The following is a 72,089-nucleotide window of genomic DNA, read 5'->3' on the forward strand; positions in this document are numbered from 1 at the left end:
TTGATGCAATGGAATTTCAAGCTTCTGCATATAATTTGAATTTACGAGGAATAGCATAACAAACTATGAGCTTCAGGTTGTTTGATACTCGGACGCAGGAGTCAAGGCACCCTTAAGTCCCATTTTTGGCAAGACTTAAAAAAGTTGTACGCTTGATCCAGGACGCGGGGCTGTCAGTCATTATGAGGCAGCACTATTGTCTTGGCTGACCCTGTGTCCGCGTATCAAACACCCCATATGGTTCAGACAAAGCCTTCAAGCCCCCCGGATATACTGAGCCTGAGGATGGTCTGCTGCTCGTCCTCTCCCTTGAAGCGCCCCAACCGTCCCCTCCCGATGCGCCGCTCCGTCCGAATCGCCGTCGTTGGAGACGTTGTGAGTCATTAATCCCCTCCCCTTCTCCACAAACTAAGCGCCCCTTTGTTTTTTTCGTTGCTCTGTTTCTGTGCTTTTGTTGCTTCTCTGCTGGCCTCTGTCACAATTGGAATCTTACATAGCGTTTGTTTTTTCCTTTAATCTTTGATTCCCAGAAATCAATTTTGTGCATTTGATTAAAAAAACGAAATGGATATCAAATTGTTAAGATAGAACGCTTGTTATTTCACCAAAGATTGGTCATCTTTGCCTTAGGTCAAGTATCAATGTATGGTTGGACTTGAGAGTTTTAGGGGGTATAGATGAAGTTTAGTCGGTGGTTGGAAGGAGAAGAACTAGTCGGTGTTTTTTGGATGCACCCACTAATTTTTCTGAAAATTAGGATAAGTTGGGAAATTGAGTTGTTGAGTGCTAATTCCTGGCTTATCTTACTTTTCTGGGATAAACAAGTCGGATTCTTGAACTTGGGGATCGAGTGGATGTGTTGGGGTTGTTTCACAGATCATCGGATTTTGACCTGCCACTGTTGCGGTCGGAGTTTGGAGCATGGAATGTGGCCATTTCTGGCAATTTGGTTTTCCGGAAAATTCCGGATAGTGTCCATCAATCCAAACGCGGTTTTCTGGAAATTTGTTAGTTCAGAAAATCCAATAAGCTTAACTGCCATCTTTTTCTTTCTTAGGACATATGATTTATCATGAAAATGGTTGTTCATATTCCTTAAGGATGTAACAGAGGTGCCACCTTAAATTGGTACAAATTCTCACGAAATTATCTTATGCAAGATTTGCAATAAATCGACATAGGCCAGGCGCCCCTGCAACCCGCTTGCGAAGGGTTCTGGGAGGCTGGAGGTCTCTAATTGCTCGGATTTTTGCCGGATCGATTTCGATCCCATACTTGTGGGCGACGAAACCAAGGAATTCACCCAACTTGGCAAGCTTGATGGGTAACAACCAAATCTCTTGCAAGAGACCTAAAGTGTGTTGCCTCCTTAGCTGCACAAAATGCATTATGACAACTGTAGATTTTCATGAGTTGTTTGAGAAACAATGCAAAAGCTAATACATCGGTGATGATTGTTGATGCTTGCTCATAATATCCTAAAAAAATCATTGAAAAAAGTGGGATAATGTTTGAAATGTCACGGCATCTTTTTGCTGTCCATTATTTCCTATTTAAACAGATTTATCTATTTTTTTAATATGTTGCAATTTAAGAAATATGTAATATTAAAAGTACATCAATATAGTTATTTTTGCATTTTCACAATGTATCTAATTTTTCATTTGCTTAAACTCCCCGAGAAAAATGACTAATTAAAATTCTTCCAAGAGAATGCTTGCGTAAAAAACTCCCCAAACACTGTTGGTGAGTATGATCAAATGTTAGAGTTCATTGTTGGAAGTGTTAGAGATAGATGTTTTGTTGAGGGTATTTCTGTCTTTTGTAATATAAGACCATGTTATATTTCTTTTTACTTATCAGGGGTATTCTTGTAAAAAAAATTATTCACAGCATCATAGATCTTCCTCCTGTTTGGTTGATCTCGTACGTTCTTTTTCTTTTCTTTAACCCTAATCCTATATTCTTTCTTTCCTTAAATCTTATTTTGATTTCATATCCCTATTCTCCTTTTTCTCTTTGTTCTATCCCTTCTTCTTCTAAAAATTTTCAGATATGATATTTTTCATGTCAATCACGTTTCTGGTATGTTTCAGATATGATATTCTCCTTTTTCTTGTTTTTTTTCATATTATCTTATTCCTTGTGTTGGGTCATCCCTTATTTTTGTTTTATCATCTTTCTATAGTTTCGCTGATTTAAAAAAAAGGAGAATTGTCTGCCCTATTCCAAAAAAAAGGAGGAAAAGGAAAGGTCTAAAAAAGGTCTCTTTTTTAAATAAAAAAGGAAAAGGAGGAAGGAAAGGGCCTCAATTTTGTAATCAGCAATCATATTACAACAGGTTCATATTGCTTGCTTTATTTCATCCAAAAAAAATTTGACGTCCTTCATTGCTGAAATCATACTCTGCTGATGTCAACAAATTTCCTGGGGTCTGCAGATCCAGTCTTCTTGATTCCATCTTCTTTACCTTGGTTCTTGTTCCAGTTTCTTTTTATATTGGTTTCATCATAGCCTCCTCAACCCAATCAATTCCTCCTTTTTTAGCCAGTTGGTCACCGACAAACTAAATGAGACCAACTTTATCACCTGGAAGAAGAAAATCATACTCTTTATCAGCAGTTACAATTTGATGGAGCACCTTGACGGATCTGAGTCCGTGCCCTCGGAATTCATGTCTGAGGTTCAGGGAGAAGATATGGGGAGACTGTCAAAACTGTTATTCTGAAAATTCCAGCATATACTACATGGCGGAAAAGTGATCAGGTTGTTGTTGTTTACATTACCGCAACTCTTTCCCAGGATGTTCTGTTTCATATTTCCATGAGTGTTTGCACGTAATTTGTGGGAGATTCTCTATAAATGGTTTGAGCAAATATCCACCCCAAAGATCTACCATCTCATATCGGAATTTGTTTTGCTGCAGAGGGGTGATTCCAGTGCCTTTGAATTTTTGAATAAGGTGAAATATATCTCGGATCAGCTAGCAGCGATAGGCAGCCCATTGGAGGACCTGGACATTTGTACTTAGATCCTAAAGGGACTTGGGTTCCTTTATTGCCATGTGTATAGACAAGAAGCAGAGGTGGAGCTGGGGGGGGGGGGGGGGGGCAGGACTGGGCTGTAGCCCAGTCCTGCCTCCAGAAACAGTTAAATTTTTTTTTTTTTTTTTTTAAAAGCCCAGTCCTAGCCCAGCCCAGCCCTGACTGCAGCAAATAGTTTGATTTGTCCATATGAAATAGATTTTTATTAATAATTGTAGCCATTTTTTATTTTATCTCAAAAAAAAATTTTCCGGGGGCGCTGCCCCCGAACCCTCGACTATCAAACCAATTTTTTTTTGCTACACCCCTGTTTGCCCCCCACCCCCCCCTCACATGAATCCTAGCTACGCCACTGAGCCTAGACCCCATTTTGATGAGCTTCGGCCCATGCTTTTAGAGTTCGAGTCCATGTTCAACATGTCTGGAAAAGGGGACAACCAACAGACTCACCATGAAGTTATGGTGGCTGCTAGTGTTGGTCGTGGCACTAATAACTCAACTAGGGGTGGCTGAGGTAGATGGCATGGTGGTATCCAAGTCAAAGGAGAGGCATCCTTCCCTATCCTTCTAGTGGCAACACTCAAATACCACATGTTAGATGTGCGGGAAGAAAGGCCACATGTGCACTGACTGTTATTGGTTCTATGTTCTTACCTTCAAGCCATCAACCGTTCCATATCCAGCATGCTTCAGAGCTTATTTACCCTCCGTAGGACCAAGGCCCAATGCTAATCCACCTTTTAGTGTGGTTATCCAGCCTCATTAGTCGGTACATACCCGTCATCTCAAACTGGTCATAATGTTTCTGTACCCGGGCTGTCATGAGATGTGAATGCATTAAGTATGATGTTCATTTAGACATGATTACATCATGGGTGTAATTCAAATTCATGACAACACTAAGCTCTTGGTCCGAATGCATAGGGTCCAGGTCAGAACATTCAAACTTGGGAAACATCATAAAGTGTGCAAGGCTCATAATACATGGTTGATTGATTCATGGGCAACTAATCACGTCGCAAGTGATTCTGGTTAGCTCTCAAACATTGTACCTTATCATGGCAATGAAAGTATAGTTATTGGCGATGGGAAACATCATCCCATCACATATATAGGACCGCCATTATTCCTACTAGTGAAGGTTACCTTTGTCTACTCGATACCTTTCCCGTTCCTAATATCTGCCATAATCTCATTTCTGTGTCTTAGTTGATAAACCAGTCTCTTTTTTTGTTTATGTGAAGGACCCTCTCACGAAGGAGATCCTCGCAAAAGGAGAAACGGTTGAATTTCTCTATGTCATTAACAAATCTCAAAGAAGTCTCGTTCGTAGTTCGAGTCACACTTTTGCTTTGTTCGTGTTCGAAGTTGATGAAGCCAAGAAATAAGTTGAACTTTGGCATCGAAGACTTGGTCATTGTAATTCTAATTTTCTTTAAACTCTATGTAATAAAGTTCTTATTCCATTAAGGGGTAAAGTACCTAAAGTGTCATTTTTTGTGTTCTAGTTGTCATCTATGTAAGAGCCATGCTTTTTCTTTTGATTTTGCTAATAAAAGAGCTTCATTTCCATTCAAATTAATTCATTTTGATGTTTGGGGTCTAGCCTTCATCATGTCTATGTCCAAATCTCATTATTTTGTTATCTTTGTTGATGACTTCACCAAATACACTGGGATCTATTTATTAAAACATAAAGGCCAAGTGATCCATATCTTTCAAAGATTTGAAACCTACATTGAAAATCAGTTTGGTCGTAAAGTCCGTTTTCGTAGCGATGGTGGCGGTGAATATATGTCTGTAGCTTTTATTAATCTGTTGCGTGAGTTCTTTTGCCTGAAAACTTCTCAACAAAATAGAATCGCAAAAAGGAAGCATGGATACATGGTAGAAACAGCTCTAACTATGTTAATAGAGTCCAAAGTTAGAAAGGATTTATGGGATGAATCTTTTCATACAGCTGTGAACTGCATTAATCATATGCCTTTGTCTAATTTGGAGGGTAGATTACCGTATTTCTTGTTGTTCAATAAGTATCCTGATTATTCCTTTATGTGTGCATTTGGCAGCAAGTGCTTTGTGCATGTTTACGAATCCTTACATAACAATCTGTCTCCAAAGGCACAAGAATGTCAATTTATGGGTTACGAGGATGAGTATTTAGGATATAGATGCTTTAATACTATTACTCAAAAAATATTCATCTCAAGGCATGTAGTTTTTCATGAACATGATTTATTATCGTCAAGAGCACATGTGAGTTCAAGGACCGAGGACAACCCTAATTTCTTTTGGCCGATCACTATGCCAATGAAGTCAAATCAAGTTCAGCCTGGTAGTGGTGATAGCAAGACATATGAATTGCTGATTCCAAGCGTCGATAATTCATGTCCAAGAGCTGAATCAATTCAGCCCAATAAACAGCCTGTTGGGTTCCAGATTTTCCCACAAACTTATGTCTGTTAGAAATATATTGAAGGTCGGCTAAATGCAGTCCCTCAGCAGCAACCTACTAGTCAGGTTACCCTTTGTACACAGCCGCCATTGAATCACGAGTTACAACAGTCCACTGACTCCTTAGTGGAATGATCAACTTCAAAAAATAAATTGGCCAGTGATGCAAGGAATGGTACAGATTCATCAGGCATTATACAGCCCAGGAGGTCAGGTTGTGTTAGACACCCACCGGAGAGATTGGTAAGCTATGACACCTTTTCAGTAGAGTTCCAGATATTTGCAACTAATGTCCTGAATGAGAGTGAACTCAAATCCTACTATGAAGCGTGCCAAAATAAATGCTGGGTTGAAGCCATGAATTAAGAAATTTCAGCGCTTCATGAATGTAATAATTGGGAGGTAGTTCCTCGTCCGTCTGACAAAAATATTGTAGGATGCTGCTGGGTATACAAGATTAAGTATAAAACTGATGGCAGCATAGAGCGTTACAAAGCCCGGCTTGTAGCGAAGGGTTACACCCAAAAGCATGGTCTTAATTTTGATGAGACGTTCATCCTGATATGAATGGGCACAATCAGAGTTGTTCATTTGCTTGCTGCTATGAACAGGTGGGAACTAAGCCAGATGGACGTGAATAACGCTTTTCTTCATGAAAAGGTCTATATAGAGCATCCACCAAGGACTCAGAGGCAGATCCCCAAACCACTGTGTTCAGGTTAAAAAGAAGGCGTTGTATGGGCTAAAGCAAGCTTCTAGGGCGTGGTTCAAAACCTTCAATAAGACTCTTTGTGCCTTGGGCTTTTCTTGTAGTCATTGCGGTTATTCACGTTTCCTGCATTATGACCAAGTGCATATTACTATAGTTTTGGTATACGATGATGATATTATAATTACGGGGAGTGATGCTTCACGAATTGCAAAGTTGAATAGTATGCTCAGTTTGAAGTTCCATATGAAAGATTTGGATTGTTTGATATATTTCCTCGGTGTAGAAGTAGACCATACAACTGAATCTTTGACACTTGTATGCTCTTGATCTTCTTGCTAGATTTGGAATGAAGGATTGTAAACCAATCTCTACACCTATTTATGCCCATACGAAATTTATGGAGGATGGGCCAAATGATAAGAAACTTGAGGAGCTATGAATTTTTCATAGACTTGTTGGTGCTTTGCATTATTTAATATTTACCCAAGCAAATATAATTTTTGCTATGAATCAGATCTCCCAATTCATGCATGCTCCTAAGCAAAGTCACATGGAGGCAACTAAAAGAGTTTTGTGTTACATCAAGGGCACCACTACAAATGGATTGATTTATAAGAGTGGAGACAAACCTGTCTCTATTCCCCTTTCCGTGTTGGCCTATTCTGACGTAGACTGGGCAGGAGATCCATCTACTATTAGATATGTGACCAGCTATTGAGTTTTTTCTCAAAGTTGCCAATCGAGGAAGCAAGAGTGGGAAGCGATTCAAGAAGTAGAAGTGGGGAGCGGGAAGCAAGACACTTCTAAAATTTTAGGAAGCGGGAAGCGCTGGACGACTTCGAAGCAAACCGAGAATTGTCTCGGAAGCGAACCAGAAGCGACCTAGGAAACGAATTGGAAGCAAAGAGGAAACAAAGAGGGAAGCGACCTAGGATTCAAGTGGGAAGCAAATAGGAATCGAGTTTTCCCGATATATTGAGCAAAAAAAAAATGTTAAAGGCTTCATGCCCCTCTAAAAAAATGAAACTTACTTCATGATATGATATTGGGAAGTGAGTGGGAAGCGAAATGGGAAGCACACTTCCCATTTAAAAAGGTTGCTTCCTCGCGCATTCCAGAAGTGATGTATTTCGTGCTTCCGAAACTTGATTCGGGAAAGCGCGCTTCCCCGAGTCCTATAGCATTTTCAGTAACCCTGGTTTTTCTTGGGAGTTATCTTATTTCCTAGTCCAACCAAAAGTAACGTACCGTGGCTAGATCTATTACTGAAGCTGAATATAGATCTATGGTGGCAATTACAATGAAAGTTTTATGGATTCGTCACTTACGTCGTTGTGTCAACCCATCAATACATCATTATTTTTTTGTGACAATCGGAGTGTAGTTGCCATTGCTACAAATCCTGTCCAGCATGGTGAGATAAATCATGTACTATGTAACACAAACTCTTCTAACAGGGCACCACACCCGCACCTATGCAGTTATGACACTTGGACACGACTTCCTTTGTGTTAGGTGAAGTCAACCACACTGAGGTTCATTTATGTCAAAAAGTAAATTCAGTTAACCCTAACCAAGTCCAATTTTATGTATATTATATATATAAATACATAAATGCATACACATACACATAGTGTTAACTTAAAACTATTAAAAATTATATATATATGCTCCCCGCACCCCCGCGCCCAAGTTTTTTAAGAGTGCTGCATCATTGCATCCGCACCTGTATCCATACCTGCACCTATGTGACATAAATCATGTAGTGCTGGACCAACATTTTGTCTGTGAAAAGGTTGAAAGTCAAGAAATTCAGCCCTTATTTGTTAGAGGAGAAGACTGAATTGCAGATCTTTTTACTAAGCCTCTTCCTTGTATTCATCATTGGCAGCTCAAGAGCAAATTGTCCATGATCTTAAACCACCCATGTACAGTTTGAGGAGGCATGTTAGAAATAAATGTTTTATTGAGGGTATTTCCATCTTTTGTAACATAAGACCATGTTATATTTCTTTTTACTTATAAAGGGTATTTTTGTAAAACAAAATTATTCACAATATCATACAAGAAAGGGCATGACCTAAAAGCTATGATATTGTGACACGATAGTTCGGTTATCGTACCCGTGTCAACACAAGTATGGGTATCAGGCGCAGTGCAAGTATGCCACACTGTGCCAGGTCGGGTCCAATGCTGGCCCGAACCTCAGAAAAGTAAAAAAAAAGCAAAATCACCCCCTCCTGAAACACTCGACTCTCTCTCTCTCTCCCTAGTCTCTCTCTTCCCTCTTCTCTGACTCTCGTTTTCCCTTCTCTCTGTCACTCTCTCGGTGATTGCAAGCTCACTTAGAGATAGATAGGTAAACGAGAGGGGTTTGGGGAGTGGAAAAATGAGAGAGAGAGAGAGAGAGAGAGAGAGAGAGAGAGAGAGAGAGAGAGAGTTGAATAGCCCGTACTTGGTGTTGTCGCCTCTTCCTCCTCCATGCCTTCCTTGCAGAGCGAAGGAGATAGTCGGTGCCCTTCCGACCTCCTTTTTCTTTGTAATGAAATTAAAAATTTCATTGAGCCCCCTACCAATCTTCATATTCTTAAAAAAAAATCTTTTTACTCCTTTTTAAATTCATACTATCATTTTCTTCCTCTTTTATTTAAAAATAATCAAAATATTCTTTTTTATTTTTTCAAACACGCATATTTTTAAAACACCTTTTATTTAAAAAAAATCATTTTACCCCTTCTTCCTCTTTTATGTTTAAAATGTTATTATTATTTTCTTTTATTTAATATATATATATATATATATATATATATATATATATATATATATATAGTCGTGTCTCCGTATCCACATTCTTCGAACTTGCCGTGTTGTACCCTCCGTACCCGTACCCAGGTGACATAGCCTAAAAGAAATACACGGCCCTTATTTTCTGCATCTCTTTCTTGTTTTCTCTCCCTTTATCGTGTGAACTGCAGGGCACATATCCCGGGGCCAATCTTGTCAAGAAGATGGTTCTCAGTTATTTGTTAAGGTGGCAAAGTGGGATATGAACAATCCTCCTTGCAAAGTAGCTCTTAATCAAGAAGCTTCTGGTAGAGGACACCTCATGGCTAGCAGGATGCAAAGCCAAAGTATAATTTCTGGCCATAGTTACCTAGTTCTTTACCTTGGATTTGATCCATTGGAATTACTAGTCATATTATCATCGTCCTAGTCAAATCTTATCTTAGATTATGCCTAATAAACTCAGCTAGGGAACCATCACTTAGATGATTTTGAGTTTTTTGATGATATTTCATTCTCTTCATTGATTGATTTTAGCAGTGACTGCTCATTTCCTTATTTTATCTTGTTTACGAGCTTTCTAGTCAAAATGAAAAAGTTGTTGGGCTCACTTGCTGTGCATGTTTTTTTCATGTTCTTGATATTACGCAGATTTTTTGTTTCCTTCAACTGGTCAAACTTTACTGGTTCATGGGGACGTGAACCCATTCATCATAATTGAAAGTTGATTCCAATCCTCACAGATCCATTTTCTGTCTTAATGCAATGTTCTTGTTTGGACATATTATTATGTTGATCTATATTCAGTGTTTTTGTGGGTGTTCAGAGAGGCATTAAAGGCGTACACCTTTAACGCCTCTACGATAAAGAAGCCTCAAGGCATGTGCCTCTTTAATGGAAATGAGACCCACTCCTCTTTACCAAAGAGGCCTGTGCTTCTATATCGCTTAGGCGTCATATGAGAGGCGTAGGCTTTTCACTTGTTGCTTTTTTGGGGTACAGGTTGCCTTCTTACTTTTTTAGTTATCTTTTCTCTTCAGTTGACATTTAAACCCATGAGATCGAAAAAATTCTATTTATTGTAGTGTTAAAAAGTGAATGATAGAAATGATAAATGTAATGTAATTTTGGGCATTACTTATATATTAAAGGTTGCTTAAGAGAGATAAAAGGTAGAAAATCAAAGACACGGTTCCTATTTGCTAGGGAAGACAAACAAAAAAGAAAAAAAATCAATAATTTTCATCTTTAATCTATTCGATTTTAATATTAATGTACTTTACTTTTTTCATTTTCAATGTAATATTTATCACAAAGCCATAAACTAGAAGCTTACTAGTGAAGTACCTATTTAGTAATATATATATATATATATATATATATATATATATATATATATATATATATATATATATGTGTGTGTGTGTGTGTGTGTGTGTGTGTGTGTCTAACTTATGCCTTGATATATATTGAAGCTTACGCCTTACTCAAAATTTTCAAAACCGCCTCAATGTGCCCCTTGCCTTTTAAAACCTTGGTTACACTCACATTCTCATGGCAGAGTATTGAACTAACTATTAGAAGAAACAATTGTGGTTTCTTTTTTGGACAAATACAACATGGATCCAATTATCACTTGATTAGGGTACAATGCTCATTCATTTCCAACCAGTGGTGGTTCAAACTGCTAATTTGTCATGTGCTTGTGCACTGTTATATCAATATCCTACAGAAAACAATTTTTTTCCTCTTATTATTGAAGCATGATGATTGGGACCTGCAAGAAGATGGGAAAGCACTTCAATTTTTACAGGTACTTCTTTCTTCATGGGATAAACAAAGAAACTTCGCTATATTGATTTCAAGATGGCAAAAACTTTACAAATAATTTTTCCTTGAAAGAAAACCTTAAATTGCATTTTTTTATATTTGTTTTCCTGTTATTTCTCCCTTTTAAATGGATTAACTTGGGCACTATTTGACTTACATGAGATCAGAGTCTTATGTTTGTTTTATGCTGCATACATAAGTAAGTATTACTGATATTTGGTTTGATGACTTTTCATTGTGTAACAACATGTGTTTTGATCCATTGGCAGCATTTTTGACAACTTAAAAGTGAAGATAGTCTTTCATCATGCAACTGTGTGTTCATATTCTAGTTTTTACTACTGAACACATGTGCATGCACGCTCACACACACACACACATGCACATACACACTCGCTTGCTCACTCTGTTAAAATATGTGTATATATATATATATATATATACCTGATAAAGGATATTTTTGTAATTCTGCTCAATAAGGGCATTTTGGTCTTTTTACTTTTCTTCTATTTTCCTTTTTCTTTTTACTTTTCTTCTTTTTTTATTTTCTTTTTCTTCGCTGAAAATGCATTAAATGCATTGCATTGGGGGTCCCAACTAAGAGTCATTGGACCCCCAACGGTCACAAATGTGACCGTTGGGGGCCCAACGAGTCCTTGTTGGGCCTCCCAATGTCCTCTCTCTCTCTCTCACTCTTTTCTCACTCTCTCATTCTCTCATTTGCTTATAAATAGAGGGGTAATCCCCTATGTAACTTATGGCTTTTCAAGCCCTTATTCAATAAATTTCATATATTTTTTTGTGTTGCCTTTTTTAAGGCTTCTTGTGTTGTCCCTTAGGGCATGTTTGATACGCCATTCCCAGCGGGATTCGAACGAAAATCCCGCTGGGAACAACCAAATTCGACAAACGTTGGACGCGGCGGACGGCGTTCCGTGCGTCCGCCGCGTCCATAAATGTTTTTAATTTTCGATCCACCCCCCCCCCCCTGTTACAAAAAGAACAAGAACGGAGGGGACAAAAAAAAATGCATCGACGGGCGCGCTGCACCCGTCTGTGTGTGTGTGTGTGTGTGTGTGTGTGCAAGGGCTCCGCTGGAGCGGCGGGTGGCGGCACCACCGCCTCCGACGCCAAGAGGGGGCGTTCCTTCGGCAGCGGGGGCAGCCGACCCTCTCTCTCTTGCGCCTGACCCTCTCTCTTAAAAGTTAAAACTGTCTCTCTCTCCTATGTAGCAGCCGGAGGGGCGGAGCACTCTCTCTCGGCGAAGGGGCGCCAACGGCCGGCGAAGGGGCGCGACCGGCGGAGGCGAGGCCGCTTGGCCCCCTTCCTCTTCTTCTCTTCTTCTTCTTATTATTCCTCTTATTCTTCTTCTCTTGTTCGTTCTTTTTCTTTTTTTTATTTTTGCTTAACTAGGGTTTTTTTTCTAATTTCTTTGATGATCTTCTTCATTCTTTTTGTATTTTCTTCTTGATCAGCGCTTTCAAGAATCTCCATTGAAGCCTGTTTGGAAGAAGAATTTCATAAGACTGGTTCTTGTGGCAGGAATTTTGTGGATATTATTCATGCTCATTGTGTTATTATTTCAAGTCTGGTCATGCCAATTGTCTGTGGCTTCATTTTCAGGTGGGCTTTTGGAATTATCCCATCTAAATTGTTTGTTAATCATTTCTTGGTCATGATTTTTTATGAGGCATTCAGAATCAGAGTTTATCAGCAACCACAGAAGTGGCAGTTTGTCTTCTGTTGGTTGTTTGATAACATGATTTCTGATAGAGGCATATGCCAAATACTCTGTGTTAGTTTTCGATGACTTGCATTGATAAATGTATTATTTTTGTGATTTTTATGAACTTATACAGGGATTTGTGTTTTTTATGAACTTATTTTTGTGTTAGTTTTTTATATATGCTTTCTGTATCATAAATATTCATCAATTGAAGGTGAAAGTTTACTCTTTTGCGTCTAAACTTGTGCCCATTCCTGTCAAAACATTGTTAGATCATGAACCTGCTCTGAGCCTGTAACTTTTGGCAATTTCTGTTGCAATTTGTAACATAGCATCTGAGTACATCATCATCAAACAACGGACATTTGGAACATGGCATCTGAGTACAGTCCAAACAAACGTTGGACTTGGAACAGTTGTTATGGAACAAACATAACCAATGTTCAGTTCCGTCTCTTTTGTTCATTTCGTCCAACCCTGGACAAGCCATCAAACATACCCTTAGTGGACTATTTCTATATTCCCCTTCGTGGGTTTGTGCTTGTCCATTCATTGGACCGTGTGAATGCATTAAGCATTCTTGTTATTCCTTTCCGCATACTTTCTAACACACTCATCACATGAAATCGCAAGAAAACACAATCACATACACAACCTATGCATATGCTAGGTTGGTTGGTGCTCAAATTGGTGTCAGTTGTTTTCTCATGCTAGGAGTGGTGCTATGGGTTGGATGCACTTATGAATACATTTTGTTAAAGGGTTACATAGGGAGGTTTCAGTGTTTGGTAGGAATTTTTTATTCAAGTCTATGGTCACATTGAGCGTGGATGTCAGGAACATTCTTATCTCAGCAGAGTTCTGATTTTCAAATGACTTCTGCAGGTAGCATGTAACTCTGTTTCCTGAAGCTATAAATATGCAGTTGGTGCATACTGGTATATTGTCTCTGTCCTTCAGGGGTTTCTGGGAGAATAATTGATGACTAGACATAGCCTTAGTTGTGGCAATCTACTAATAATACCAATGAAAACCAGTTATGATAACTAGGCATTACACAGTGCACCTCTCAAGTTATTGAAACGAAAATTGTAATTCCAATTTACTTGATTTACATCACACAAGTGTGCATTGGTGCAAGATGGAAAATTTGGATTGACTATCATCATTATATGCAAGTTCACATGGATAGATCTCAACCCCAACCCTAAACTGGTAGAATCTGTATACTTAACTGATTTGAGGCCTTTATTCAACATCATAGAAAGAATTCATCCACTTTTAATCTCAAAGTTTCTCTCACTGATATACAGGAAACTTCAAATAGAGTTGGAGAAAATGTTGGAAGAAGACATGCTGGCCTGCCTGATATAGATGTTTTTTGCAATGGATAATTTTCAGGGCAAGAAGTCAGCTCTTCAAAAATCATTCAACTTTTTCTGTCAAAGTTTGAGTGCAGTAACGGTGCCATCTTTAGCCCATTTTGTAATTACAACAATCTAAACTTGCGTTCTTTAATCAGATTTAGAAAATTACATGTAGAGACCCAAAACCCAAAAGGCACGTGCAAGGAGTTGTACAAGAAGTCCTTCAGTTGAACTCTTGAAGCTATCACTGGATGAATATAAAATAACTGATAGTGCCTCTTTCAAGAGAGGCACAGTACTGGATTTTCCTTGGATAGGTTAATTTGAAGCCAAGGAAACTAGAGAGCCAGATTTGGAAATAAGAATGTAATACGGATGCAAACTAGCAAAAAATTACGCATCTGGAAGATATGGAAAATATGTCCAAAACCATTCCTTCACAGCACAGAAGCAGATAATCTTATAACAAAAAATGTGGAAAGAAACATAGCTCTAGTCCTGTATTGCCTTTGAAGCACCTATAAGTGAAACAAAACCTAATTAATCAGATAAATACACCAACAAAAGTGACAGAATGCCTGGGATAGTGGGTATGAATTTGGACCACGTAGCATGAACATGTGCTACATATGTCTAAGAAATTATTCTACCCCAATATTGTACATAACTACCATATCTATTGGTGTCATGTGTGAAAGTACACTCTTTGAGTTTATAAGCCATGCTTACCTGGTTTGTCATTCTTTAGCCTTCTTAACATATTCTACATTTCAGACTAAATTCCTGGCTAAGTGACATTAAGTGTGAAGCTCCACTTTAGATGATGCTTGTTGGATAGCAAAGTTTTGTTCTTTGGCACATGAAGTGCTATCAATGATACACGTTTTAAAAAAAAACGTAGCCACACGGGATCAGCGGTGGAGAAGCATCCACTAACAGTGGACGCTTTGTGAATCCACTGTTACGGGTTTCTCTCTCTCTCTCTCTCTCTATCTATCTATCTATATATATATATATATATATATATATATAGCTGTGTCCCGGTACCCTCATTTTTTAAAATTGCCGTGTTGTGCTCTGTACCCGTACCCATGTGACATAGATAGGCGTTGTTTATTGGTTTGTCATGCATTAGTCTTATTAGTAGATTTTAAATGTTGCACCAAATCCTTGCTAAGTGGCATCATATGTGAGAATTTACTCTAGATAATGGTTGTTGGATAGCAAAGTTTTTTCTTTGGAGCATGTTGGTAAAGCATTATCCACGATTAGTTTTGTATCACACGTAAAGATCTGTAATTAGAAGTGAGATGCTTCAGAAAATTCATGATATCTGTTTCCTAGGCATAAAATTGCTTGTAAATTCTGCTCAATATGCTTGTTGGTGTACTCTTCAAGGCAGTGACCTTCCAGTTTTAATACTTTGATATGCTAACCTTGAAATGCTTGATGGTCATGGTAACATGTAAGAGGGGTAGTTGTTGGTATGTTGCCATGCGTATTTTCTTCTCACTGTTATAACTATTTTTTTTCTTTATATCATGAGAAACATCTTTTAAGCTGTTCTTAACTGACATGATTTTGCATGGGCTTGCAGCCCGATTTGGTGCTTTTTACAGGCATGCTTTTTCTCTTCCTGGTCATTTCTACATTTGGAGTTGTTGTAAGGAATGACGTGATTTGGTTCTTATCTTTTTTTCCCCTTTCCATGATTGATTTTCACTTTCTATTCTAATGGAATCTATGATGATTTGCTTAAGCTCTTTGATACTGTTTTTGTTACATGCCAGGTGACTTTGGTAATGAAAATGTTGAGCTTGTTAGGAGCATTGCAAATCTTAAATTCCCGAAAGCAGCTATTTTGGGAAATCATGATAGCTGGTACACCCAGAGATTTTCAGTAAAGTAAGGGTTTATCATATCATTTACGTGGGATGCCTTTCCATTTAATTTTTTTCTTGGTCTGCTTTAGACAAATATAAGAGGATGGTAGGATATGTGATCAAAATCTTGCTTCAACCCATGCTTTTTTTTCCTTCCAAGTATTTCTTGTATAATAATTTCTAAAACAATTTATTAATTGGTAGTGTTTTTGTTATATAATGTGTTTGGCAGGGGAAGGGATGGTGTGCAAGCTCAGCTAGAATGGTGAGTTTGTGTTGGGTATATAATCATCACTAGTACTTGTGGCCCTGCAGTCTTTTCTGGTTGTAACTTTTCATTTTTGGGCATTTTGATTGTAATATGATGGATCCATTCTTCTTTACCATCCCATAGAATTGCTTCTAATATGTGACTAAAACAAGTGGACTTGGATGGTTTTAGGAAAGCATTAGCCTGACATGCAAAACGTGAACACAGCTATCTTTCACAAGGTTTGGGTCTTGTCACAGCCAATACTGGGGGACCTAGTAGTATTATGCGTGTGGACATGGAAATGAAATACCACAGGGAGAGGACCACTCTCATTAGGTAACTGCCTTAGAACATAATTTACCAGCCCAAGTCTTTGACAAGCAGAGACTGCCTTCCCAGGTTACCTAGGGAACTGTGTCCAGTGTTATATGATAAGGACATTATTTTACCATTTATTTGTGTACATATCCTGATTTGGACTGTGAAAAGTTGATGTATGCAGCTGGTAATATCACCAACTCAGCCTTGAAGCAATTATTGTGGACAAATGAAGTCCAAATTGAAGCATGTAAACAGAAATTTATTCACAATTCTGCCATATGCGAACCATTTCTGCCATCCTTTATTATGCTAAGAAAAATGATACCAGATAGAACTAAGTGCTTGATGTGTGTGTGTAAAGAGTTTGGAAGTAAAACATATCTTGTTATTCTTTGTATACACAAGAATGCATTTGATGCAAGCTTGCAACTTGACAATCCATTCATTTTGGATTTGGCATCTTTTGGATGCTACATTACAGTCTATGTAGTCAAAAGCCCCGACTAGGCACTGACTAGTCCGCCTAGTCGGTCTAGGTTAAGTAAAATGCCTAGGCTTTACAATTCCTAGGTGAGTGCCTTAAAAAGGTACCAATTTTGCCAACTAAGGTGCCTAGTCGGCGACTAAGCTGCCTCCGCCTAGGCAAGAGGGCAGTTTAGTTATTTATAATTCATATATATATTGTTATTATATATATATATAATTATATTTATGTGCATGTGTTTGTGTGATTTGTTCTATGAAATCATGCAAACATGCTTAATTATTATATTTATATATATGTGTGTGTGCCACTTTGCTTTTGGGATTTTTTATGTGAAACATTGAAAGCATGCACAATTAATTTTAATTGATTATGTCTTTTTATATATGTGTGTGTTACTTTGTTTTTTATGGATTTTTCTATAAAAGCCTGAAAGCATGTTTAGCATTATGAATTATGTAATATGTTATTTATATATGTATGTGTTATTGTGCTTCTCTGAAAGGTTGAAAGCATATTTTGTTGGTTATACTAAATATGTCATGAATAATTGAAAATATATATATTTTTGTGTGTACAATTATATATATGTATATTCTGGTTATGTATATTAATATATTTTGTGAAAGCATGTATAATTTTGTACTTGTGTAATGAAATCATCTTATTAGTAAAAAAATTAAACATATTTTTATGTATATTTTGTGTACTTTTTTATATTTAATTGTGGTACCAACTAGTCCTGCCTAGTCTTTGACTAGTCTTTTTAGGGGTCTACCGACTAGGCACCCCCTAGTGCTTTTGACTACATAGATTACAGTACATCTATCAGTGTACTTTATTTTCCTTGGATGTACATATAATTATTCTTGCATCTGAAAATATCAGCTAAGCATTTTTTTATGTAAAACACAACAATATTTTCATTGACCGCTTTCAAGTTGAAATTGATTGTTATTTTTCTTGAAGAAATTGTATTAAGAGAAAACAAAATCAGGTAAGATTAAAGTCAGCTGTGAGTAGGCCCTGGAAATTACATGGTTTACCCATATTTGAGAATTCTTTTTGGAAACTGCTTTTACCTTTTGTATTTCTAGCAAGGAATCATTGGATCGCAAGCTTGTGAGCATCCTTTCAGAATAATTTTGCAATCAAATTCTGGAACTTCGCATTAGTTTTATTTTCTTGAAGATTTTGCACTTGCTGCAAAAAAAATGACTGTTGTGCTCTTGAATCAGTCTTGGTGAGGAACATGTCGGTTATCATCGTATTGATTTTCATGCCTTAAAGCTTAGTGTTGTTGGAGGTCGCCCATTTTCCTGCGGTGGTGATGTCATCTTTCGGCGTGGACTTATTTCTGCAAGGTTGGTGGATACACATAAATGACCATCAGTTTTAATTAAAGGAACTGTGGAAGCTACATTTCTGTATCATTATACTTCCTCCAATTCATAGTTTTTGTGTGCATTTAACATTTCTTTCATGAATTACTTTATTGGTTTTCTTCTAGTTCTCTATAAATGGTTGAAGTTGAGTTTTGTATTACATTTATAACCTCAGCACGTGTTAAACAGTTGTTCTGGAGATTTATGAGTGGTGGAGCAGGTAATCAAATTGTTGTAAGCAATATTGTCAAGTGTACTCTTCTTGCATTTGTACAAGCACTGTCTTTTCCAGCTCCATGTTTGTGGGTGACGAATCCCTTTGGTTACATGTCAAGATTTCTTTTCTACAAGGTTGGGAAGGACTATGGAGTAACTAGTTGGATATTCTGGGAAGGGGCTACTTTTAAATTGTTCCTATGTGGGTGGCCTCGTCTTCTCGGGTTGGCAACTTCTATTAATAAGATCTTGTCTTTTTATGTAACTCTATGCGAGTGCTGTGAATCATCGTTATTCTTTTGAATCTAGACGGCAATGTGATGACAGTTGGTTTGACCAATCTAGATGCCTTCATCTTCTTGGGCTCATTAAAATTGAGAATTAGGCTGCAAAATTTTCCACTAAAACCCCAGAACTCCAATGATATGACATAGCAAACTTGGCCAACAATGTGGAAACTCGATGCTTCCTTTTTCTGAAGCACACTTCATAGAAAGTGTGCTTCCTGGACCAAGCAGGTCTAGTAGCATTTTCTCCTTTGAAGCATATGATTTATTTTCCAACTCATAAGACGAGATTCCACTTTAGCCAGGATACCCTGACACAAGTCAAGTAAGAGGCCCTGGAAAAAGAGGCAATCCATGGTACCAAATTGGAAGGCCTCCCCCCCCAAGGCCAACCAAGAATCCCACAAAGTGATGAGGCTTGATCAGGAGCAACATTGAAGGGGATAGTACACATGGATTTGGACTGATTAATTTTCATGCCAGAACAAGTCTCAATTTCAACAAAGATGTCCTGAAGAGCTGACACAGATCTAGAATCAGCCTTGCAAATGAAAGAGCATCATGGCGAACAAAAGAGATTCACTCCGAATGGGACAATGAGGAAACTTGGGGACAGAAAGGGATCCATCCTCAATGGCTGCTGAAGTGTTCAGAGTTAACAGTTGTGTATCAATGGAAGCTACATCTCCACATTATTATACTTCCTCCAATTCATAGTCTTTGTGTGCATTTTACATTTCTTTCATGAATTACTTTATTGGTGTTCTTCTAGTTCTCTATAAATTGAATTGAAGCTGAGTTTTGTATTGCATTTATAACCTCAGCACAAGCGTGAAACAATTTTTCTGGAGATTCATGAGGTAATCAAATTATTATAAGTAAATCGATATTGGAAAGTGTAATCCTCTTGCATTTGTACACGCACTATCCAGCTCCATGTTTATGGGTGAGGTATCCCTTTGGTTAGATGTCAAGATTTTTTTTCTACAAGGTTAGGAAGGACTATGGAACAACTAGTTGGATATTCTGGGCTGTCACAGGACACGGATAAAAAGACATGAGGCATGCCATTTTTGTGCAATTTTCTATTCAAAATAGTATACAAAGAGACACAACACAAGGACAAGTTGAAGAATCCCTGTGACAGATTCTGGGAAGGGGCAAGGCTACTTTGAAAATGTTCATATGTGGGCTACATTTGGTCTCGTCTTCTCGGGTTGGCAACTTCTATTAATAAGATCTCGTCTTTTTACACCTCTTTTTGCGAGTGCTGTGAATCATTGTCATTCTTTTGAATCTAGATGGCAATGTGATAACAGTTGATTTGACCAATCTAGATGGCCTCATCTTCTTGGGGTCATTAAAATTGAGAATTAGGCCTCAAAACTTTACACTAAACCCCCAGAACTCCGATGATATGACATAGCAAACTTGGCCAACAATCTGGAAGCTCAATGCTTCCTTGAAGTTCCTGAACCAAGCACGTCTAGTAGCATTTTCTCCTTTGAAGCACGACTTATTTTTCCTTTATCGTTTCCTCACAAATTGCTGTTAGATGATAGGATTCTTTTGTTGTATGCTGTGTTTGCCTTCGTTTTATTCTCTGTGGCACAGAGCCAATTAAAGTTTTTAATTTCACACGCTTTTCAGATACAGGGTGCATGATATGAATGAAAGTGCGAAAAAGATCTGTCAAGCAGCATCAGGAACTCCTGAGGGACACTTCATCATATTTCTTGCACATAATGGACCTACAGGTAAGTCGGTTTTGTGTTTTGGTTGTGTTGATATGATAGCACATTCCCAGTTTTTGTTACTGGATGTTATCGATGTTGGAGATATTCTGACAAATTATTCATTGTTATGAAGGTCTGGGCTCTAAAATAAATGATATCTGTGGAAGAGATTGGGTAATTGAGGGAGGGGACCATGGAGATCCAGGTTAGTGTTCTTTGTTCTGCAGCATTGATTTGTGTGTTTCATTAGAATCCCCATCTGAAACTTTTTCCTGTTGCACAGATCTAGCACAGGCTATATCCAACTCGAAAAAAGGAGGCAAGGTATCTATTCCATTGGTTGTATTTGGTCATATGCATAAACAGTTGGCATATAGAAGAGGTCTTAGGAAAATGGTTGTTCATGGGACTGATGACATTATTTATCTTAATGGAGCTGTCGTTCCAAGAGTGAAAAAGTTGATTGATACACAAGGGACCACCACCTCTAATTCTGCAAAAGGCAGTAGTGCTCTTACTGTACCTAAATCTAGGGGAAGTGTGCGCGAATTTACTGTTGTTGAAATGTTGGATGGGAAGTTGGTAAGGGCAGCAGAATCATGGGTTTCAGTTGCTGGAGAGGCCACTAAACTAGAAGAGGAACATGTTCTATATGATCGAGTGCAAGATCTTACTCCATGAAACACATTCAATTCTTAGATGTATATACCTCAATGGTACCAAGACCTGACCTTGGTGTTTCCAAATCAAACTACCGCCATGAATGAGATCCAAATTGGCCATGTAAAAATGAAAGACATTGTAAAGATGTAATGGTATAAAAGTAGTTCAATAGCTTCCTTAGATTCTCTCTCTACACACACAATTGTTCATTCAAGTGATGATTTAATTGTGATTAAACTAATTACATAAAGAGTATCAAAAACAAAAGTTCTGTTCTTATCCAGATAAAGGGCAAGACCAAGCTGCAGCGCCCCAGCACCGTTCTTTTATTTCAATAAAGAAAAAAGAAAAAGCAACCAAAGCTACTAACAGTTTTTTTTTGCTTGAAAAAAAAAAAGCAAGCTACTAGCACTAACCCATAGATCCTCATAGTCTCTGGCAGCCTTCTCTTTCAAGAAGCCAACAACAAGGTCATGCCCTTGCATGTTCCTAGCTCTAGGCCTCAACCAAGAGGCTCTACGTTCAGTTCGACACAGAGAATGGCCCATGGCCTATCACCCCCAGCATCAAACATGAGAAGAAACAAAATAAACAACTGAACCAGACAGATGAGGTCAAGAGCTTCCTAGCAACTCGTGAAAAGGGAGAGAGAGAAAGAGAGAGAGAGAGAGAGTCTAGCCGTCCCTTTAGAACTTATTAACAATGTTGTCAGTATCGGAAACTGACCTGTATCGTTTGGCCAAGGATTCAGGTTAATCAGTTGATAGTGATTCTCAAGTGAATCGTTCTGAATCAGCCAAAAAATAATTCGTCAATCAGAACGGGTTGCTTGTTAAAGTCATTAAAATAATATTAAAATTTTAATTTTGAGCTATTTTTTATATTTTATTAAAAATTAGCCGATTCAGGCCAGTATCGTATCGATTTTCTGGCAGTACGATACATATCGTCTGATTCAGGCCAATCATGTCTGGCAGGAGCAGTTAGTGCACGTCACCTTGTGTTGGAGACATTGCAAGTTAGAATCCCTAAAAAGTTTTTTGATGAATTCACATAGTGCCCATTGTCCAAAAATCTACATTGGGATTACGCTTGCAAGTAACAAAAAAGATGTCATTTTCTTCTACCTGACAGTAATGATGTTGATGAAGTTTATGATGTTTTTCCAGTTCATGATTGTCATGCTGCCACTTACCAGATGAAAATTACTTCCCCATTTGTCCCATTTTCTTTCTATGGCTCTTTTGGGTATTGCCTTGGGGAAGAGTCATGGATAGGATGATAGAGTCCAACAGAGCAAGAACAGACTGGAACCTGCCTGATGGGACTGAGTGCTACCGGGTCTGCCCACTTGGACCTGGCCCACTGTTGGTGCATCGATCCTATTTTAGACTATTAGATTGGATGGATTCAGATCCAGTTGGCTTGTCAGATGATGGGTATCCAGGTAAAATTTTCTGAAGCTTGATCTGGACTTGAGCTTTTTAAGCATAGATTGGTCCAAATTTGCTAAAGTCAGCTTAATAGGGGTCCCATTTTAGGCAAAGTATGTGTCCAACAAAAACTTGTTCTCTATAAAACCAATGACGACCTAGTACTTCACAAAGTTGCTTTCCCCATCTGTCGAGACACAAATAATCATCATATTAATAAATAAAAATCTATTTATTATTGAAATATCATTTAAAATATCAAATAATACTAAAATGTTGTTGAACGTGTCATGACGTGTCCCCTAAACACAGGACCCTAAATGGCGTGTCCCTGTGAAATAGTTCCCCATCCCTGCACAGATTTTAATTTTGTGGAATTCATTTTCAGTTTTCTCAAACAGGTCCATCATTAAAAAAGACAAAAAGGACTCCACAAACTCATGTCAATTCAGTGGGGCTTGGTCAAATCCTAGTTGTTGGTTTGGTATGACCTGTCTAGTCTCTAGACTATGATAGACTTTGCACTTGAACCTACTTACAGTCATGGTCCCGAATCTACTGCCAGAATTTGTATTCAAACTTTGTAAAAGAAAAAGTTGGGAGGAGGGAAAAGAAAAGAAAGCGACAGCACCAATGTGAAGATGCAAGTAAAACCTGTGACCTTCTCATTATATTTTATCTTTTTCTTATGTTCAGTGAGATATCAGGACCAGTCTATTGTGCTGTGTGTTTATGATGATAAATTTCTGAACTCATTATGTCAACCTAGTCTCATTTTTTTGTACCACTTGGTGCAGAGAGAGGAGCACATCAATCCTCTTTGTATTTTAGCAAGCCTTTTACTGTGCACACTATCATTGTGGGCTGAAACTGAGTTAAAACTTTTTTGTGTCATATTCACGAGTTGATTCAATGATGAGTTCAGTTCGGACCACAAGACATGATCACCATCATCCACTTTTAGTTCTAGGCCCAAATGACCAATTCCCCTTTCACAAGGATCAAGGCTTACTTAACTAACCTTATCCTCGGGCAGGACATGGAATAGACCAATATAACAAGTTGTCCTTGGGCACTAGGCCGGGCCCAGCCCAACCCAGTTATAATTAGGCTCGGGCAGTGCCCTTTAGGTCAGGTCTGTCGAGCTTTTTGCATTTTTGCGCATGGGCCCAGCCCAATCCGAAATGGGCTGAGTACCCGACAGCCAGGCGGGCACCTGGCCCAGTGGTCAACCCTGCATAGGTCCATTAGCAGTTTGGCTATTTCTATGCTCTTCTAGTGACACACTGACTTGAATTTGATCCTAGATTGAATGTCTCACCCATTTGTAAACTTGAATCATAATGGCGTTTGATTCAGCTTAGACTTGGTTGATAATATAGATGTAGATAAGCTGGTTCGGATTGAATCTGGATATAAGCAATTACGGTGTAATCGAATCTGGCCCTGGAACTTAGCATCCACTTACTGGACCCGGTTTTAAACACATTCTTACCCTGAAGAGTCCAAACTTATTGGTGAAACAGAAATATATATTGTAACTGGATTTGGCATACTTGGATCTTTACTAGATTTGGGTTTATAAAGTCTTAACAAGATAATGTTTCATGGCTTGAAACTCACGAGAAGCGTCCCTTACTACAAGGTCGAAGCAAGGTGTACTTCTTGTTTGGCAAGGAGGATCTCAGGGTTTTGCCAATATCAACTGAAGACCTGTTTTTTTTTTAATGAAAACTGAAGGCCTGTCAATGTATGACCAATAATTAGCTTTTCTTTTCCTGGTTTGGCTCCAAAAACCCAAAGAAAAAGAACTATAGCTGGATAATAGAATGAGATATTCCAGATTCATATCCTCTCTCGAGTGAAAAAAACAACAAATTGACATGATATCATTAGATTAATCGGAAGCAATTGGATCCAACCAAAATGGAGCATCACCTGAAACCCTAAAAAGAGTGGTTTCTGTTGAACTCCATGTATTATAAAGGGCACTTTAGTCATTACAATCACTCCAGTTGGTAGCTTAAAAGCTCAAGATGAACAAAAGGTGATTCAAAGGATATGATTTTGATGCAAACCCCATTCATAAAGACACCAAAGTGTGGATAAAGTAGACATGGAATTCCAAAAGGCTCACACCAAGATACCAAATAGAGTTTGACCATGTCTCTACTTTAATAGATAAATAGGTCATACAATGTATTCTTATTTAAAGGGAGTTTGTTATAAAGGTGTGGTGTCACCTCCCCTCATTTACTTCCATGCAAACCGTACTCCTAGGGGACGAAAAATTACAATCTCAGGTGGTAGATTGGAATGCCTGAAAAAGCACCAGTCTTTGACTAAATCTAGACCGTTGGTTCCTTCCTCCCTGGGATCTGGGTACCCCATTTAATACCACCTTCGTTTTCTTATTATCTGGTATCTTTTGTCTTTAAATTAGAGATCATCTCTGCCACCATGTTAGTTCTGGGTCTAATTCCCACCATCCTTTTGTTCCATCGGTGAAAAGTTGCCACTTGTATCTAATTCATGTGGTTCATAATGATGGGTTCTTCTCTTCTTCTTTGTTAAGGAAAGGAAGAAAGAGAGAGAGAGAGAGAGAGAGAGAGGGAGAGAGAGTTGGAATGAATGTGGATTTTTGATGGGAAATGTAACATCTAATGTGGCTGCAAGATTTGCATTCTTCCCACCAGACCCACCAAGCTATGATGTTTATAGCAATGAAGGGAAGCTGTTTCTCAGTGGGGTGCCTCCTGATAAGAACATGGATGTGCATTTGCTGGACACAAAGGGTGGCAATAAGATTGCTGCCGTGTTTTGGAGGCACCCGTTTGCCAGGTTCACCATTTTGTACTCACATGGAAATGCAGCTGATCTTGGTCAGATGATGGAGCTCTTTGTGGAGCTTAGATCTCACTTGCGTGTTAACATTATGAGGTATGAATAATGTAACACTTATGTTTGTTAATTACGGCTTCTTTTCTGGTTATTTTTGGTCCTTTTGTCATTTCTATTGGTAATGGTGGATACCCATATGGAATCCTTGTTTACTTTTCTTCTTCTTCCTCTCTCTCTCTCTCTCTCTCTCTTAAATTGTCTCCTTGAATTGATTAATTTTTATATCTCGTGTGATTTGATCTAACCTCATGTGTTAATCTTCTCCTTGCCATGCCCTTCATTCTGTTTAGAATTCTTCTATTCCACCATTCTGTTGGCTTTGTAAATTGTACCTTTGGACCCTTTTCTTGGATAAAATTTTGGATATCTTTTGATTGGTTTCGACTTTTTGGTGGGATTTGATTAATACCTATTTCGTTTTTCAAGTACTTTTATTCCATGTTGTAGCCTGATGTGTTTATGATGAATATAGTGGAATTGGGGTTTTGTTAATTTCCTGTGGTTGTTATCCGGTAAAGCTCTTTATTTCCAAAATACACAAAGTGCAAAACATTTGTTCCCTTTTTTTTTGTATTGACTATGCATATTCCTCTTCTTTTTCTTATGCAGTTATGATTATTCAGGGTATGGAGCTTCTTCTGGTAAGGTAATAACAAATTTTCTTTCACAAGTTCTGTTATTTTGTATATTATTTATTTGTCAATTTTCTTTCAGCTCAGGAGAATGGCTGTAAAAGTTGACATAATATAAATGCACGAGAAAAAAAGAAGGGCCCTGTCTATAGCTAAATCCTATCAGACGATCTCATTCCCCCAAAACATAAAAGAAGAAAAAAAGAAACCCGTAGTAAATTTAAAGATGGTTTATTAGATGTTTATTTGAGGCATTTGTCATGGCAAAATGCAAATACCCTCTGTTTTTTGTTATCAGAAAGCTCTAATGGATTAAGATTTGTATTATTGCTCATTCTGATAAGTTATTTCCATCTTCCCTGCTTCTGATTAATAGGCAACTGAGTTCAACACTTACTATGATATAGAAGCTGTTTACCAGTGTTTGAAAAGGGAGTATGAAATAAAGCAGGAAGATATTATCCTCTATGGGCAGTCTGTTGGGAGTGGACCAACATTACACTTGGCTTCGCGTTTACCAAAACTAAGAGCTGTAGTTCTACATAGTGCAATACTATCAGGCATTCGTGTGCTTTATCCTGTCAAGATGACCTTCTGGTTTGATATTTTCAAGGTAACTACAGGTTGTGCTACATGCATATCTATTTTATGTTCTAAATATACAATGCAGTCCTTAGGGTGAAGTTTTTTTTTGTTTTGCAGAACATCGACAAAATACGCCTTGTCAACTGTCCGGTTCTTGTAATACATGTAAGCTTCCTGGATACTTGAGAAATCTTCATCCCGTAAGAGCACTTTATTAGCTATTTCACTCTAAGTATTTAAAGCTCACAATTTTTTCAGTGAGCATTTTTAATTGTGAATATTGACACACCTAGAATGCTATGTCACATGAGTGCGGGTGTGGGGGTGAGGCACTTTCAAAAAACTTGGGTGCGGGGGTGCAGAAAAAATAAATTATATATATATATATATATATATATATATATATATATATATATATATATATATATATATATATATATATATATATATATATAATTTGTGCAGGGCAAGCCCCCTCCCTGCGCTCTCTGTGTGCAGGGGAGGGGCCGAGCCCCCTCCCTGTCCTCCCTCTTTGTGCAGGGGAGGGGCCGAGCCCCCTCCCTGTCCTCCCTCTTTGTGCAGGGGAGAGGCCGAGCCCCCTCCCTGCGCCCTCTTTGTGCAGGGGAGGGGTCGAAGAGGAGAGGAGGAGAGCAAAGGGAATCAGAGAGGAAAGGAGGAGAGGAGAGAGCGTATATGAGGAGGAGAGCAGAGGGAGTCAGAGAGGAGAGAGCATGCCTGAGGAGGAGAGCAGAGGCTGAGCGGTCGGCGGCGGGGTTCGACGGAGGCTTCAGGAGGAGAGGAAGGGAGGATTAGGGCAAAAAAAATTTGCCCTAATCCTCCCTCAGCAGCATATTTCATCGGGCGTAATTTTTTTTTTAAAGTCTAAAAATTAGACACAAATGACCCTGGGTGTGTTGACCGCACCCAGGGTCGGGTTGACCGCAGCGGGTTCCGCAACCGCACGCGCACCCGCATTGCGTCGGTTGACGAGGGTGCGACACCCGGTTTGCTGAGTTCCTGTGACATAGCTAGAATGTAATGATGATACACAGTTTCCATATTCGTTTGTTATAGTGAGTATCTATAGTTCCATTCCAAATTCATTTGTTGCACTAGCACCATGGGTATATATAGTTCCATTATTTTCTATCATTCCTTCTTCATGACCAACGGTAGAAGCAAGTTGGCCCTTGTAGCTAAGGCCCAAAACTTAGCGTTGCATAAAATCATCTGGTGTTCTAGGATAGTTGAGCTCTTTTTGTTGACATTGCAAGTGAATATATGCTCTTAGTTAGAATTGATATTTTATCTCGCTCGTTACAACTTTTGGCCTCAAAATTTTCCATTATATGGACTTGCCTGCCTGATTCCACACAAGATTTTTTGCACTCGCAGTTTGGAGAACAGTATTTTCTTAGACTTGAGCACCTTAAAGAGGCTAGTTCTTTTCTACTATTGTATGTTCTCAGTGTAACCTAACCCAAGATTAGGTCTTCATGTCATGTTAGGTGGCTTGAACAGATTACTAAATGGGACCAACTTGCCACATCATCATGGGAGTCCTGAAGGATAGAGTCTCTAAATCCATATGAGATGCATTATATTTTTATTTAAGAATGCTGTCTCTAGTATAGCTGGATTCATTTGAGAAAATGATGGTTTGTTGTAGCAAAGGGTGGTATTTTTATCAGTTAATGTGAATAATTTTTAATTCGAGGTGAATACATTACAAGCCTTCGAATAATTTTTAATTCAAGGTGAATACATTACAAGCCTTCAACTTAAAGATCGGAAAGATCAAGGTGCAGATATCTATTTATGGTGTAAATCAAAGAAAGTATGCTTGAAGTTTTAGATGTCAACTCTTGATCTGGAATGCCTTTGAGTTATCTGTATTTGTTAGATTTAGTCTCTGCGTCCTATTCTATGTACTCTCCCTTGTTGTAAGGGATCCATTTGATTCTGTTTATATAGTTTCTCTGAATAAGTCCCATGCTCTACTATTCTACAGAAAGCCTCTGGGCATTTGTTTAGTTGGCTAATACTCATCTTCTGTTACAGTCAAAGGTGGATCTTTGCTTCCCAAGTAAAATAATTTTTGCTATCAAAATTATGTGCCTTTTCAATGTTGATCATATTGTTCCGAAGCTCTTGGTCTTCCCTTTTCCATATTTCTCACATGCATGTGCTACGTGTGGTACTATGCTTCTAGCCAACTCAGAATATTCTGATCTCACCTTAGATAAAATTCAACCGGCCCTGTTTGAAGTTCTTCTTTTACTTCAGCTGATCCTCTTTGAAGTTCTTTCTTTTACTTATGTTTGTCTTTGTCCTTTTAGCTGTAATAGATTGTTATATAACTATATATACTGGCACTAGGCCTTGTGGGAAGGATGCACAATACAAGTGTTACTGTTTGATCTTTGAAGCCTTAATTGTCTTGAACCATTTGAGAAGGATGCACAGTGAAGTCTCTTCTTGGATGTGCATATCAATTCAGTGTTTTTTATTGTAAATGTGTTTTGCTAGCACAAGGTACTGCAGTCTTAAAGTGACAAAATGGTTGATTGACATGAGCACTGCACCATAGCATGTCTAATAGAAAACCAAAAAATACACCTTCCCATATGAAATTGTTGAGGGTTTGATAAGGGGTGGTTGAGATATATTTGTCAACTGATCAAGGTCATGTATGTGGTAGCAAAAGTGAAGGTGGTATTCATAGTACTGGTGCTACCGTTGTCGGAGGTAGCACAGATGGGAAGTTGCATGGTTGTTTGTGAAGTTAGTGCAGCACTTGTAGTAATGATGCCAGTGATGAAATTGGTGCAGCAGTGGTGGTCATAGTGTTGGTGAGGTGGATGCAACAAGGATGCTAGTGGCCCTGTGGTGGTAATTGGGCAGCAAACATTCTAGCAGCAGGGGTGCTGGTCAGCTGGTTAACATGTGTTGGTTTTTATAAAATCTTATAAATAATGTGCTAGCTCAGTATCACACACACACACACACAGTAGGCATTCTGAGGTGCCCATGTTACATAGCATGCATTATGTTAAATGTGGAGAATAATAGAAAATATTACTTTGAGATCAATATGTTTGTTCTCTTCTGATACTGTGGTATAATTGTAGTTGCATCTAGATGAAATTTCCCTTTTCAAATATCTATTTATGTTCTCTCCCTTCTCATAATATAGTGAAGCAATGGAGCCCATCTATCTAGCCTGGTGGTGAAAAAGGAATGGATACAATTTTAGATGGTGATTTGCATTTCGTATTAACTTTTGCTATTAGAAGTTGCATATAATGATAGAGAAAAGTTCAAATAGTTGCTGTCAATCATGCCTTCATTCATGGTGTGGCACCAGTTTAGGTCCTGGTATTGAAATGACCAATGAGATCAGTTACAAATCCTTTATGCCTGCAATTGCTCATTGGGAATTATAAGTTCTTGTTACCAACTTCAATTTTGTCATCCGCCTTATGGAACTGTGGAAGTTCCTTACAGTTTGTATAATATGGAAATCAAATGCACATTAATAGAATACTTCTTCAAGCATGTAATATCTTCTCTTGAAATTGTCACAGGGAACTCAAGATGAAATAGTTGACTTTTCTCATGGCAAGCGTCTCTGGGAGCTTTCCAAGGAAAAGTATGAACCTTTGTGGATAAAGGGCGGTGGGCACTGCAATCTGGAGACCTATCCCGAGTATATCAGGCACTTGCGGAAGTTCATACATGCAATGGGGAAGCTCTCACTTGTGAAGCAGTCTAATAAGCTACTAACTCCAAGGAACCAGAGCTTCACTGAAGCAAAACATAACAGATGCTTGAGATTTGGCAACAGATGACAGGGTTAACAATTCTGGAAGCCATAAAGAAGTTGATCTATGTCCAGGCTGGGCTGATCCAATGTATCATATCTGTATGGTGGGTTCCCTTCAGGATGGTTGCTATCCCCTCTAAACAGAAGATGGGGATGCAGCTTCCTAGTCTTTTGTCTGTAAGCCTAGCAATCAACTGTTAGCCATATTGTAGTACACCTAACATCTGTTGATGCTTTTGTTTACACCTTTCAATGCCCATGAGACTGTCAAAGCGCCCTGTATGTTTCTTTTTAATCTGTTTAACAGTGTTTATGTTATGGGCATTGCAAATTGTTATTGCCTGTTCATATGGGCCGTGAGATAGGATGCAGACTTGATCCCGTTGACAACTGTTTGAAAACTATGAAAGTCCAATTCATACATAATTGTGTCAATCTCAGCCTTTCTCTTTTGATCTTTCATACTGGAAATATATTTTTCCTTGGTGATTGCATAGAAACTAGCTTGCAGTTTTCTGTTTGTAACAATTGAAGGAATAGCGGTGTCCGTTTGTTTCAGTCAAACTTAAATCCAGAAAGTAAGGGGAGATGGGTGATCACTTCTTTTACTTGAGGGTTCTAATAATTTATGACGAAACTTATATTCTGATTCAGTTAGGAGAGGCTGGAGTCTCTAATACAAGAACAGGATAAAAAGAAAAGTTGCCACTTTTACTCTGTAGTGCCTTGGAAATTTAGGAATGGTGATCTTTGCTAAGTCTGGTTTTCTTGTTTATTTATTACTCCAACGGACGTTTCCTGTAGGACATGTTCCATTATTTATAGACCTTTTATGTTACAATTGTTTCTGAAGGGATGGCTTGGCATCCATATAAATGTAAAAAGGTGGCAGTTTTGGCCCTATATTGAAGTAGTGAAATGGTCTTTTTGTTAGCTACATTATCTGAAGGTACTGCAAAATGGTCAAGAAGCACCAGTTCCATCATGTTGCAGCACATCGTATGTGGCTTTTACAATAATAGCTGGCATTTTAGCAAGTTTCCTTCTTAAAGTTGAGAAAAGGAACTCTATTTCATAACCATCAAATTTGAATCAATCCAACATCTTGGTCTAGTGGTGCAGAAAAACTGATTTGTAACTCTAAAGCTCATATGTGACTGTCGGTAGTTGATACAATAAATCATGTCATGGTTCAGTTTTTATTGTCATTGCCAAAATTATTTGGATATATTGGTTGCTCAATATCTCTTCTATTTATGGCATCCAAGAGGGGAATGATTAGCTACAACATAGTTGTTGAACCCCAGGCCCCCACATTGATCATGAAGATGATAACAACATCAAGAACTATTGTATCAACTATGAACCTGACATTATCCAATCCATTTGCTTGTCTGAGTGTTATGGACCCAGAACAGCAGGCCTGAGTCTGACCCACATGGGCCCACTTAGATTTTTCTGGTGCATGGCTTCCTTGGGTTTGCTCGGATCCACCCTGGACCTGGTAGTCTACAAATAGAATCCAATCATCATTTCAAAATAGATCATTATCCTCTCTGGACCAACAACATCTAGACATTACTTGTTTCGACACAGGTTGGATCCTATCCAGGCTATATGCTTCTAGATGGAGCCAAGTAGTTTGTTGTTGGCAATGATAGTGGGTTGGGCCAGTTTTTCTTATGAATAATTGGTTATAATGAAAAACAATAAGTGATAGTCACTCTTAACTGAAAAACCAAACGATTGGAAGCCACACTTTTAACCTATATAACAAATATCAGTAATATTAGGAAAATATTGTGATTTTATTGCAATACTAGTTCAATAATAACACATTCTAATGTATTTTAATATTATATATGCTAATAATTTCTTGAATAAATAAATTTTTTGTTTAACTGACATTTTCCCTCGCTGTGAAAATCCAGATGCCAATGCTTGTGAAATTTTCTTTGAACCACATCAATGGGTTTGCATTAGCCAAACATCTGCTGCTCTGCATACTAGTGTTTCCAATGAACCCCACCACACACACACGCACAGTTTCTATTGGTATTAATGGATATACAACATTGTGTTGGAAACTGGTCGATGTTGATCAAAGCCATGAGACATGAGATCATTGAATCCTATCTCAACCAAATACTGATTTATCTTGGAATACTATATTTGGAGTTTCAACAATTCATTAATGAACTTCTTCACTATCTTTAGAGAAGTGATTTTAAGTGCATATCTTAAGAGAGTATTTCATAAGGTTTCTTAAGAAAATGGTTTCGAGTGGTTGGTCTAGTAACCTTCTTGTCGCCTCAATTGGTTACTTCGTTATCAAGGACTAAAAAGTTGGAAGACAACAACAACAACTACACCTTCATCCCAAAACAATTGGAGTCGGCGATATGAACAAAAAAAGAAAATCATTCTGGGTCTTCCACATAAATCCTTCTCCTCCAATCATTTCTGTCCAATGCCATGTCCTCAGTGAGGTTCAAAGATTTCGTATCCTTTCTTATCATCTTCATCCAAGTCTTCTTAGGCCTACCCCGACCTCTTTTAACTAATATATTTTCCCATTTCTCCATCCTTCTAACTGGAGCATCATTAGGCCTTCGCCGAATATGTCCAAACCACCGTAAACGATTCTCTCTCATCTTATTTTCAATGGATGCAACGCCTACCTTCTTACGTATCTCCTCGTTTCAAATCTTATCTTTTATTGTATTTCCACACATCCATCTAAGCATACGCATCTCAGCTGCACTCATTTTTTGAATATGATGTCTCTTGGCAGCCTAACATTCCGTACTATATAGTAAAGCAGGCCTAATTGTCGTCTTATAAAAATTTTCATTCAACCGCAATGGCATTCTATGATCGCACAACACTCCAGTTGAACTTTTCTATTTCATCCACCCAACTTTTATCCTATGATTTACATCTCCACCAATTTTTCCATACTTTTGAATGATAGATCTCAAATATTTGAAACAATCATCCATCAACATTTCTTGCTCACCAAGCTTCACTACACTCTCATCACTACTTCGTTGCTTACTAAACTGACATTCCATATATTTTGTCTTACTCTTACTCAACTTAAAACCTCGTGCTTTCAATGTCTGTCTTCATAATTCTAACTTAGCATTAACCCCAACTCTAAACTCATCAATCAAAACAATATCATTAGCAAACAACATACACCACAGCACATTTTCTTAAATTGATCTCGTAAGCTCATCTATCACTATAGCAAATAAAAAAAGGCTTAATGCAGATCCTTGATGTAACCCAACCGTTATAGGAAAATTGGTTGTCACCCCTCCACACGTGCGGACATTGGTTACTACTCCTTTGTACATATCTTTAATTATACTAATGTACTTGAGAGAAACACCTTTTTTTATCATTGTCCACCAGAGAACATCTCTAGGTACTCTATCGTATGTCTTCTCCAAATCAATAAAAATCATATGCAATTTTTTGTTCCTCTCTCTATATATCTCAATAAATTGTCTAAGAAGATGTATAGCTTCCATAGTTGATCTTCTAAGCATAAAACCAAATTGATTCTCCGATATCATGACAACCTTCTTCAACCTATGCTCAATCACCCTCTCCCAAAGTTTCATAGTATGACTCATGAGTTTTATACCACGATAGTTTGTGCAATCTTGTATATCACCCTTATTCTTATAAAGAGACACCAAAGTACTCTTCCTCCACTCATTAGGCGTCTTATTTGTCCATCAAATCTTGTTAAAAAGATTTGTCAACCATTCTAAACCTTTCTCACCCAAGCATTTTTAAGTCTCGATAGGTATACCATCTGGGCCAACTGTCCTTCTTGATTTCATTTTCTTCAAAGTCTCTGTAATTTTTTTCTTTTGAATCTTGTGCATGAAGTCACGATTCATCTCATGAAAATGAATGGAGAAGTCTCTAAGATCCTGAGCATGATCCTGAGCATGACTTACGTTAAATAGTTTATCAAAATAATATTTTCATGTCTCCTTAATCTCCTCATCTTTGACTAAAACCCTTTGTGTTTCATCTTTGATACATCTAACCATACCTAGATCCCTCGATTTCCTATCTCTCATCTTTAGGGAAGTAGAGTATATATTAAGTGAAAGGCACAATGATCAGAACTAATCAAACCTGGAAAATCATTCTTGCTTGATGTGTCGGCGGTCTAGCACTTGTTTTTTTTTTATAGACTAGCTGGGGTTACCAGTTCATTAATCAGTAAATAAAGGTTTTCAATATACAAAATTTCACCCGTCTGGGGGGTGATCTTTCCATGTTTTTGTCATTCCCCGTCTAGCTAACTTAGCTAAATTTTTCATCAAAAAATGTGATTTACAGTAACTATAACTGATTTTGATCATTTCTAAACTGTACAAGGTAATAAGTAGTTCAATTGGAATTCCCTCCCTGGATCCCCTTCCTTTCAGTGTTTTTGAAATTCTGTGAGGTCCACCCTGCTTGTTTCGATGATTACGTTTCCTACAACACCCGTGTCTTTTAGTATATTATGCCATGCAAGCCACTCCCTCTCTTCCACCTTCCCATCTTTAGAGAAGCAGCCTGTTTTTACAATTGGGATTGCGCACCGTGTACCCTATGTGTCATGCCTTCTGGAACATACTTTGAATGTTTACCTTTGTCCACCCTTTTGGGGAAGGATCCCATGACCGCAGGTGCTGCCATCTGACCACCACCGGGTGTTCTGAATGCCTTAGAATGAGCATTACTTGCTCCCGCACTGCATGAGTTACTTTCTTTGTTATCTGCTGCATGGACTTGGATGATGCCTCAAATATTGCTTCATTTCTTTGCCTCCATATCATCCATATGACTACATGAAAGGTGATATCCCAGCTGATTTGAAGCTTTTTTCCTTGAACTTTCTACCTGTCCATCTGACCAAGTCCTCTTTGATATCAATGCCTGGTTTCTAGTGTTTTCCAAATATGTTGAAAATAGATTTCCTTATTGAGTTACCCAGGAGCATCTTATAAATAAGTGGTCATCAGTTTCTTCCTCCCTTTTACAAAAGAGACACCTACTTGGCATTTGAAACCCCAAATTTTAAGGCTATTTTGGGTTAGCAACTTGCCATCCTCAAAAGTAATATGCTCTTGGAAGAGGGGCTTTGTTATTCCATACCTTCCTGAAGACATGATTTTGCTGACCTTTGGCTCTTATAGCCTCCCATGCACTTCTCATCGAGAACTCACCCGCCAAATCCAATTGTATCTCATCTTCTTTCCTGGGTTGCCATATTTGCCTCTCTACCTCCCTCATGGTTTCCGAGGGGAGTCGCACCCTTACATCTATCAGCTTGATGTTTGGGTGAGCACCTTTATCTATAACATCTGTCAATTGAATATTACGAAGGGAGTGATACAATACTTGGTGCGAGTTGTAGCAAAAGGAGACCCCTCGGCATCCATGGGTCGAACCAAAACTCTATAGTTCTTCCCTACCCAACTGCCCACTTTGACACCCTCCATCAAAGCCAAGGCTCCAGTTCAGACTCCCCTTCACTCGTGATGAGCTTGACTTTTTCACGACACCACAAGGTTTTTTTTTTTTTGCATGTATTTAACCTTGACTGGTGAGGTTCATGGAGCGTCTTGCCATTGGCACACCATTCAAGCTAATTTTGTGAGTGCAACTATGTTAGTCTCCTAAATATTTTTAATGTCAACCCCCCTCAAGTCTGGGCTTGCAAACTTGGTCCCAACTCAACTAATGCGGGTGCTTATAATACCCTTTATCATGCTACAAAAAAAGTGCATATGATTTTCATTATTTCTTGAGTAGTAGCTAGGGGTGGCAATTTCTGACACGACCCGCCAACCCGCCTCTTAGGCGGGTTCGGGTTGGGCTTAAGCCAACCCGTTTAATAAACGGGTTGACCCGCGTAACCCGTTTATTAAACAGGTCGGGTTCGGGTTGGGGGTATGCCAACCCGCCAACCCGGCTGACCCGTTTAATAAACGGGTTAGGTGGGTGGGTCAACCCGTCAACCCGTCAACCTGCCTACCTGCCAACCCGATCCGTCAACCCACCAACCCGACCCGCCAACCTGACCCGCGAACCTGAAAACCCGTTTACCCGACCCAACCCATTTATTAAATGGGTTGGCGGGTCGTGTCGGGTTACCCGTTTATTAAACGGGTCGGGTTCGTGTTTGCCATAGCCGACCCGTTTAATAAACAGGTCGCCAACCCGACCCGATTGCCACCCCTAGTAGTAGCTTTAGGGATTCGAAAACAACTCATCCAATATGATGAAAATGAGAGTAGAACTGACCTGATTAAGACAATTCTGGCTGCCACGGACAAAAGTTTTTCATTTCACGTTTTTCATCTTAGAACGGAACCTCTCTATCAGTTCGCAAACAACCCTCTTTAAGGTTTCTTTGAATAGAGGAAGGCCCAAGTATGACACGAGGAGGGCATCAACTTGCCAACTGCTCCACTGATGTATTTTGTTTGTTCTAGAGTGAAAGGTTGAAAGAAATGATAATGGTTTTCTCTTTGCTAATTTGGAGCCCAGACGCTCTCAAATTTTCCCATCATTGTGAGAAAAATCTTGATGTAGTTCCTCCTATAATGTAGAAAGACTAGAGCATCAACAACGTATAAACCATGATGCCACTAAAAATCTTTTACCTTGACTGGATCAGTCATGCTTTTTCCTTCCTCATGATACTTTAACCTGGAGAGCCTTTCCATCACCATAAGAAATCAGTATGGTGACATTAGGTCCCCCTGTTTGATGCCCCTGCTACTTGGAAAAAGTTTACTCGCCTCCCTATTGATAAGAACCACATATTGTGGGGCTTTGATACACTGCATGATAATTGCAATCGATCCAGCTTTCAGCAAACCCAAAAACTTTGAGGGCATCTTCTCTATTCTGTCAAAAGCTTTGGTTAGATCTATTTTGAACATAACACTCTTCTTTTTACATGCTGCCATTGAATCTATCATATCGTTAACAAGGAGAATACTGTCTTGGATGAACCTACCTCTCAAGACGGCCCTTTGGTTGTAGCTGATTATTCTTTCCAGTATCCGTTGCTGTTTACCACTATCTTAGTTATTACCTTATACACAAAATTGCATAAGCTATTTGGTCTGAACTAATTAAATTTGTTGGCTCCATCTACCCCTAGAAATCAGGACTATATTAGTGTGATTGACTCTTTTGAGCATCTTCCTAGCCTTGAAAAAAATCATCACTGCTTTGTATACATCATTCCCAACTATGTCCCAATATTTATAAAAAAACATGCCCGAGAACCCATCAGGACCCGATGCACTCTCTGGGTAAAATTCAAAGAGTGTCTACTTTATTTCATTCTTCTCAACCTCTATCAACGTAAAGTTTTCACCTTGTGACACTTTGGGTTCTGTCTATCCCTCTAGGCTTTCTGAAGATAGAACCTCCCCTTTAAACAGGTCTATGAAGAATGCTACGACCTCTTGTTGTCCTCTTCGCCCTTTACCTCAACCCCATTCTCTTTTATAATAAGAGAGATGTTCTTCATAATGTTCTTATTAACCACTGCATGAAAGAATCGGGTGTTATGATCCCCTCCTTAAGCCATCTGCATCTCGACTTTTGCTTCCATATATCTTCTTCTATTTGGTGCAGTAGTTGGATTTCATCCCTCAGGTGCAACTCCTTCCTTATGGTTTTTGCATCTCCTGTTTCACCTTCTGCTTAACATCTTTTTAGTTCTTCCCCCGATTGCCTTAATTCTAGATGGAATGATGAAAACAATTTCTTTGACATTTCCTAAGTCCTTGTTTCACCACCTCTAGCTTGGATATCAGTTTGTACATTGGGTTTCCAACCACTCGCCTTTCTCAGCATGATTTCAGCACTTCTTCACACCCTGCATTGTAGGTCTAGAATCTAAACAATTTAAGGGATGATGCCACTTGGTGTCTAGTAGAACTGCTTAAAAGTATCCCATGATGATCAGATATAGTTCGGGCCATGATTTTCATCATTGTATTAGGAAATTTGTTGACCTAACATTCATTAACCATAACTCTATCCAAGAGGCCAGCTCAAAATTGGTTACCTTGTTGCTCGACCTCTAACAATCCATACCTATAAATCATTTCATTAAATCAATCCCAATGTGCTGTGTGGGATCCTCTTCTTTCCTCCATCACCCTGATAGTGTTCCAATCACCAAGGACTACCCATGGTTTCATCTCTTGAATGTTGTTCTTACAGGCCCCACAATGAATTTATCTGGCCAGCTGCGTTTTGACCATACACACCCATTATCAATAAAGTATCATTTTCCTGTTCCACCAGAACAGATACGATCTGGTCGTTAACCAAAACCGACTTCCACTGAAATTTTCCTCGGCTTGCCTCTTTGTTGTCCAGTCTCTTCCATGCTTGCCCTTCCTCATTGACACATCCTGTGTCCTTCATCACCTGAATTCGATCTCCATCATCGTCGCTCACCGTCTCTACCATCACCTGAACACGAATGAATCGCTGGTCTGCCATGGCGGTCTCCTCTTGTCTGACATCATTTTTTCTGGTGACAGTACCGTGACACCCCTCGTACAAGAGCTCCTCTCGTGCCCTCTCGTCACGCTGGATCCTTTGCGTTTGCTCCATTCCTCGGGTCGCTACACTATTTGGGCATGGATTCTCACTTGGAGGTTTCCTTTCCTTCACCCGGGTCGTGGCCTCCTCTGTGACCTCCGAGAGGGGTCCAAACCAGTTGGTTTGCTTGTTTCTCAACCCTTCGATCTCTACCCTGTCGGTGTCCAGGTCACCTTTACTTGGTGCCACCCCTCTTGAACCAATTGTGGTCTCCCCTCCATCATCGTTGGCCAGTCTCGACACAAGTCCGATGAGTGTGTTATGGCTCTGTAATATCCACTGTACTAGATACTGCTCGCATACACTACTTCTTGCTGAATGAGACGCCCATGTTCGATTTCAATTTCCACAGGCGAGCCCGATCGAAAATCCAGGGAAACTTTACATTTCATCTGCACATACTACAACCGCTCTCTTGTTCCCCTGTAATAGTCAACTTCCACATATTCCACACCCAGAGCTTTCGTAATGCCCTCGAACACATCTGATGTCCATAGCTCTATGGACAGCTTTGACAATCAGATCCATATGGCATTGTAGTTCGAACTTCTAGCTTCATCAACATTCCTGGCTTCCAGGGGTTAGTTACGATAGTGTGTCCCGCCAATCTCCATGCACCCTTCTCGGAGATTTGTCGTAACTGCACCGCGTTGCTTGTCGTAATGAGGAAAAGGCCTTTCTTGAGCGTCGAAAAAGTCACTCCCTTCAGCTGTGCCCACTGGTGTTTTAGCAACTTGATCATGAACCAATACTCCATCCTTTTGTCAGTAAGGCCCCGTGAAAGCCAGTGATGCCCATGGGTTCAAGGAGTTGAGAGTATCTTCCGGCCGGGATTTTGACCCTTGGCCGGAGGTTGGTCTCGCTGGCCTGAAGAACCTCCAATGCCGGACTCTGCTGAGCGCTACCTCTGGATACTATGGTGGCCCATGAAGATCCCATGGCCTATCCCTCAGTGTTTTCAGGTGCCTGATTAACCCTATCCGGCAGTGTCCATTCCTCCGCCCCCACCGGAATCTCCCCATCCTCAGTTGATGAATCCAGCCTTACTGATCCCCCTTCCCCCCCTCTTTCCGAAATTCTCGAATGGAAAACCAAGCTTTTGGTCAGCCAAACAACCAAAAAAATTTGATTTTTCGTGGTCTAACACTTACTCAAACACTGGTATGCGTTATTGAAACATTTATTTTACTAGGAAACCTTGTTGAGCTCCTAGAACAAAGTGACATTTAAGGGACAATTACATCACAGTATTATGCTAAAAAAAAAATTTAGTAGACCTACAAAGTTTGAATGATAGGAATGATGCATTCTCACTTTTAAAAAGGAAAATGGCGTTGGATGTTGGAAAAAATAGTGTGAGCTTGATCTAATTCGGTTGGGCCATATGATATCTTATATAGTATCGTGTTATTACGTAAAATAGACTTCTTATGCCTTTTTTTGTTAATTTTTAATTTTATGATAGGCTGAATTGAAAACAAACTTTCAGGTGATTACAATTATGTTATGGTCCCCAAACCTTATATAGTGGCATTCTCTTTAGGCTTTCCATCATCATCAATAAGAGAAAACAATCCCTCTTTCATAAGGTTTAGAGAAAGGTAAGGGTCACGTATACAGGTTCTGAAAGATCATACCCGTCAAAGATCTATCTAAGCACCAGTGGATTCAGGTATGCTTCCGCATTAAGATTTGGTTTCAGTCTTACTTTTAACAATTTAATGCGAACATGTTTGATGGTTCTTTTAGTTTTTTGGTGGATTTAAAATCCAACAATTGGTATCAGAGCGGCTTGTTCTTGATAAATCATTGAAATATTTGATTTTAATATATATATTTCTTGTTTTTTTTACGATGATCCGTCATGATTGGATTTGGGGCACGAGCGAAGGAGGGTCAATCATCATTTTCTTGCACCATTCAGTTTTGCTTGAATCCAGGGAAGGTCAATTGGCCCTCCCTCTTGTGTGTGTCAGATCATCATTGGTTGGCAAAGGGGGCTTACCCCTATTCTAGTTGCCAGACCAGAAGAGCCATCAAGCCTTTCCCTTCTCTTGTTAATTGGACGGAAGGGCCGTTCGGCCCTTCCCTGATTTTTTGGGTTGGTCGGACGGTGTGCGGTAGAGAGTCCCCTATTTTTCAGACCGTTGGACAACAAAAGAGGGCCCTCTGTCACCATGGTTGCCGAACGCCAGACGAAGAACTCTCGCCATTCAGATCTCAACGTCAGCAGAGTGTGTCGCCATTCATATCGTCAGCCGATGAGGCATGTCACCATTAAGGATCGTTGGACGGTGCAGGCGGGCAACCAGTCAGTCCAGATGTTCTCAGTTCTGGTGACCTTTATAGGTCGGCGATTGCTGCAATCTGATTTGGCCCTCCGCCCGATGGACATCGAACTCCAGATCGGTTGTCCACTGGTGGGATTCAGCATTGGGGTCGGTGTTCAAGCACTTCAGTCGACCGACGGTAAGGGCCCAATTTGATTGACACTCAGGGCTGGGTTTTCAATCGACAACTAAGGCCATTTTGACTCTTCAATTGGTGTCAAGCTGTGAATGGCGTACGTAGGGGTGCCAGGTCGTTTGGTCATTCAGCTGGTACTCATTCATTTTTCAGCCAACCAAACTAAGACCAGTTCGATCCCCTGTTGATCGAGTCAGCGACCCTTTCAGCACCCATTATCGACTTTCCCAGGCAGAATGGTTCGGGTGATACAGTCCCACTTCACGCACCTCAGCTCACGGTCGACATAGAAGCATCTTCTTGGCATGGCAGAAGGCCACGCCCGTACGTCTGACAAAATACCCCTACAGCAGGCATAATGTAGAGGCTTGCTACCACCAACTGGTGCACGATTTGCGCCAGTGTACGACCCCTGCAAGCTGGCAGGGGTCCTCTTGTCAAGTAAGTTGTTAGGGCTACCCGTGCTTTTTTGTTTGTGCGCCCCATCTATGGGGACCACTTTGTTGGGCCTATAAAGCCCTATTTGTAGCTCCTCTTTTAAATTATGAATGGAATAGTCTTTTGTCCCCCCCTTGCTCTTCTCGCCTCTCCCTTTTTCTCGTCTCTTCTCTTCTATCCTCTCTTCTCCCAACTCTGTTACAAACCCAGCTTGTGCCTGCCCTTGGAAATTGTCAAAGGACATGAATCTTCCTCCAACTGACTGTGGTCCCTGACCCAAATTGCCTCAATAGAGTCGCACCACCTTGCACTTCATCACCATGCTAAGATGCCCTTGTTTAATTACCCTCGAGCAACCAGAAACCCCTTCCGACCTCCAGTCGCACCCTTGTGCCAGGGATCTCCCTGCTTAAGCAGAAGTCCTCTACGTGTTCTGCCCTATTCTCGCACAACTGCCACATGCCACATTGCTTCCCTACTGTGCGCTTTCATGCGCGTGCTCAACCGCATTGCACGCCCCCGCGTGCCACCCGCCTCATTGTGGCATGCCTCAACGCACGACCGTCCCGATGTCGCTCACCACGCATAAGCGTTTGCCTTGCCGAGTGCTCCTTGCACTGCATGTCCTTGCATCGAGCTCTTTACACCACCTTCATTCTCAATTCGAAGCCCACAAAGATGTTCATTAGGAAAGAATGGGTTTTCGCTCTTCTTCTTTCTCTACAGCATTCTGTTGTGTGCCACACGATGACCCTTCTTGTCGATGCACCAACGCGCTGTGAATCTTCCTTGGTAAGTCCCTTTCTGCAACCATAGCTTGCAGGGGAGGCTTTCCTCAGCGAGGCAGAGGCTTCCCATTTGTTCTTAAGGGACATCGTTCAGAGGCCCACCCCCTTCAAGAGCTTCTCCATTACGGGTTTGAACTAGTGCATTCCAACGTGGAGCCTCTGTTGCATGTTGAGTCAAGTTTGGACCAAGGTTCAAACGAGATTTCTATAGAGCCCGAATAGTGGGTCTTATCATCTTGGTATTAGAGTGAACCACTGCTCATGGAAGTTCTAGAATCTTTAAGGGAGTGCAAGCAAGCCGAGGACTCGCTTCGCCACAACGAGCAGGCTCGGGCCTTGATCGAGCAGATTCAAGTTGAAATGGTGAAGGATCGGCAAGCAAATGCCGAGAACTTCCACTGTATACAACGTACGCTGGTATTATTGACAGAGCACCTCTATGCGCACCAGACAAGGCCCATGCACACCGGACAAGGCACATGCGGTGGCTGTACCAACCCGCTACGTTACCTGGGTGTGACAGGCCCAGACATGGCCGGCCAGGCCAGCATGTTTGATCGGGCAGACGATGTGGCTGAATCTCTCCTCGATGAACCACCGAGGCATGCGCAGGGTGAAAACTATTACGGCTATGAGACAAGGCCTAGCCGTAAGGTGAGATTTGAGATTCCTATTTTTTCTCGCAAAAATATCCGTGAATGGTTCTACAAGGTGGCACACTTCTTTACTTGCCACGACATACCCCTTGATGCCAAGGTTGATGAGGTCATCACCCGTCTTGAGGGCAGTGCCCTTCGGTGGTACTAATGGATGGTTACAATATGGGTCAAGCTCACATGGGATCAGTTCATGACCGGGGTCATGGAGCGCTTTTGTCCTACGATCCTCATCAATTATCATGTGGATTTAAAGAATTTATGACAAAAGGGTAGCCTCGAAGACTACCAAAATGAATTCGAGGAACTTTGCACCTTGCTCCCGCATGTGGACTAGGAGACATTGTTGGGCTCCTACAAGGGTGGGCTATGCGAAGAACTTCAAATAGAGGTGCTAGCCGCCAATGTTAGAACTCCCAAAGAGGTGTACAAAATAACATGTTTGCATGATGAAAAGCAAAAATACTTGAGGGCTTTGAAGAAACCCCCTCGCCTATTTGAGTCATATGCAAAAGGCAAATAGAACAAACCCACCCCACGGTTTGCCCGAGGCGCCTCGCCCACTACTCCAAAGGTGAAATTCATCTCACGAGCCCAGAGAGAAGAGCGAATTAAGAAAAGGCTTTGTTTCAACTGTAACAAGAAGTGGTCGCGAGACCACCAGTGCAAGAAGTATCATGTTTGCCAAGTGAGAGATGAAAGTGAAGAAGAACTGAGCTCCACTGAGTCGAACGGTGGAGAAGAGAATGAAGGTAGTGAAGATTCCATGCATGGGATCTCTTATCATGCCCTCTTTGGTGCACCCAACCCATAATCCATGTGAATTCGTAGGAAGACGTGCTCTCACAAAGTGGATGTCCTAATCGACACCGAGAGCACTCATATTTTCATCTGGGAGAGCCTGGTGTTATCTCTATGGTGTAAGTTCAAGGAGCACCCGACGTTCGACGTGATGGTGGGAGACGACTTCCACCTCAAATGCAGAGAATTTTGTGTTGACGTGCCACTAAGGCTGTAAGATAGTAGGTTCGTTGTGGACCTCTATGTGATCCCCATGAAAGGGGTAGACGTTGTTCTGGGAATGCAGTGTCTAAAGGGTCTCGAGCAAGTCGCTTGGGACTTCTCTTCCATGGAGATGAAGTTCAGAAATGAAGGGAAGGAAGTCAAATTATTAGGTGCCAAGGCTTCCACAACCACCTCCATTGAATCCACAATGTCCCTCAAGCTACTACGAGGCAGTGACACCGGCTACCTCCTCACTGCCCAGGCCAGGAGCACAACCATGAAGGAGAACCCTGCCCAAGAAATCTCGCCAGAGTTAGTGAAGGTGTTGAAACACTTCGTAGATGTGTTTAAAGAACCTCACGGATTACCCCCCACTAGGTCTCAAGATCATCGATTTCCTCTAAAGCTAGAAAGTGGACCCGTATCGCTACGACCTTACCGGTATGCCTATTCTAAAAAAGGGGAAATAGAGAGGTTGGTGCAAGAGATAGTGGATCAGAAAGTCATTCGGCCTAGCATAAGCTCTTGCTCGTCTCCGGTGCTCTTAGTAAAGAAGAAAGATGGTGGATGTCAATTTTGTGTGAACTATTGCACTTTGAATGATATCACCATTAAAGACAAGCTCCTCATTCCCATCATAGAGAAGCGACTGGATGAACTCTATGGCACTACACATTTCACGAAGTTGGATATGAGATCTAGCTATCATCAGGTGTGAATGAGCGAGGAGGACGTTCCCAAGATGGCATTTCGAATACATGAAGAGCACTATGAATTTCTGGCCATGCCGTTTGGGCTCACCAATGCCCCGACTACATTCCAAGGCATAATGAATGACATATTCTGGGGAGCCCTTAGGATGCATGTGTTAGTATTCTTCGATGACATACTAATCTATAGTAGGTCATGGTAAGAACACTTGAAACACGTGACAGAGGTGTTGGGTATACTAAGGAGTAATTGCTTACGTGCAAAGATGTTCAAATGTTTGTTCGACCAATAGAAAGTTAGCTACTTGGGATAGACCGTGATCGGTCGCGGAATTCGAGCCGATCCAGAGAAGATCCAAGCCATGGTGGATTGGCCCCTATCGCACACCATTCGAGCGCGACTTTCTGAGCTTAACCAGATACTATAGAAGATTCATAAGGGGCTATAGACACCTTCCACAACCTCTTACCAGTCTACTAAAAAAGGATAGCTTCCAATGGGTAGAGAGAAGCACAAAGGCTTTTGGCAATGACTCAAGCCCCGATCCTATCAGTTTCAGATTTCTCCAAGCCATTTGTAGTGAAAACATATGCATGTGACACTGGCATAGGAGCGGTTTTAACTCAAGAAGGCCACCCTATCGCATTTCTGAGCAAGTCTATGCCCAACTAGAGCAAGATACTGTCCATATATGATAAAGAGGTGTTCACCATCGTGTTGGCAATCGATAAATAGAAGACCTACCTTCTGGGAAGGAGGTTTCTCGTGCGGACATACCACATGAGCCTTAAGTTTCTACTGGGACAAAGAATCATCACCTCAAATCAGCAGAAATGGATAGCCAATATATTGGGGTAAGATTTCGACATCGAGTATAAGAAGAGACTAGAAAATAAGGCCGCTGATGCTCTTTCCATGAGATATAAAGACACACCTCTCTTACACACACTCACCACTTTTACTTGGGATGTAAAAAGCAAAGTTTGTAAGTCCCAAGAGAAAGATAGTGAAACCCAGCAAAAAATCAAAGAGGTCCAAGAGGACCCTCAAGCCCATCCCCACTTTCAAATCAAAGGGGGCATTCTTTATTACAAGGAAAGGATTCACACTCTCCAAGCAAGTCAGGGGGGGGGGGTCGAAAACTTATCAAAAACTCAAAAAACTAATTTTTTTGGAAAGGGATGAAAAGAGAAATGCAAACCTATGTAAGAGAGTCTCTATTTGCCAAGCCAACAAATATGAGCGAATTAGACCCCAGGGTTGCTGCAACCCTTGCCCATTCTGGAGGGAGCATGGCAAGATATATCAATGGATTTTATTGAAGCTCTACCACCATTCAGAAAGAAGGAGCTGATCTTTGTCATAGTAGATTAATTTACTAAATACGTGCACTTTGTGGCCCTTCTAAAAAGTTACACCACTCACAAAGTGTTGAATGCATTCTTAGAAAGTGTGGTCAAGCTACATAGTCTACCCAAAAGCGTAGTGAGCGATCATGATCCGCTCTTCCTGAATCAGTTATGGGAAGAATACTTTTAGAGAAATGGGACTCGACTCAGGTTTTTCATTTCCAATGATCCTCAAACTAATGGACAAACAGAAGTGGTAAACTATATCATTGCCACTTATCTGCAGTATTTTACGAGCAATAAACCCTCACGGTGGGCCAACTATCTCATGTGGGCAGAATATGCGCACAATACTAGTTTCCAATCCGCCATCGGCATCACGCCGTTTGAAGCATTATATGGATACTCCCACTCTCCATTATCTCATACGAGCATGGGAGTGCTCACTCATTAGAAGTCGATCAAGAGCTTCAGACCCGGGATGAAATCCAAACCATCCTCAAGGCCAACATCACCCAAGCACAATAGCGGATGAAGCATATCTACGACAAAGGATGACTCGATCAAAACTTCAAGAAAGGTGATTGGGTATGACTGAAGCGAGTTCAAAGAGGATAAAAAACACTTTTCAGGCAACCCTACACTGAGCTACTTCCAAGGTATTGTGGCTCATTTCATATTTGGAAGAGAATTGGCAAGGTGGCCTACCTCCTTGAGTTGCCTCAAGAGGTTAAGATCCACCCAGCTTTCTATGTCTTAAGGTTGAAGCCTTTTCTCAGAACACCACCATCAACCATCAAGGTTCCACCAGAAGATGACACCCCAATACCCACAAAGATCCTCAAGACTAAAAGGCTATGATGCGTAGAAGGACTATTGGTAAAGAAGCATTTAATCGAATGGGACAGCGAAGGCACCAAGTCTACTAATTGAATTTGGGAGAATGAGTTCCAGAGGGACTATCCAAGATTCTTGTCTTGAGGGCAAGCACATAGCGAAAGCATGGTGGGCTGATACAGTCTCACGCTGCACGACTCAGCGTGCGGCCGACATAAAAGCATCTTCTTGGTGTGGCAAGAGGCCGCGCTCGTACGTCTGACAAAATACCTCTGCAGCAGACACTCCACAGGGGCTTGCTACCACCAATTGGCGCACGATCTGCGCCAGTGTACAACCCCTGCAAGCTGGCAGAGGTCCTCTTATCGGGTATGCCGTTAGGGCTACCCGTACTTTTTTGTTTATGAGCCTCAGTTATGGGGACCACTTTGTTGAGCCTATAAAGCCCTTGTTGTAGCTCCTCTTTTGGATTATGAATGAAATAGTCTTTTGTCTCCCCCTTGCTCTTCTCGCCTCTCCCCTTTTCTCATCTCTTCTCTTCTCCCCTCTCTACTCTTCTTCTCTTCTATCCTCTCTTCTCCTAACACTGTTACAAACTCAGCTAACGTCTGCCCTGGGAAATTGTTGAAGGATGTGGATCTTCTTCCGATCAACCGTGATCCCTGACCCGGATTGCCTCAACACAGTCACACCACCGTACGCCTCATCACCATGCTAAGGTGCCCCTGTTCCATCTCCCTCGACCTACCGAAAACCCCTTCTGGCCTCCAGTCGCACCCTTGCGCTAGGGATCTCTCTGCTCAAGCGAAAGTCCTCCGCGTGCTCTGCCCTGTTCTCACACAGCTGTCGCACGCCGCATTGCTTCCCTGTCGCATGCCTTCACGTGTGGGATCAACTACACCTCATGCCCCCATGTGCCACCTACCTCAGCGATGTGCGCCTCAACGTGCGGCCGTCCTGGTGTTGCGCGCCCCTACCATGCGCCGTGCGTAGGTGTTCGCCTCATCGAGTGCCCCCCGCACTGCCTGTCCTTGCATCAAGCACATTCTGCCGCATGCCACACGATAACCCTTCTTGTCGCTGCACCAACACGATATGAATCTTCTCTGGTAAGTCCCTTTCTGCAACCATAGCTCGCAGGGGAGGCTTTCCCCAACGAGGCAGGGGCTCCCCATTTGTTCCCAAGGGGTGTCGTTCAGAGGCCCGCCCCCTTCAAGAGCTGCTCTATTACGGGTTTGAACTAGTGCATCCCATCATAGAGCCCCCACAACGCGCTGAGTCAGGTTTGGACTAAGGTTTGGATGAGATTTCTATAGAGCCCGAACATTGGGTCTTATCACGGGTATCCGTCTTGGGCCAGGTCAGGTGTTTTGGTTTAAGGTCGGTTCAGCCATCTGGTCCTGACCAATTCGGCCCCTGTGCATAGGACCAGTTCGGTCCTATGTTTGACCAGGTATGGGCCTCACAAGTGACCCAAGCCGGGTTCGGTACCCAGTTTGGGGTCGGGCCGGCTTGAGTCATATTTGGGGTCGGGAGGCTGGCTGACCCAGTTCAGTTGTATTCATTTTTGAGCTGAACCGAGTTGGGCTGCACTGTTGTGCGGGTCGGGCCAGGTTAGACCCGACCTAATTGCATGGACTCGCACCCAGCTGCAGATTGTTGGGTCTGACCCGATCTGGGTCAGACTAGTTTTTGACCCACACTGGTGGGTCCGGCCAGATTTGATGGGCCTGATCCGCGCACATGCCTTGAAATTATAAAAAAAAATTAAGGACTTTATTATTTTCAAGACTATTAAGTGTGCATTAAGGGTCCCTTCAGAGGGTCATATTCGGTTATTCTTTGGCCCTATACAGATTGTGATTGTATTTTCTTTTGTTCATATATATATTGACATATTTGAATCATGGTATTCTTTTAAGAATTAAGGGTTTGATATTTTAAATTGAATTGATTGAAACAATATGTTGCCAAGGTAACCTCTATTTTGTAGATTAGCTCATTTTGGAATATTGTGATGTTTATATGCTTGTGGTTCATATGAATAGTGATCAGCCCAAAGAAAGATTACTCTTTTATTGAGCCCAAATATATAAATTTTTTCAGTAATAAATATGAGATAATTATACGGTTTTTTATGTAAATAACGAGTTAGTCCAAAGAAAGGCTAGTTATTTGACAGAATTGATTATCCATGTTTGATTACTGTATTGAGAGTACCACTTACAAGTTGACATTTATGTCCAAAGACTAAATGTCAATATTATGTTGAGTATTTTGTGATGTGGTTCACCATAGTTTAAATATGTTATGTTAATGCATATGAAAATATATGTTAATCGTAAGCTTGTTTGTTCTTGACTCAGTTAATACTTCTGTTTCTTCGATATCTGCAAACATTAATTTCATCCCAGTTTTCAGTGGTTCTAATTTTAGAAACTGAAAAGAGAACGTTATGATTGTTCTCGGATGTATGGATTTGGATCTTGCACTATGAGAAGATCAACTAACTGCTCTTATAGATAGAAGTTTCACTGAGGATAAAAAGAACTCCAAGCGGTGGGATCAATCCAATCACATGAGTCTCGTGTTCATGAAATGTGCAATTTTCGAATCCTTCAGGGGCACTATGTTTGAAGAGGTTAATGCCAAAAGGTTTCTTTAAAAAATTGAAAAGCATTTTTCTAAAACGAAAAAGTCGAGACTCTTAATGAGTTTATTTCACGCTGTGTGCAAGAAGATGATAGGATGAAGCAAGAGAAGACAGAAAGTGCTCATTTGGCAGTAGCCTATAAGGACAAGTTTAAGAAAAAAAATGATTAAGGAAGCTACAGTGGACCCTCAATCGTAGAAGAAAAAGAAAAGACATCAGGATCCAAAGTTGAGTTGTTTCTTTTGCAAAAGGAATGATCAGATGAAGAAAGACTATACCAAATATCACGCTTGGCGTAAAAAAAAAGGTATGCTCATTGCTTTGGTTTGTTCTAAGGTTAATTTAGCTTCTATACCCAAACACACTTGATGTATGGATTCTGGTGCTACCACTCACATAAGTGTGTCTATGTAGAGTTGCCTAAGTTGTCAAATAGCAATTGATGCTGAAAGATTCATCTATGTGGGCAATGGCAAACCAGTTAAAGAAAAGACAATAGGGACATTTGGGTTACTTTTAAAGACTAAAAATTATTTAGATTTGAAAGAAACATTTATTATGTTGTCTTTTAGATAGAATTTGGTTTCTATTTTTACTTCAGATAAATATGGTTATTCTTGTTTATTTAAAAATAATGAATTTAAATTGTTTCTTGATTCAAATCTTATTGGGATCCGTTCTTTATTTACGGTTGATAACCTATATTTGCTTAATATTGTTGCCTAATATAATAAAACCTTGCATTTAAGTTCTCATGGTAAAAAATAAAAATTAATAAATAAGAATTCTGCTTTATTATGACACAAGCGCTTAGGTCATATTTCTAAACAAAGAATCGAAAGGCTTTTGACAAGTGAAATTCTTGATTCCCTTGATTTCACTGACTTTCAGGTTTGTGTTGAGTATATAAAAGAGAAACAAACAAACATAAAAAAATTGGGGGCCGAAAGAAGAACATACATCTTAGAACTAATTCATACAAATATTTGTGGGTCATTCTCTACGCCTTCTTGGAATGGTCAATAATATTTTATTATGTTCATAGACGACTATTCTCGTCATGAGTACCTATATTTAATTCATGAAAAGTCTCAGCCCTTAGATGTGTTTAAATGTTTTAAAGCTGAAGTTGAAAACCAACTTGGCAAAATAATTAAGGCTATCAGATCTAATCGTAGTGGTGAGTATTATGATAAATATGATGGGTCAGGTGAGCAACGTCCAAGGCTCTTTGCTAAATTTCTAAAAGAATGTGAGATCCTCTCTCAATATACCATGCCAGACACTTCTAGTATGAATGATGTTGCTGAAAGATGAAACATGACCCTTAAGGATATGGTAAGGAGTATGATTTTTCATTCTATCTTACCAGAGTTTCTCTAGGGAGAGGCATTAAAGATTGCAACTTATTTATTAAACAAGGCATCATCTAAAACAGTAACCAAGACCTTATATGAATTATGGACAAGCAAAAGGCCTAGGATGAAACATTTTCATATTTGGGGATGTCCAACTTAGAATAGGTCTTACAAGACACATAAAAATAAACTGAATTAAAAAATGGTTAGCTGCTACTTTGTTGGGTATTCTGAAAGATTCAGGGGTTATAAGTTTTATGACCCTATTTCCCTATGAATAAGTCATTTTTTGAAACGAAAAACACTTGTTTGTTTGAGGATGCTAAGTTTGGGGGGAGTGATAAAGTAAAAGACATTGCTCTCGAAGAAAAGTTTATTTCTCTTCCTGCAGTTGTGATTGACAATGATCAGATTTCTATTTCTAACATTATTCTCACATATCCATATCAAGGCAATGTTTTAGATATTCCCATCCAAAATCAAGTTTTTACTCCTGGAATATAAACTCAACAACCTCAAGAAACACCTCAAGTAACTCAAGAACAAGTGCTACTAAGAAAATCTACTAGAGAGAAGAAGGACAATTTCAGATGATTATATTGTCTTTCTACAAAAACATAAGGGTGATATTGGCCTAAGATAAGATGATTCAATCAGCTTCTATCAAGTCATGTAAAGTTCTAACTCTTAAAAGTGAATTGATTCAATGCATGAGGAGATTAAATCCATGAAGGACATTGACGTGTGGGATCTTGTCCCATTACCTGAAAGGTGTGAAACCCATTAATTGTAAATGGATATTTAAAACCAAAAGGGATTTAAAAAGTAATGTGGAAAGATATAAGACCCATCTTGTTGCAAAAGGATTTACTCAAAGGGAAGACATTGATTATACATAGACTTTCTCTTCGATTTCCACAAAAGACTCTTTTAGGATTATAATGGCACTTGTAGCTCATTATGATTTGGAGCTGCATCAGATGGATGTAAAGACTGTATTCATTAATGGTGACATTGATGAAACACTATATATGGTCCAAATAGAATATTTTGTATCAAGTGATGTCATGAAAATGGTTTGCAAATTAAAGAAATCCATTTATGGACTTAGGCAGGCTTCCCATCAGTGGTATCATAAATTTCATCAAGTTGTCATCTCATTTGGTTTTGAGATGAATATGGTTGATGAATGCATATACCATAAGTTCAATGAGAGTAGATATATATTTCTAGTTTTATATGTTGATGACATATTGTTTGTCAGTAATGATATAGGCATACTGCACGAAATCAAGAGATTTCTGACAAAGAAATTTGAAATGAAGGATCTTGGTGATCCATCTTTTGTATTAGGAATTCAAATACATCGAAACCATTCTCAGGGTATTCTTGGATTATCGTAAAACTGCTATACCGAAAGGATTATGAATAGATTTAGCATGAAGGATTGCAAACCAGGTGATAATCTTGTTGCTAAGGGCGACAAGTTTAGTTACGCTCAGTGCCCCAAACACCAATCTGAAATTAATGATATAGAACAAATTCCTTATACATCTACTATGGAGAGTCTTATGTATGCTCAAGTGTGTACACTTTCAGATTTAGCGTATATTGTTAGGATGTTAGGTAGATATCTTAGTAACATAGGGATGAATCATTGGAAAGCAGTCAGACAGGTTATGTGGTATTTGTAGAGAACAAAAGGTTACATACTCACATACAAAAAATCAGATCAATTAGAGAACATTGGGTATTCTAATTTTAACTTTGTTGGATGCCAAGACAGTCGCAAATCCACGCCAGGTTATATTTTTCTGTTGATCGGGAGAGCTATTTTCTAGAGGAGTGCCAAGCAGACACTCATTGCTTCTTCTATAACGACAACAAAATTCGTAGCCTGTTATGAGGTATCCAATCATGGAATATAGTTACATAATTTTGTCACAGGACTGCAGATTTTGAATAATGTTGAGAGATTACTAAAGTTATTTTATTGCAATAATTCAACAGTGTTATATTTCAATAACAGGGGTTAATCGAAGTCAAAACATATTGATATTAAGTTCCTTGTTGTTAAAAAAATAGTGTAGAATGATCAGATATCGATAGAACATATTGGCACAAACTCCATGATTGTTGATCCGCTTACTAAATGTTTGTCACCCAAGGTCTTTCACGAGTATACTGCTCGAATGGGTGTTTTATCATTTTATGATATGCAGGTTTAGTGAGAGTTTGTATTTGAACGTTTTATGATATAATAAAGTTTCTTTTACCATTTCAGAATAAAGTTAAAGTTTTGATTTCATTTTGTACTCATATGTTGTGATCTCACTAAAGTTTAAAGAAGGACCGATTGAAAATAAGCATGTTTGGATCACATTACATATAATTTTCATGCTTCACATCCATACTTGATCTATGTCATTTGGTTATGTCAATATACATGATCATTAATGGGTCCAATTACAATTAGGTTATAGACCGAATTAAAAATAGACTCCTAGGTAGTTACAATTATGTTATGGTCCCTAAACGTTATACAGTGGCCTTCTCTTCAGACTCTCCATCATCATCAACAAGAGAAATCAGTCTCTCTTTCATAAGGTTTATAGAAAGGCAAGGGCCACATATACAGTTTCTAGAAGATCATAACCGTCAAAGATCTACTGGAGCACTAATGAATTCAGGTATGTTTCCGCATTAAGATTTGGTTTCAATCTTGCTTTCAATGATTTAGCGCGAACATATTTGACGGTCCTTTTTAGTTTTTTGGTGGATTTCAAATCCAACATTAGATTTCTATTAAATTATAAAAAGATGGATAGATTTGGCCTTATCAATGAAAAAATTGTGAAGCCCATTCATCTCAAATGTGAAAGACATCCAAAAACAAGAGTGGCTTTTGGTAATCCGTCTATATTGAACCCTTCCAAGGCCGTACATCCAAAGCATGAAGGACATCAGGAAAAAGTGGTGGGGCACATCTACTAGATGGGTATCTCATCCATGGTGGTTTGGATGTTGTTCCTCTTGAGTTGATATGGTAGCAAGGCTAGGGGCATCCCTAACCTGATCTCGAACTATTCCTCTTGAGTCTTGCCAATTAAGGATACCACTAGGGGTGTCAATGGATCAGGTTTAGTTTGGACCCAGGTGGAACCAGACCTGGCCCTGATTTTTGGGTATGGTATTGAGTCTGGACCCAGGTCTAATCGTACCTGCACAAGAGAAACCATACCCAGATGCGATAAGAACTACATGAACCAGACCCGGTTCATACCCATTTAAATACTATTTTTTATCATTTTTACATTGAAAAATTATGGGTCTTAATTGGAACTCGGGTCGGGCCCGGGCCTGGTGTAAAATTTCACAAATTATACCTAGATCCATGTATTAATCAGACTTTTGGGTCCGAACTCGGGTCTTAATTGGGTCTTCTTATTTATCACCATACCGGACCCTATAAGGTTTGGTACGAGTTGGGTCCGGGTAAACCTGACCCGTTGACACCCCTAAGTACCACTGACTTGATCCCAAACTATAATTATTAAAAATTACATTTTCAATGGTCCAGCCGTATTTTTTGGCAACAAAATCCCAATATTTTCAAAATATGACTAGTGTTCTTTACTATGATCTCACCCACTAGTGCTGACCAACGGTCCTCTCTCTCTGTACAAATTTTTCGTGATACTTTATTTTTTTTATTGTTTCAACTGGTCTTTATCCAGTAACATGTGGGTCGGGTTTGGACTTTGATTTTTATCAAATATCTAATCCGACCCAACTGCCAAGTATTTTGATATACGCTTTTAGGTAAAAAAGAGAAAGGAGTGAAAAAAGCATGCAAAGAGAAATTAAAAATATCCTATGTGAGTTGGGTTTGAGATCCCATTTTTTATTTGGGAAGGTTTGGGTGCACTCTACTGGGTTAGATACCCGACCCATGAGCAGCCCGGTACGGGTAGAGCTTAGGGTTGTCTAAGTGGTCCATCACATTTCAAAACCTTGTGGCTTCCATTGTGGGCCCACACTAGAGGAGGTCTTGTCATTGTAACACTTTGTGGTCCTCTTGGTATTGCAAAAAGGCCAAATGCCCAAGAATCATGATACAATTCTTCAATGATGTTGTGATGGATCATAAAAAAAAAAGATGAGTTCTTGCTGGCAATTTTTTAAACACAACTTTCATCGCAGTGAAGCAGAGGGACATGAGATTGAAATGTTGGTACTTGTTGTCCTTTGGAGTGGCATATCCCCTTATAATCATTTTAAGTAGGGATGGCAGTGGACTGGGGCCGGGACAAGGTCTCCACCCCTGCTGACTTAAAATTCTGCCCTCCATCTCAGCATCTATCTGCAAAAGGGTTTTGATTTTAACCTTCATCCCTGCCTTCATCACTGTTTCATGTCCTCCATCCCCGCTTCAAACGGGGCGAGGCGGGTTGGAGCGCCGTTTCTTCCCGGTCCACTATCATCGACATTTTATTTATTTTACTAACGGGGATAGGGGATAAGGCGGGGGGGGGGGGGGGGGGGGAAGGGTAAGTCCATCCCTGCTTTCATACTTGCATGAGTTTTGATTTTAACCTTCATCCTTGTTTCATGTCCTCCATTCCAAGCCCCAGTCCAAAAGGAACGAGGCAGGGCGGAGCCCCATTTTCCCCAATCCACTGCCATCCCTACTATCCAACTAGCTATCATCACAACAATATTGCCTTTGACAGTGACTAGTACCTAATCTTAGAATTCCTCACTACTTGCAATAAGCAAGAAAACCTGCAGATTTGGAATTGGTTATAGCGTGCTTCAGGTGTGTGTGTATATATATATATATATATATATATATATATATGGAGAGAGAGAGAATAAATAGCTGGTTTTCCTTTGGTGGCAGTTCAGATTCTTACAAGAGACCCACTTTCTCTTCTGCATTATGTTCTTTGTAGTTTGTGTTCCTCTGTTGTTTGGGTGTGATTGTATGATTGCTTGTTTGGTTGGGATAGCAGTTTCTTGGGTGGTTCGTATCTAGGGATTTTGGGGAAGAGGGCTCTTTTGTATCTTTGAGAGAGCAGAATGACTGCCGAGGAGAGCCCAAAGGACGATGATTTTCCAGTGGGTATGCGGGTTCTTGCCGTTGATGATGACCCCACATGCCTGAAACTGCTGGAGGGTCTATTGCAACTGTGCCGCTATCACGGTTGGTCTTGCTTCTCCGTGTGTTGTCCTGTTGAAGATTTACTCTGTTGGCGAGATCATCTCTCTCTTATGGCTTGTTTCATTAGTATCACTTGTTATTTTTCCATGATCCATGTACCTCTTTTAATGAATAGTGGTATGTTAAGTTTTGAGAATTCAGACCCTCCTTGTGGTGTGTTTGTTGGGGGTTGGTTTGCTTTCAAAATCTGGGTTTTTGCCTTTCATCCGAGGTTTCTAGATAATAATGTTGTACACCTGATTAAAATACGAACCCCTGGTTGTGTGCAGTTACTACTGTTTCACAGGGGATAACTGCTTTGAAGTTGTTGAGGGAGAACAAAGACAGTTTTGATATTGTTTTAAGCGATGTGCACATGCCTGATATGGATGGTTTCAAACTTCTGGAGCTCGTTGGCCTAGAAATGGACCTGCCACTCATAAGTATGCGAATGACTCTTCCTCAAGTCCTTTATGATTCTTACGTAAAGAACCTTTCTTTTTGTGAATTTTGTTCATTTCTTGTTAGATGGTTTGGATCCGACCAGTATAATATGGAAGTACTTGTGTTTAGTGTAATATGCAAATTGAGGTTCGAAATTTAGATTAGTTTCCCGTTTAGTGGTAAACTTGTTTATCAAAAATCATATTTTTACTGTCATAAAATGAGTCTGCGGGCTCCATATTTAATCCTACTTCGTCTCATATTACAGTGATCAGATGGACTATTTTTCATCTTCTAAATGTATCAACTGCGTACCAAATTTCCAGGTTGCCAACTGTTTGGCTTAAGGCTGTAAAAAAAAGTTACATGCGGAAGCACATTTCCAAGGAAGCTGTTTCTGAATGGTGATACTCTGTATCTCCAAAACGTATGGAGAACAGTATTCAAAACTGAAGAAACCATTTCCAATCAGGTGGGACGTTATGGGCCCGATAGGAAAGAGTTGAGGCATCTGTCGTTTAAAATATTTGATTGATTTTTATTATACTACTTGTGTACTTTATGTGCATTTTTTTTAATGTCAAGAAAGGGTGTAATATGCTAGATGAAGAGGAGGCAACTTCATAATGGAATACAACCACACCATGTTTACTTAATCTTCTTGAATCTCTTATAGACCCTCACTATGAATTTGAAACTTCATTTTATGATAACTTATTAAATAAAAGCAGTCGCACCGTGCAAATGTTAACTTGAAGTACAAACAATTTGTGTGTTTGTTTATATAGTTGCCATCAGTGTATTCACTTATGTTAGGAAAATATCACTTATTGTTCTTAGTAAGTAATCACGATGTTGGTAACTAATGAAGTTTATGTAAATTGGAATATTACATACCTATTATTATTATTTTTGTACTGTTGCAATATATATATATATATATATATAAGTTCAATAAAAAGACTGTAATTCAATATATGATACAATTAGCATTTTGAATTTTTTAAACATTTGAAGTTTAAAATGAAAAACGTTTACACTTTCCACTTGTTTCGCAAAATTCTCACAAATAATTTTCTGTACATTATTTAATTTTCCTGCCATTTTCCACTTCCCATTTCAGATGAGTCACAAAGATCTTGTTTCTCATTTGTGTCCCAAGACACTTTCTGTTTTTGTTTCCTTCCCTAGCAACCTTGGTTTGGCCAACATGGTCAGACAATTCGTTTGGAAGTTGCTATATTTTGATTCTCCTCCACCTTGCTCGCATTACTATGCAACTCAAATTGATATGGCTGCATTCCCCCTTTCAAGAGAAAGGAAGATAGGATTCATCTTTTCTTTATTTTATCCGTGGGTGTGTGAAAGTGCACTTATCGTGTTTCTCTTTTGAAATTTAAAGATTTTGTTGCATCTGTGTTTTTGCCAACGTATTTGGATGGCATGTTTTTTGGTGAAAACTTGTACACGTTTCTGCATGCAGTGATGTCTGTGAATAGTGAAACTAGCACTGTAATGAAAGGCATAACTCATGGAGCTTGTGATTATTTACTAAAACCGATCCGCATAGAGAAGATTAGAAACATTTGGCAACATGTGGTTAGAAGAAAGAAAGTGGGTGTAAAGGATTGCAAGCAAAATGGTTACAGAAATAATCATGGCAAGCTTGCCTACGGCACTGATGAAGGCGGACTAGGATGCAATGTAGCTGGCCAGACTGACAATAACTGCAAATTAGCTAAGAAAAGGAGCGATCGAAGTGATGAAGAGGATGAGGATGAGGGAAATGGCAATGAAAGCGAAGAGCACATGATACAGAAAAAGCCAAGGGTTGTTTGGTCTAAGGAACTGCACCAGAAGTTTGTCAATGCTGTAAATCATTTGGGTGTTGACAGTGAGTGCCTTCACAAAATCTGTTATTCACTTTTGCAATGATACTGTTAAAGCATAGAACATTAATGTTTTAAAGCCTTGACTCTTGCTTTTTTGTTCATGAAATCAGAGGCTTATCCGAAGAGCATACTTGAGATTATGAATGTTGAAAAGCTTACAAGGGAGAAGGTTGCAAGTCATCTTCAGGTAAGATACCTTCTTGTTTTCCCTAGTCTATCTATATATTTAAATGGTTTTAAATGTACTTGCTTTACTACTACCTGATTGTCTATATAGTAGCTACTTGCTTTTTTTCCTTATGGTCAATGGTTGTTACTGCAGAAATATCGGCTTTACTTGAAAAGGATTAGTAGCGTGGCATGCCAGCAGCGAAATATGATTCCTGATTTAGGAGTCAGAGATTCTTCCTTTGTTCCCATTCGTTCAATGTATGCTTTTGGAGATTTTCATTCCCTGGGTGTGACTGGGCAGCTTCCAAAGACTGGACTTGCATCTTTTCAAGTAGGAGCCAGCTCTCTGGGCTGTTTAAACTCTAATGGTGGCTTGGCAATAAATGCACCTACTTCTGGAATGATTCAGCGGAATCATATGCACAGCTTAAAAAGTTCCTTAAATGACCTGGGGAAGACGAGTCACAATCCTCTTTCAGGAAGTCAGCATGGAGACTTGTTTCAGGGATTGCCAACATTGTTAGAACATGACCCCTTGAAGAATAAACAAGCTCTCCCTGGATTTGGTGGCTCATCCATGATGATTGATGATGCTTTATTCTTTTCAGCTTCCCAGTATCAACAGATAGATGCCTCTAGTTTCACTGGAAATGGGGTTAGCTAATGGAACTTTCAATAGCTCATTCCTTAATGTTCCAGATGACCCCCTAATGTTGCAGCTTATACAACAGAAGCTGCAAGGGGGACAATATAGGGGATTGGATGGTCAATTGGCAGTAAATCTGGAAGATTTTGAAGTTAATTCTGAGGCCTCTTCTCATATGTCTGATCTTGATGGATGTAATGAAACCTGGCGGAATGCTGTGCAATTAACAGGATGTTCAACCACTCTGCCTGTGGCTCTTCCTCTGAGCTGTGATGATCTTTCTACAACTGGGTCAAGAAACAGTATTTTGTCGAAACAATCATCTATGAATCCCAGTGCACTTGATTTGTCAACTTGCAATCCACTAAGAACAACTTCACATGATTCAGCAATTTGGAGCAAATCAATTTTTCCACAGGCCACTGCAAGCAATGTAAATATGAGGCATTTATCAGTGGGCAATCATGATGCTTCAAAGTTCTTGTTGAGATCAACTGGCAGTAGTATCACACAGGATATGAATCTCGCTGTTAAAAAAGACTGGGATATACAGAAACCTATCTGTGCCAATACCACAAATATTCCTTTATGTTCTTCTGTATACCCTACCTTTCAAAGTCACAACCTTATAGATCATGTTGACCAATATCCAGGGCAGAGTAATGGTACTTTGGATGGAAAGGTAGACTTGGATATGAGAGGTCGAGGGACATTCTCTGTGAAGCAATATGAGACTGCACAAACAAGAGATGGTCTAGTGAAGTTGGAGGATCATCTTATGAGGATCACGAAGTTCGAGGACATGTTTGAGAGCGATGATTGTAATTTTTTGGATGATGTGGTGAATGTTGTTATAAAGCGGGCAACATGATTCCACCTTGCTTGAATGCTCATATCTTTTTTTTGTTGCAAATTTCTGGTAATAAGAATCAAGAAAATGTTCTTGCATAATAATAGTAGGTGATGATGAAGATTCATCTGAGTTTCCCAGAATCATTATAGTGTGCCACAGAAAATAAAAGCTCATAAAATGCAAACTCAAGAGCATGTCTTCTGAAAAAGGTTATACATTGTTCATCATAAACAATTAAATGTGGATTTCAAGTCTTAAGATTCGAGTATTGGTCACCCAAATTTTGATGATGTCCATGTGGCAAAATTTTTGTTTACAAGTAGGTTTTTCCATGCTTCAGATTTGACCTGTAGAACCAAGCTGAAGAAAAGGATTCAAATGCATATATAGTTGCATATAGAATCATCTTGTTACAGCTTGATTTCCTTTTATCATGCTTGTTTTTTGCCATTATAGGTTCTGCTTAGACTTGCATATTTTTACCATGCTCCAGGCCACGTTCATTGGCCCAATCAACTTCTCTTGAACTCTTTCAGTGGCTGTGTAGTAATTCAACCATGCCATTGATACATTTATCATTGATTAGTAGTCCATGCATTGCATGTCTTGTGATTTTATTTTGATCATGCATAAAGATGGAATTCAGTGCAACCTGTATCTGATATACATTATTACATGTAAAATTTTCTGATTCTTTGCTTAAAAATACCTAACATTTTCTTATATCATGTGTCAAGTTTATGGCCATTCATTATCAGTCTCAACCTGGAACCTGATGCCTTCTGTATGTGGAAGTCAGATTTCAGAACATTATGTGGAAGTCAGATTTCAGAACATTCTCTCAAGTGGCTTCACCTCCAGATGACAAATGTAGGATTACATGTATAGTTTGAAAGCTTCCGAAGCAGGAAAAAAAATGCCATCATCAGTTTACCTGCATCAAAGGTCAAAGCAAATCTTACACATGAAGAAACATATTCTGCACACAACTTAGTTCATATTTATGTGCATAAACAACCAAATAGACATTTGAATCATATCTGAGAAACAAAATTAAATTAAACAGATAGCATTAAATTACAATGCTTATTAGACTAAATGTTCCAGGCTCTCCTCATATGTTATGAAGGTCTTTTCCTAGATTCAAGATACTTTAACCTACTCAAATGTGTTATTAAGTCCAACTTGCTTTCAATGGATCCAACGATGTTCATCCCTAAGAAATATAAGAAGACCTATATATTGTATTGAAGTTTAACCAGAAAGAGAAATTGTCCTTCTGTGCTTTGCTTTCCTCTTTCACAATCTGCATTAATATGTTGGCAGACTCATAAATGCTCATGTTAGACAATTTTGGAACATCGATAGCAATAACATGATCATCACTCTAGAATCTTGGCCCCATGGATTGGGAGCTGATTCATAGATGGGAAGCCACTTGGCTTCATAAAGCAGAGATTTGAACTCTGTAATATATGTTTATTTTCCTTGGCGCATGTTTAAACAGATGAATAGACACAACCAGGAAGAAACTTAAGATTGGGCTTGTTGCAAAAGATAGTCACACATAAAGATTTCTACAAACTTAAAATTCATAAACATGCAATAAAAAAAGCTTACTGGAATGCATGTATATTTTGTATATGTGCAAGTGAATGTGCACACACACATGCACATTATATATATATATATATATATATATATATATATATATATATATATATATACACATATATACACACACCATCCAACCAAAGGAAGGTCCAAAATCTACAACCGGTGATCATTCCTTCTCTAACGATCAAGTTTTTCATTGAATGGACTTTACATGTTGGATTTTCATCATTTATTTAGTAAGCGGCATATTTTAGATTATGAAATTTTGATATCTAGATGCGTTTTTTAAAGTGCTAAAAATCGACGGCCCACGATACTTTGTATTGTAAAGTTTTGAATGCATTGTGAGCCGTCAATTATTCATCTTTAGATGTCAGTAAAATCTTTGTGCAAAACATATTTCTTATTAAGCAGGTTATAAAGAACAAATATATAAGGTCCGATCAATGAAAAATTCAAACATTGAATAAGGGGAGTCATCCGTTCGTCATTTGTTGTAGATCTTGGACCTTACTTAGGTTGGACGGTCCCCCTTCCCTATATATATATATCATAGTCACAAATATCAGTATCGGCTATTTCTCGCGATATTTTAGGTTTGGTGATAAATCTTGGAAAAATCTCGAGAAAACTCAAACTATAAAATTAATAAAAATAACAAAAATAAGTAAAAAAATATCATGTTTAGATAATCAAATACATATATAATGAAAAAAATAAGTAAACGATGCAAAATAAAAAAGAAAAACACATTTAAGATATAGAAAACAAATAAAAACAGTAACAATAATTGATAATATTGCAATATTATCAAATTGGCAATATTTTCAAAATATCATGATATTTTATCTATAATATTGTTTGCTGAAAATATAACGATATTTCGAAAATATCATCGATATCTTTGACTATGATATATATATATATATGTATATGTATCTCATTTAGTGGTTTTTGGGGGCATTGGTAAGTCTACAATCTTGACGATGGGACTCCAATTCAAGGACTCTCCAGAAATTTGTATTAATATATATTAATATATATCAGAAGTAACATACTGGGATCACTAGGTATCTAGCAAGACACAATCCAATTACCCTGCAAGCCTTCTCACATGAAAGAAAAGTATTGGACAAATTTCTCAAGTTTTCTCTGGTAGCATTTTGCAAATTATAAAGTTAAATTAAGACTGATCTGTGTCACATTGTTCATGGATCTGCTACATACCAAGACACAAACTACAGAAAGCATGAGATGACCAAGCTGAAAGGATTAGATATGCCAATTAGTTTTTTGACCTCATTGAAATGGGTCAATTTGGATTTGAACCACTTGTTTTTTTTTTAAATCACACTGTTTGATAGTTTTTGTCACTTCAGTTTTCAGGCAGATTATTGGAGAAAAGAAAGTGAAGGGTGTTACGACTTGCCACCAGTTGAGTTTCCCTTGGCACTGGTTGTCTGCTCCACTTCACAAGCAAGTAAAATTGGCAGCTGTAAAAGTTGGCAACTTCTCAGTATGCTTGGAAGTGCTGATGCCCATTACTTTCTGATTGACATGTGAACTTATTGTTTTTTGTCTAATCTAAGCTGCACTTTTCTGGTGCAAGTTTGCCCTTCAATCAATGAGATTCTTGCACCCACATAACTGGACCCTCCTTGTGAATTAGATTAAGGCAATTGAGATTAAGACTAGGCCTTGAAGAAAGCTTCACGTTGTGATTCAGATCATATTTTATTCATGGGACTGCTTGATGAGTGTTTTCTGCATCTTCTCAGAAAGGTTCTCTTTGTTTTTGTTTTTTTAATAACTTGGAAAACCTGTATGAATCCCGAAGAACTTGATTAATTCAATGATTCTGTATTTGACATGGGTAAGTACTGGGAAATATGCAAAAGGAAATAAACATTAGTTTTTCCCAGTTTAAACGATGAATGAAAAATGATAGTAGATTGATAAGTTTGCCTTTAACTGCTAAAAATGCAAATATCTATAAAAAGTAGTGTCTAACACAAAAACATGGGTTTGTGATGCAAAGCAGGACCAGATCGGGTTTGTACCGCGTGACAAAGGCATGGCCAGGGAACCTGATTCAAAGGGGATGAACGATCGGTCCCAGGAGTTGGATCCAATCGCAGGTAAGGTGCATCGGCGCAAGGACGTGACCCTGTGTACCTATTCCAGACGAGGAACAATCCAGAACGTCACCGATCCAGCTCCAGAATGAAGACATCTCGGGTCCAGGACCAGACCCGAGACCCGGGTCCACTTGCAGCCTTTAAATAGGCCATTCTAGTGTTGCGTGCAGCAAAGAACTTTTGAGATTACCGCAGCCTTTCTTTCTGAGTTTTTTTCTTGTTTTCAGCAGTTTTTGCTTGGACTCTTATTCTCTTCACTTTGTTGATTTATTTTCTCCGTTACTTTTCATTCGATTGATGATTCAAGTCTTCGTTGAAATAAAAAGAAAACAAGCATCGTCATTTTCGGTGCTCATTCATCGTGTTTCTGCATATCGCATGATCGTGGAAGTCGTGTCTCTCTAGCGTCCACTCGGTTGAGAGGCCTAGCGCAGACATGGTGGGTTGAGCTGCAGAAGTCAAGGGAGCGGCAGAGACTAGAGCGCATACAGACATGGGAGGAGATGCAGAGATTGATGCAGTCAAAGTTTGTGCCTTCAGACCACGCTGAGAGAGCCTACAAGGAGTACCTGACCCTACGTCAAGGCACCTGTACTGTGGCGGAGTACACTGCTAAGTTCCATCGTCTATCCCTGAGAGTGCAGATCGAGGAGGCTGCCTGCCAGCAGGTCACGAGGTATATTTCTGGTCTCCGTCATGCTATTTTTGATGATTTCAGTTGTGTCACAGTTGAGTTATTGGATCAGGTCAGCAGTTATGCCATAAATGTGGAGGAAAATTTGAAAAGGAGGCAGAAATATAGGACCTTCCGTAGTGACCAGTCCAGTCGACCCAAGTCGAGTTTCCCAACCAGGGGAGCGAGCTCCCCTAGAAAGGAAGACTCAAAGTTCACCCCTAGAGTAGATCTTAGCAAACCCGATCAGTCCGGACCCGCGTACCATACCAGATCCAAGGCCAAGACTAGTGAGTCTACCATCCGTTGTTTTAGGTGTCAGGAGTTAGGACATGTTGCGTCCAAGTGCTCTACTATGAGCAGGAACGCCCATTTCGTCGAGGGTATTGTTGAGTCAGCGTCTGATAGTGAGAATGAGGGTGAGTCATTGGTTGAAGGAGATGACGAGAGGGAAGTCATAGAGTTTGACGGCAACGTCGAAAATTTATTGTCTATCTGTCATATTTTGACCGTACCCCGAGAGTCGGCCCCTGAAAAATGGTTGTGGAACAACATTTTTAGAACCCGATGCAACTCTGAAGGGCATGCCTGCGATGTCATCATCGACATTGGGGCTTGTGAGAACATGGTTTCCGAGAGTGTCGTGTCCACCTTGAATATGAAAACTGATAAATTGTCCCAACCATATAAGATTAAGTGGTTTAAAAGAGCAAACGAGGTTCCCATCACCCAACGTTGTCTAGTTCGGTTCTCCATGGGGGAGCATTACCACGATGAGGTGTGGTGTGATATAGCCCCTATGAGTGTGTGTCACATTCTTTTGGGACGTCCCTGGTAGTTTGATCGCAAAACCATTCATGATGGTCGTAGGAACACATACTCATTTATTTTTAAGGGTCATAAAATAATCTTTCTCTCTATCAAGGAGACCGATTTTTCCACTGTGGATAAGTCTGAGCGAGTCCTCGGCTCGCGGGCCTATCATACTGGACTTTCTCGAACCATTTTTAAGAGGATGGTTATTGATATGCCTTGGTGGCTAAGCCGTCTATGAGTATGTCGTTGCCCGTTCCCGCGGGCATCACGCCCCTTATTGGGGAGTTTCGCGATATTATGCCAGACGACCTTCCCGATGGTCTACTTGTTAGTTTTGGATCATGGATCCGACCCGCACCACATTCCAAGGATCCATCTTGGGATGCATGGGCGGTGGCATGTTTGTAATTTATCTTTATTACTTGTGTAATGTTATACCCTGTACAACACTTATAAATAATAAGGAAAAGAGGGAAAACCCTATTGCCGCCGACTCCTCTCTTCTCTCTCTTCTCTCATCTCTAACCCTTGCAGGTGGATATTTCTGACATGGTATCAGAGCACAAGCACGGAAATCAATCATCTAGAAGGCCTCTAAAGACCAACACGTGCTGCTAAGGGACGTAGGTTTATTTCTGTTCCTTCTTCCTTAATCAGTTTTTGCTTCTTTCCTCTTTTTCTTAATTCTCTTTCACGTCATTTCAGTTTCTCTTTTTTTGTTCTTCTCATTCTCAATATTTCTGGTACGCACGTCTTAACATCCTGTTTCAGTCTGCCAAGTTTTTGTTTTTCTCCCCAAAATAGTTCTGATTCTTTCCCTTTTTCTGGTTTACACGTTACTATTCTCTGTGTAACGTGTGTGCTGATATCATTTTCAGCACACAGCAGCATTGCTGCTTCCTTTTCTTTCCCTTTTTCTGGTTCGCACGTTACTATTCTTTGTGTAACGTGTGTGCTGATATCATTTTTCAGCACACAGCAGCATTGCTGCTTCCTTTTCTCTGTGTAACGTGTGTGCTGATATCATTTTCAGCACACAGCAGCATTGTTGTTTCCTTTTCTCTGCGTAACGCGTGTACTGGTATCATTTTCAGCACACAGCAGCATTGCTGTTTTTCTTTTTCTGTGTATAACGTGTGTGCTGATATTATTTTCAGCACACAACATTGCTGTCTCCTCTTCAATACACTGTTAGAACAATTTAGCTTTTCATTCTTCATATAATCCATGGATTCCAAGTTGAACCCTAGTTTTCTTACTCACCTCATGACCCACAAGTTATCTCATGATAACTACTTACTTTGGAAACGTCAGATTGTGCCTTTTATTCGCAGTCATGGTCTTTATGGGCATCTAGATGGGTGATCGCCCGCCCCACCTACACATATCATGCAAGAAATAACAGGTGAAGATGGGAAGGTGAGTCAACTTCGAACCACCAATCCTGCTTATGACATATGGGTACAGCGGGATCAAACATTAGTTGCTTACATAACTTCCACACTTTCTGATCGTGTTTTACAAAATATTTTTGATGATCAATCTGCTGCTGAGTTGTGGAATGGACTAGCTCATTCCTTTCCTCAGGTTTCTGAATCTCGGGCTTTGCAACTCAAGTGGCAATTCCAATCCATGCGAAAAGGAAACAAATCTATTACAGTGTTCATGGGGGATGTTAGGGTTATTACAGATCAGTTAGCTGCCATTGGAAGTCCTGTATCAGATAAGGACATGGTACAACAGGTATTAGGTAGCTTTGGACCTGAATATCGCATGTTTTGCACAACACTCCAGGTTGTCTCAGTTCTTCCATGTTTTGATGATCTTCAATCTAAGCTTTTGCAATATGAGGTCAGTTTAAATCAGGAACACGCGTCAGATGATACTCATCCTGTGATGATGGCACATACGCCTATTCAAACAGGAGCCTTATTTACTCCTCGTCCAAATGGAACAATTATAAACAAAGGAGGATTACTACCTACACCAGCTGGAGGAGGCCTTGGCTCAGGCAGTGTACCACGAGGGGGACGTGTTCCTACTTGTTTTCTATGCAACAAGCGGGGACATGTTAAAGCAAATTGTTGTACAATCCTCAGAACCGGAACAAAACAGGAAGGCCAGGGCAGAGGGCAACTCAAACATTTGCACACACTCCTCAAGGACAGGTTCTTCCTCAGGATGTACAAAATATCCTTATGACTACTTTCAATCAGATGAACTTGCGCCAAAATGATGATGGTACATGGTATATTGATTCAGGGGCAGCAGTACATGTTACTTCTGATGCAGGTAAATTTTCTCACTTGACTCCTTACACTGGAAATGACACTATAGTCATAGGAAATGGATCTCACCACCCCATCTCTCACACTGGAAATGTCTCCCTTTCTTTGCCTGAATCTCAATTACCCTTGTCAAATGTCTTACTCACACCTGTTATTCAAAAGAATATTTTATCTGTGTCTAAATTAGTTGATGAAACAAATTCTTCCGTTGAATTTACTCCTTCTTTTGTTTATCTTAAGGATCTTCACACCAAGAAGACGCTCGCTAACGGTGAACGGCGCGGGAACATGTACGTCTTTGAAGAATCTCATGTGCCTTTGAAGACGTCGTCTTCCGTAGCCGTGGCTTCTTCAGCTCCTTCCTTTCCAACATTTTTGAGTCGATCCACAGATCATAGTTCTTCATCTAGAGTCTTGAAACTTAATAAGCCAGACTTATGACATCTTCGTTTGGGTCATTGTAGTCAAGTTTTTCTTGACAAGTTGTCTGCTAAAGGTCTAATACCCGCAGTAAGTTTAGAGTCAAAATATCCAAGTTGTCATTTATGCAAAAGTCATGTACTTCCTTTTCATAGTATCAATAAAAGAGCAACAAAGCCTTTTGAGATTATATGCTCAGATGTTTGGGGTCCTGCGCCCACTGCCTCTCTTTCTGGATCTCGATACTATGTACTCTTTCTTGATTCTTACACTCGATTTAGTTGGATTTACTTCATGAAAAACAAACATGAAGTTTTCAAGCTGTTCAAACAGTTTCATGCACTAGTCCAAAACCAATTCAATACCAATGTTGTATATTTCCAGTGTGATGGGGGGAGAATACATATCCCATGATTTTAGTGAATATTTGAAGGAGCATGGCATTACACGTAACATTTCTTGCCCTCATACCCCTCAACAAAATGGAGTAGCTGAGAGAAAACACAGGCATATTGTTGAAACAACCTTGAGCATGATGCACACTGTGGGTATTCCCTTCTCTCTTTGGACCGAGGCTTTCCATACAGCTGTTTACGTTATCAACAGGTTGCCCATGACCATCCTTGAAGATAATTCTCCATACTTTGTTCTTTATAATTCTCATCCATCATATGAAGAACTACATCCTTTTGGTTGTGTATGTTATGTTCACATTGATCATTCATTGAGAAATAAGTTTCAAGACAGAGCTGTACAATGCAAGTTTCTTGGGTATGCAGATGACTATAAGGGATACAGGTGTTATGATCCTCATACAGGCAAAATTCGGGTATCTAGAAATGTTGTTTTTTATGATGAAAATTTTGACACTCTGGGTTCGTCTTCCACAGATACACAGGACAGTTATGATCCTTGGCTCAGTGACTCACTTTTATATGACTTGTTGCCTTATGAGGATTCATCTTATTGACAGACAATGAACCCTATACTTTCGATGTGGAACCGCATATAGAAGACATTCCTCCTACAACAACATCCTCACGTTTTTTTGGTCTTGTTTATTCTCGTAGAGCTCATCCAGTCAATGATGAGACTCCTCTACGACGTTCCACTTGGATTAGACATCCTATAGATCGCTGGGTAAGTTATAACAATTTCTCTTTGGATTTTCAAACATTTCTAGCCAGAGTGTCCAAAGAAACAGAACCTTCCTCCTTTCATGATGTTGTACATTCCCGTGCTTGGGTAGAGGCGATGAATGAGGAAATGGAAGCATTGCATGAATGCAATACATGGGAAATTGTACCAAGGCCAGATAACAAGAATGTTGTAGGGTCCAAATGGGTGTACAAGATCAAGCACAAACCGGATGGCAGTGTTGAGCGCTATAAAGCTCGTCTGGTCGCACGAGGCTTCACATAGCAGTATGGGCAGGACTACGATGAAACGTTCAACCCAGTAGTAAAATTGGGCACCATCAGGATTATCATTGCATTGGCGTTACAACATGGATGGTCACTCAGTCAACTTGATGTTAAAAATGCTTTTCTACATGGTGAACTAAAGGAAGAAGTTTACATGAAGCAACCACCTGGTTATAGTATGCATGATTCATCCAATTGGGTATGTAAACTTCGACGCTCTCTTTATGGCTTGAAACAAGCTTCTCGATCTTGGTTTGAGAGTTTTCAACGGAGATCCAGCATCATGGGTTCACTAAAAGTGTTCTAGATCATTCATTGTTCATATTCAAAAGTGATTCAGCTATTGTTTGGGTGCTTATATATGTTGATGACATCATTATTACCGGGAGAGATGAGGTTCACATATCTTGGGTTAAGTCTATGCTGATGGCTAAATTCAAGTTGAAAGACTTGGGTCCCTTGCGATATTTTTTGGGTGTGGAAGTTGATAGTCGACATGAGACTAGTACATTGAGCCAACATAAGTACACCATTGATATTTTACTTGCTACAGGGATGGAGAATTGTAAACCAATTAGCACACCTTGCCTTCTAAATCATAAGTTAAGTGCTAAAGAAGACACTACTTATCATGATCCTACTTTGTATCGTCGAGTTGTAGGGATGTTACAATACTTAACATTCACTAGGCATGACATAGCATACTTTGTCAATCAGGCTTCACAGTTTATGCATGCTCCTACAGATGTACATATGGAAGGAGTAAAAAGGATCCTTTAGTATTTAAAGGGTACGATTGGAGATGGCTTGATGTACACCAATGACACAACTTATATGTCAGGGCATCGACTATTCACATACACAGACGCGGACTGGGCTGGTGATCCTGACGAGCGCAAATCAGTTTCGGGGTATTGCATTATTATCGGAAATAATATTATAACATGGAGTAGCAAGAAGCAAAAGGCAGTGGCGCGATCTAGTACTGAAGCAGAATATCGTGCAATGGCAGTAGGAACAGCCGATGTTACATAGGTGAGACATCTACTGCAAGAATTACAAGAACCGATCTCGTCCTCTATGCTTCTTTGCGATAATCAGAGTGCTATTAATATTGCCTTCAATCCCATCCTTCATTGTCGCACGAAGCATATCGAGATCGATCAACATTTTGTTAGGCAAAAGGTGGAAGAAAAAGAAATTGAACCTGCATATGTTCGGTCAGATATGCAAGTTGCTGACATCTTTACCAAGGGATTATCCACTCATCAGTTTTGGGCACTCAAAGGCAAGTTGAGCATGATCAAAGACCATATTCAACTTGAGGGAGGTTGTTAGTTTTGGATCATGGATCTGACCCGCACCACATTCCAAGGATCCATCTTGGGATGTGTGGGCAGTGGCATGTTTGTAATTTATCTTTATTACTTGTGTAATGTTATACCCTGTACAACACTTATAAATAATAAGGAAAAGAGGGAAAACCCTATTGCCGTCGACTCCTCTCTTCTCTTTCTTCTCTCTTTACCTCATCTCTAACCCTTGCAGATGGATATTTCTGACACTACCTTCGATGAGGGTGATACAACATGCCATCGATTTTGTCCCAGGATCGAGTTTACCTAACCTCCCCGCGTATCGCATGAACCCATCCGAGCATGCCGAGTTGCTGAGGCAGGTTCAAGAGTTATTGCAAAAGGGTTTTATTCGTGAGAGTGTAAGCCCTTGCGCAGTGCCCGCCCTGCTCACTCCTAAGAAAGATGGGTCCATGTGCATGTGTGTCGACAGTAGAGCCATCAATCACATCACTGTCAAGTATTGTTTTCCCATTCCTCGGTTAGATGATATGTTTGATATGTTGGTCAGTGCCTCTATTTTCTCCAAAATTGATTTAAAAAGTGGGTATTACCAAATCCGTATCCGAGAGGGGGATGAGTGGAAAACGACATTCAAGACACGTGATGGATTGTATGAGTGGTTAGTCATGTCATTTGGGTTATCAAATGCCCCGAGTACTTTCATGAACATGATGACCCAAGTGTTGTGTCCTTGTATAGGGAAGTTTG

At 39.7% G+C, this 72,089-nt stretch overlaps 2 protein-coding genes across 5 annotated transcripts; both read left to right on the plus strand.

The window, feature by feature from the left end:
• Positions 1-262: 262 nt before the first annotated feature.
• On the plus strand, positions 263-21,336 carry LOC149835250 (uncharacterized). Of its 4 annotated transcripts, none has more exons than XM_090010465.1 (9): positions 263-375; positions 10,757-10,807; positions 15,515-15,536; positions 15,708-15,798; positions 16,033-16,065; positions 18,097-18,222; positions 20,397-20,503; positions 20,616-20,687; positions 20,766-21,336. In XM_090010465.1, exons 1-9 carry the CDS (start codon positions 286-288, stop codon positions 21,161-21,163), a joined length of 990 nt encoding a protein of 329 aa, XP_089866591.1. In that variant the 5' UTR covers positions 263-285; the 3' UTR covers positions 21,164-21,336. The 4 variants fall into 4 exon arrangements, with proteins under 4 accessions (XP_089866591.1, XP_089866592.1, XP_089866590.1 ...); XM_090010464.1 differs by having other exon boundaries at positions 265-375; positions 15,708-15,822; XM_090010466.1 differs by lacking the exon at positions 10,757-10,807 and having other exon boundaries at positions 264-375; positions 15,708-15,822.
• Positions 21,337-25,189: 3,853 nt separating this feature from the next.
• Positions 25,190-30,942, plus strand: LOC149835251 (uncharacterized). Its single transcript, XM_090010468.1, has 5 exons — positions 25,190-25,518; positions 26,089-26,125; positions 26,488-26,724; positions 26,814-26,861; positions 30,284-30,942. The coding sequence occupies exons 1-5, from the start codon at positions 25,223-25,225 to the stop codon at positions 30,545-30,547; spliced, it is 882 nt and encodes a 293-aa protein (XP_089866594.1). The 5' UTR covers positions 25,190-25,222; the 3' UTR covers positions 30,548-30,942.
• Positions 30,943-72,089: the final 41,147 nt, after the last annotated feature.

This window comes from Nuphar pumila, chromosome 6, assembly GCF_984573655.1.
Source record: "Nuphar pumila chromosome 6, dmNupPumi1.hap1.1, whole genome shotgun sequence".
NCBI classification, from domain to species: Eukaryota; Viridiplantae; Streptophyta; class Magnoliopsida; order Nymphaeales; family Nymphaeaceae; genus Nuphar; species Nuphar pumila.

Excerpts from the sequence above, each read along its gene's own strand:
- LOC149835251 (XM_090010468.1), top strand. The coding sequence starts at position 25,223 with ATGGGAAATGTAACATCTAATGTGGCTGCAAGATTTGCATTCTTCCCA. Across the intron at positions 26,126-26,487 it reads ATGGAGCTTCTTCTGGTAAG|GCAACTGAGTTCAACACTTA; the intron begins GTAATAACAAAT and ends TCTGATTAATAG. Across the intron at positions 26,862-30,283 it reads GTCCGGTTCTTGTAATACAT|GGAACTCAAGATGAAATAGT; the intron begins GTAAGCTTCCTG and ends AAATTGTCACAG.
- LOC149835250 (XM_090010464.1), top strand. The coding sequence starts at position 286 with ATGGTCTGCTGCTCGTCCTCTCCCTTGAAGCGCCCCAACCGTCCCCTC. Across the intron at positions 376-10,756 it reads TCGCCGTCGTTGGAGACGTT|CATGATGATTGGGACCTGCA; the intron begins GTGAGTCATTAA and ends TTATTATTGAAG. Across the intron at positions 16,066-18,096 it reads GTGCAAGCTCAGCTAGAATG|TCTTGGTGAGGAACATGTCG; the intron begins GTGAGTTTGTGT and ends CTCTTGAATCAG.